The sequence below is a fragment of the Zingiber officinale genome, chromosome 3B (assembly GCF_018446385.1).
Source record: "Zingiber officinale cultivar Zhangliang chromosome 3B, Zo_v1.1, whole genome shotgun sequence".
Classification (NCBI taxonomy): Eukaryota; Viridiplantae; Streptophyta; class Magnoliopsida; order Zingiberales; family Zingiberaceae; genus Zingiber; species Zingiber officinale.
The window spans coordinates 127348889-127420977 of NC_055991.1; the positions used below are offsets into that span (position 1 = coordinate 127348889).

At 40.9% G+C, this 72089-nt stretch overlaps 2 long non-coding RNA genes across 3 annotated transcripts; one reads left to right on the forward strand and one right to left on the reverse strand.

Moving 5' to 3' along the window:
- Positions 1–242: 242 nt before the first annotated feature.
- On the reverse strand, positions 243–1034 carry LOC121968599. Its single transcript, XR_006108231.1, has 2 exons — positions 959–1034; positions 243–784 (listed from the first exon to the last, which is right to left on the reverse strand). It is a non-coding gene; the product is annotated as an uncharacterized LOC121968599 (long non-coding RNA).
- A 13825-nt stretch (positions 1035–14859) lies between these two features.
- Positions 14860–15780, forward strand: LOC121968600. Of its 2 annotated transcripts, none has more exons than XR_006108232.1 (4): positions 14860–15248; positions 15320–15419; positions 15501–15535; positions 15726–15780. It is a non-coding gene; the product is annotated as an uncharacterized LOC121968600 (long non-coding RNA). The 2 variants fall into 2 exon arrangements; XR_006108233.1 differs by having other exon boundaries at positions 15501–15551; positions 15726–15779.
- The last annotated feature ends 56309 nt before the right edge of the window (positions 15781–72089 follow it).

The window sequence follows — 72089 nt, forward strand, 5'->3', positions numbered from 1 at the left end:
TTGTGAATCGAAAATATTTTTATATTATTCAATAGATATTTTTAGCCTATTGATATCATTAGATATTGATTAAGCATGCAACTCTTCCTTAAGATGATATTTTTGGATGGAACTTAATGCAATTTTAAAGTTATTTTGTTGTCTTTAACCTAAATTAATCCATTAGGATCCCCTCTTCCCCTACCCTTAACATAGTGGGTCATAGATGATGGTTAAAAATGAAAAATTAAAGCCAAGCTAGCTAGCCACGAACTTATTTATTTCATTTATAAATATTAGATATTTTAGCATGCACACCAAAGGCCAAGTTATACACGCATCCATTTCATAGTAGTCTAGACATAAGATTTGCTCTACACACACTCGAGCAAATTCATCCACACACATATTCTTACACTATAATAGTAGTTAATACAACTAGCAAGCATAGCTTTGAGGGTGGCATCACATCCATTTAATGCCATTTTTTGCGTAGGTCAATGTGAGTGTTCATTTGTGTGGCCAAATTGTCTGCATCATTGGAACTGTTTTTGTCAATTGATAGATCACCAATTGCTTTGGTTTCTCCTAGCTTTCTCTCCTCGTTTCCTGTTTTACCAACAACATTGGAACTAGAGGCAATTCCGTCAATGTTAATGTATTCATTCCCTTTGTCAGTCGCTTGGAGAGAGAATGGCAGTGGTTTATCCTCAAGTTGCCTACTTACCACTACTGTTTCGGAGATCATGAGCAAACAAAGTGCGAAGAAAGCTAGGACAAGTGAGTTCTTCATTGATAAGTGTAGCTGCACATATAAACAAACATCAATAAAGTATATGCCTTATTCATCTACTATATATGTGTGCTAGTTAAATAAGTAAATATTGAACAACATAGATAGGTCCTATGTAGTACTATGGGCAAATTAAGAAAATATAAACAAATAAATGAAGAAACAAAAACTTTGAAAGTTAATTACCTTGTATGCCTTTCCTCTAGGTAGAGTTGATGTGTTTTCTCAAGGCATGATCTACATGTATATATAAGCAACGACTAGATTAATAAAATAGATAAATAAATAAATAAAATGAACATCACAAATCTAGTGATGTCTTTTCATCGTGCTCATAATGTAACAAATTGTGCATCAGTGCGCTATGGCATTGCGTTATGGCATTAACCGCACTAACGAAGTGGAGAATATATGATATTTATCTCATGTATTTGTTGAAGTTCTATATTTTGTCTTTCATAATGGAAATATGAAATCCTAGTAAGACCTTGATAATTGTTTTCACAAGGAACACTTTTCATCATCATTTTTTTTGGAGTATGCTCATTATATCAACAACTTTTTGTATGCAATATGCCCTTAACTATTGGTGTGGAAAAGAAAATAATGAGTGCATGCCCTTGTTTATGTGCCCTTAACCTTTACTAACAAAATGCACATTTTGAGCAACTTAAATTATTAGAAAGTATGATTAGCACCTCATTAATTTGCTAATAATTCCATCATGCCAATAATGTTCTTCAACACATATTTCAATATTGAAAGAAGAAGGTGTAATTCGATATGTCACTTGGTCATTATCAAAAACTGAGATATGATCCACACTTTAAAGGGACAACCACATCTCCACCCATGTGAACTTATTGGCATTGTTCGATAAAAAAAAATCTACCCGTATTCTTTGATGCATACATTAGATTAATGTGATATAAAAAATTATTCAGTTATTTTACAAATTGGAATGAAATAGTAATCTCCGTCCCGGAGTAACTCTCCTAGCTCAATTTTTTTGAAATGATTAGGGCACTTATGCATTACTTATGGATGGCTTCATTGCAACTATTGGTCTAAATCACAGGGAGGGTTTTTAATTTTCTCTAGAGTCATTTATGAGTCAAAAAGCCAAGTATAGAGCCTTATGAGTACAGTGCTTGTCCTAGCTTTTGCTTTAAGGTTATGATTACTCCATCAAAAGAACAAGCATGGGCATGATGTCAATTCTTACTCTTTTGGAATTATGATGCCTTCCTTGAGGAGTGCAAAGGTGAACAAATTAACTTGCCAAAGAATCTCTAATCATAATTGAACTACAACATAATGCTTTTAGTAAATATTGTTATACGCCAATCTATTCTCTTAGGAGTTGAAGTAAATGTGTGGGCAACTTAACCATGCAAGGATGAGCTAACATCTCATTCAAGAAGATAAATTACTTATTATTTATTAAAGTTTACTACATTGGTCAAGAAGCTTAGTGATATATGCTTGACATGAACTTGGATAAAACATATAGAGGATGAACTCTTTAGTTGTAATAATATCAATCATTAAATCATAATTGTAGAATAATACACAACAAAACAACAACCAATGCATTACTTAACAAAAAATATAAACTCCTCCAGCCAACAGATTTTGTAAGAATATAAGAGAAAACATATATTACACACTTCACACTTGAAATATAATATTATCGATTAAATTATGAAAAAAACTATGAAGACCATAATCATATTAGGTCACATGTTGCAAAATAAATGCATTTATGCTTGAGATCAATAGAGGACTTAACCTAACCTAACCTTACCATTAATCCTACAAGTTGCATATAATTATAAAAAGCAAGCATAATAACTCTTAAAATAAAATTTATGCATATTCATAATGTAAAATGAAAAAAAAAACTTAAACTAAAATAAGATCGGTTAACATCACCCTAACAAACATAAATAAAGGCATTAGACATGGAGGTACTTGGTATTGGATGGTTAGAAATAAAAAGTTGAAGCCAAGCTAGCTAGTCATGGATTCATTTATTTCATTTATAAATATCAAATATTTTAGTACATAAAACAAATGGCCAAGTTACACATCCATGACATAATAGTCTAAGCATAGGATTTGCTCTACATACAACAAATTCATTCACACATTCTTACACCACGTTAGTAGAATAACTAGCAAGCATGTGGCTTTAAGGGTGGATTGACATATGGCTTGACATTCACCAATATTGATCCTTTGATGGTTCATGTATGGTGAGTGTCTATGATCAAGTTGTATGCATCACTAGCTACTATCACCATTGATGCCATTTCTGTCAAGCAATAGATCACCAACTATTCTTATTTTATTATCTGCAAGGCCGTTGGTTTTTATTAGCTAGCTTTCTTTTCTCATTGCCTTTTTCATTGTTGGTTGCTTGAAGAGAAAATGGTAGTGGTTTGTGTGCAAGTTGTCTACTTATCACTATGGTTTCGGAAATCATGAGAAAACAAAGTGTCAAGAAAGCTAGGACAAATGAGTTCTTCATTGATAAGTTTACTCATGCTCATAAGTATTAAATGTCCTCCCACCAAGGAGTCCGCTTGATCGGTACTTGATTTTCCTCTTTTCATCTCACTGTGAGACCGGTAATAAGGGGTGCTTAGGGTGAGCAAAATCACCTTTTATTTTATTCATTGATAAGTGTAATGCACATATGAAAAAAAAATCAAAATTATATATGCCTTATTAGTTGACTATATGTTAATCTAGTTAATGAACATCAAATTAAAAGAAGATATAGCAAATAATTGAGGTGTTTTCCGACGGCATGACTACAAATATTTGTAAACAATGGCTAGGATATACTAGAATAGTTAAATTAAATAAGATAATCATCTCAAATATCATGACGCTTTTTTATCGTGCTCATAATATATACAATGAAATACACATAACACAATCATTGTGCAATGACATCAACCGCACTAGTGAAATGGAGAATATACGTTTGTCGCTCATATCGTTTAAAGATTATCATGCCATCTTTATGAGATCATGGATGGAATACTTATTTCATCATATTGTCTTTTTTTTATTGTAGACTACTTATTACATGAAAAACTCTTTGTAGCATTATGCCCTTAATTATTGATGTGGCAAAGCAAATAATAATTAGTATGTTGAAATTTGATTATAAATACCACACAAATTGATTGCCCTTATCTTATGTGTCTTAGGTCTTAAGTCTGATCACAACATGCTTTCTAATAATGTTTAAGTTGTCAAAAATGCACACTTTCTTTTACTAAGTATCAATAAAGACTTTCATTTCACATATCATGCTTGACAGAAATGACATCAATGGTGATAGTAGCGCTGAATACAACTAGACCACATACAAGGGCACTCACCATGAGCCATTAAAGGATCAATACAATGGAAACTGTACCGTATATATCAATCCACCCATAAAGCCATGCTTGTTAGTTATTCTACTAATGTAACATAAGAATGTATGTGCGGGAATAAACTTGCTTGAATGTATGTATATTTGAAATTTATAAATGAAATAAATACATCCATTACTATAAATATAAATAGCTTGGCTTTACTTTTTTGATTCTAACCATCTGAGACCAGCCTAAATGACTATTTGTGTTTTTAATCCTAATGATGATTATGAGCAAATCAATTGAAACAACAACTGAAAACAAAATCTTTATGGATGATATGCTACTCATATCAAAGGAAAATATGAACATTTTTTTCAATATATTAGAAAATTTTAATTATAATTAAAAATACAATTATATGTTGGGCCCCGTGGGTGTTTTGATGTGATCAACCAAGTTGGTTAGGTCCTGTTTTGTGTTTGATCCCTGTGTCTGAGTGTGCAGGAACTTAGGAGCGCAGGAAGTCGAACGGAAGACGTAGCTAACGAGAAGGACGGCACGGGAAGGGAGCCGACGGACTCGGTGCGTCCGAAGGACGAGAGAGCTGCGGAAGAGTACACCGGTGGGCGAGAAGAACGTGCACAGCGTTCGAGGGACGTTAAGCCGGGGAGGAAGGTTGCTCGAGGAAGGCCGGAAATTGAGTTCGGGTGAGCCCTATTTCTGTTGGCTGAATCACCCAAACTATCGGAGCATCGGAAGCCAACGCAATGGAGCTGGAAAAGAAGCACAAGCTGGAAAACTAGCTTGAAGGCGCCTTCATGAAGCATGAAGGTGCCCTCAACATGAAGGCGCCTTCAAGCTTGATGAAGGCGCCTTAAACAGGTCAGATTTGACCGTTTGTGCTGCGGATAAAATTTTATCCGCTGACCGAGCTGGAGGCGCCGTGAACCTTGTTGGAGGCGCCTTGAACCCTCGGGATAGAACTTCCATGAGCTATATAAAGGTCCCTGGAGCTAAGAAATATTCAATCAACTCAGTATTAGATTTCTTAGCAACTGTTGAGCTTTCTAAGTGTGTAAAAGACATCTCCACCTTCAGAGAAAGAGTTTTTGTTACTGCGCTTTTCATCGCCTTGGATTAACAACCGTCTTGGTTGTAACCAAGTTAATTCCGGGTCTTCTCTATTTCTTTCTGCTTAATTATTTTATTTTATTGTTGCTATTTTTGAGTTGAAAGTTTGAGGAGGGTATAATCTTTATTTGCAGGCAATTCACCCCCCTCTTGCCGGCCTCCGCTGCACCTACAATTGGTATCAGAGTCAGACCGCCTCAGAAGGACTAACCGCCGACTGAAGCACAATGATCAAAGACGATGGCCGGAGCAAATATTCATCCCTCGAAGTTCGACGGAGATTTCGCTACATGGAAGCGAAAAATGGAGGTATTTTTTAAAACTGAATTTGATATACTTTTAATAATGAAATATGGATATGCAGCGCCGAAAGATAAAGAAGAAAACACGTGGAGCAAGAAGGAGCAAACTGATTTTGTCGCCAACGGAAAGACAGAATTCCACCTACTTAGCGTGCTGCCACCACAAGAGGTAAGTCGAATAGGAAGCTACGACTCCGCGAAAGACCTCTCAGAAAAATTCCTGGAGCTTCACGAAGGTACCTCGGAAGCTAAGCTAGCAAGGCGCGACATCCTCCGGACTCAACTTACGAACCTCCGGATGAACCAAGGCGAGAAGGTAGCGCAACTCCAAGCAAGGATCAAAGAGATGATCACGCAACTAACCAATATTGGAGAAGAAGTAACGAACCGGGACTCGATCCGGTACGCGCTCAACGCCTTTCCAAGAACTCCCGAGTGAGCCTCCTTAGTAGATGCGTACTACATCTCTAAGGACTTCGAGGTACGTACTCTAGAACATTTTTTTTCTACTTTTGAACTTCACGAATCTCGAGTTGCAGAGCCCAATGGAGTAGAAAAGACTAGTCAGAACATTGCCTTAAAGACAAGAATAAACGGTTATGACTCCGAAGTCTCGGTCGACGAATCTGACGCGACACTACTGGTAAGACGCTTCAATAAATTTTTTAAATCTAATAAATTTAGATCGCAGACAAAGAGGCATCAGCAAAGAAAAAGGACGGTCCGTTGCTACAACTGCAACGAAGAAGGGCACATCAAAGATGACTGCCCGGACTTGAAGAAAAATGGGAAAGAGAAGGAAAAGACAAAGTACAAGTGTAAAATACCGAAAATAGGCGAATATTTAATAGGGAATTTTCCGAAATTTTTCGGGAATTTTTCGGAGCTCATATGGACGAGTTAACGGGGATAAAATTTGGATTCCGGGAAAGCCTGTTTAGGCTACCCTATTTAAGTGAGGAAATGTTTATATTTCCTTTTCTTTTTATATTTCTTTTTCTTTTATTTATTTTTTGTCACCGTTTCTTCTCCTTTCCCCGTGCCCGACGCACGCGCCCTCTCCTTGCCCTAACCAGCGCCGCAACAACCGCCGCACGCCGCGATTAAAGCCTTCTCCTATCCCTCTGTTTCCTTTCCTGTCTTCCCGACGTGAGCTTCTCTCCTCCCCCTCTACTGATCTCTTCCTCCTCGCCGAGCGACGGCGCCGATCGCTACCTCAGCCGACGACGCTCCTTCCACATTGCCTAGCGTCGTTGCCATGCCAAACAGCCGCTGTCCGTGAGCCCTAGCCCCGGCCAACCCGCGACTCCCTCACCCTTCCGAGACACTATCGGCCACAAGAACCCTAGCGCCGATCGCCTTTCCTTTGCGACGTTTCTGTCCTAGATCGCCGCCGACTCCCTGTTCTTGCGTTGTGCCCTAAATCCGAGTCAATAAGGTGAGTTGGGGTTGTATGATCCGTGATCTTCACTGCTTGATCTTCTTCTTGATCAGTTTTGATTCCAGCAGTGATTCCGGCCGTGAGGAGAAGACAGACTTGCAGTGGGCTTGTTTTAGTTCTAGCAGTGAGACAACCCTTCTTCGGTAGTAACAACGGTTGTGAATTTAGGTAAGGTTTAGGGTAATTGATTCATGTTGTTGATGAAATAGGATAATTGTGTTGTTGATTAGCAATTTCGCCTTGCTGCAGCCACTGGCTCCGGCTGTAACCTTTTCTAGCAGTGGGTAAGTACAGATTTAGGTGAGTTTTTGTGTTGAATCTATGATGGACTATGTTATAGTAAGTCCTAATTAGAAAGTGGGACGATTAGGGTTAATGAAGTTAACTCTAATTGATTAATTAGATTAGAATTTAGTTTGGCTAACTGTTGTAGGATAGAATTAGCTTAACTAGACATTATGTTTGATATCACAGGACTTTGATGTGAGACGAGCATCTCGATGTCGGATTTGGACATTCCTATTGGAAGCGGGTACTTTTAACTTTATGTCTTTGATATGCATAGTAGTGAATTTAACAAGTAGCAATAATTATGTTCTCTTATTTGTTTCAGTTAATCACTACCCGATACCTGTTAAATGATTGGGTGATTACTTGTTTTGCATCTCATGTATTCCTTACCTGTTGATACATGCTTATAGGGGTAGTGATATACCATGCTTCATCATGTTCAGGACCTAGGTTTTATACCTTCAGTGTACCTTTGATTTGATTCGTTGACCTATGGTGCAGCTCAAGATATTTTGTGGTTAGTGCCATGCACCATTTGCATGATTGCATGCTGTGTGATAGTCCGCTCAATTATTGTTGAGCACATCGCCAGTTACATGGATTTGCACACACCACCACTCATGGGTTAGTGGTCGATTCAGGCAGAGTGTGTTGTAGCAGGGACTCTGTTTGGCTTCGTTGGTCCGCACATGTGTAGTGTGGCGCAGCGTGGTAGCCGGCAGAGATTCCTCTCTGTCATCGTGTACCGGGAGTTGAGAGCATTGCGCTCCCCCATTTATGATTTGGGGTAGGAGGATTGGTGTACTCCGACAGCATCCCGTCCACTCGGTCACTCATCAGGAGCAGTGACGACAGAGTGCACGGTTGTCACAACCCTACCCTCTCTGTCTCACTATTGTATGTGAGATGGTTGACTGGTGTCAGGGGTGACCAGGACGCATCATTGGCATCATACGCATTGATGCATTTATTTCTTGTGATTGTGTTTGCTGTATTTATTTGCTGCATATTGGTTGGATGCCATGCTTGACATGCATACAGGATTTCTATACCTCTCGGACTGTTTGTCCTTATACCCAGGTCCTGGTTAGTACAGTTTTTCTCTTGTTTACTTCAGTTGCATTTCATCCTTTTATATCAGGAGACTGTACGCATGATTAGTGTTAGATGTTATTTCCCTACTTTGCATATCAGTTGTACCTGCTGAGTGTTGGACTCACCCCGCCTCCATTGTTGTTATTTTTCAGGTTGATGCTGTCAGGAGAGAGTTCCAGTTGCTAGTCCCTGCAGATCTCAAAGATATTGTTGGTCTTTTGGTTTTCTTACTTAGATTATGCTAAACTTGTTCTGGTTGATGGTATAGACATTGTATGAATTTTGTGATGTTGATGGATTTTTATTCGATATGTTTTACTACATGCCTGCCTGAACGGCAGAAGAGGTGAGTTTGTCAGATTTGTGTTTTATGGGTGTAGTGGAGTAGGGTTAGTTTCGAGTCGTGGTATTACTGTTTTGTTTACTTATATATAAACTGCGTGGATGTTTGTGTGGTTGTATTTTATTATTGTTTTTATTCCAGCCGCATGTGGCTGAGGTATATGAGGATGTAGAAAAGTTTCAGATTGTCCGCCGTATAGGGGAGATGCTACCGAAATTTCTTCGGACAGGGACTCCTCCGGGGCGTGACAATTTATTTGGTATCAGAGCCAGGTTTGCGAGTCAAACTGGGCATTTTTGGATTTTCGTTATGGTTATGTTTCGGATTTCCGTTTTGGATTTATATGGATTTCTGGCGATGTTTCTTGTACGAAATTCCAAGGTCAATGTGGGGACTGGACATCGACGGAACATCTCCAGACAGCAAATAGGTATGATGTTTATTTTATGATTGTTATACTGGTAGTAATATCTATAATATAACTTAACAGATATGAGGAGATCTACGCGTATTGCTGCGAGACGTAGTGCTGGACGACCACGTACGAGGACTTCGGGATCTCTAGATATGTCAGAGATGCCTACTGTAGATGAGCCTGTCAGTCAGGGACAGACTCAGGATGCAGCGGGAGTGTCGGGCTCTTAAATCCCGATGGCTCCTGTAGACATACCTACTTCGGCCGCACTAACGGTATCCACTCCTACCGTATTTACGGTACAATCAGGGGTACCATTGGCGTACCCGACATCTGCTCCAGAGCAGCCTACGGCGTACTCGGCACCACCGCCACCTGGACCTACAGTCTACCCGACACCAGTGGCACCTGTGCCCCCAGTGCCTACAGTAGCAGCAGCTGCTCCACATCCGATACCATTACCTACTGTACCTCCAGCTGCGACCACTTTTGTTCACCCGACAGTACCACCGACGGCTTATGCTCCAGTTTATACAGCAGCACCGGGAGTTCCTCCTCCGGTTTATTCCGCGGTACCACCTGTAGCACCAGTTCCAGTGGTTCCGCCAGTTCCTGTAGCCGTCCCGACACAGCTCACTGATATTGTCGCAGCACGAGCTAGGATTCCAGCATTGGCTGAGTTGATGAAGACTCGATTCACTCTCTTCCGAGGAGACCTCGATCCGCGTATGGCCCTGTCATGGATAGAGACTATGGAGCAGACTTTCTTCTACATGGCTTGCTCCGAGTGGGAGAAAGCAGAGCTAGCCGCTTTCCACTTACGGGATGAGGCTAACGCCTGGTGGATTACTCAGCGTTCCATCATCGGCGAGCGGAACGTTACTTGGGCTAGGTTCAAAGAGGCTTTTGAAAGTCGTTTCTTTCCACTAGCATATCAGATGGTTCGCCGGCAGGATTTCATGAGTCTGAGGCAGAACAATCGCTCGGTGACAGAGTATAATACTGAATTCAACCGGTTGGCTAAGTTTTGTCCAGAGTTAGTTGCGGAGGACAGATCTCGTATGATGCAGTTTATACAGGGACTGGATGGTTATATGCAAGTACGACTTGCCGATTTAGGGATCGTATCTTACTCAGATGCACTGGATCGAGCTTTGATGATAGAGTTAGCTCAGTAGAGAGCATTTCTGGACAGGAAGAGGAAGCATACGGGTCAGGCATCAGGGCAGATCCAGCAGGCACAGACGACTGGACAGCAGAAGAGTAGTCGCGATCGGTCAGGTCAGGGTACTTCTGGGGTATCTCGTAGGCCTCAGAAGTCAGGGCAGTCTTCTTCAGAACGTTCCCGATTTTCTCAACAGAACCGGCAACCACCTTCCAGCGATACTCACTGTTTCCGATGTGGGTCCAGAGATCATCTCACCCCAGCCTGCTCTCTGGGATAGCCAGTTTGCTTTTATTGCAAACTGCATGGGCACCAGAGCCGAGATTGTCAGCTGAAGGCTCAACACACGGCTTCCGGAGGGTCAGGTCAGAGGGGACAGTCTAGTCAGACGGGGGCATATCGAGGAGGGCAGAAAGCCCAGTCTTCACATCGTCAGCAGGGGACAACTTCATCTACATCAGTGACATTTGGCATGCTTGGACAGGAGTACTCCAGTGCTTCCATAGCACCCCAGAGTTCTGTTCCAGAACCTTATTATCCGACGTAGGGGCAGTATCAGATGTAGCCTCAGCCTTTAGGCCAGTACCAGACTCAGTCCCAGCCATCTACACAGTATCAGTCACCGTCCTCTCAGTCTTCTCTGACACATTATCCAGCACCGCTTCAGTGGCAGGCTTCTGCCCAGCCGCAGCAGCCGCTGGCAGCGTTACCACATCCTCCTCCGCCAGAGACTGGAAGTATTCATGCGATTACCAGAGAGGATGCGCAGCGAGCCGACGGATCCGTTTTCCGCGGTATGATTTCCATTTATGCATTTTCCGCTGATATATTGATTGATACTGGTAGCTCGCATTCTTTTATATCCCGTACCTTTATGCGGGAGATTGGTAGATTACCTACTATTAGACTACAACGATTGACTGTCTCCCTACCGTCCGGTGATACTTTAGACGTCATCCAGGAGATCAGAGGTTGCCCGTTAGACTTTGGCAACATGATACTTATGGTAGATCTTCTAGTATTGGAGATGGTTGAGTTTGATATCATACTTGGCATGGATTGGCTGTCAGTATATCATGCTACCGTTGATTGCCAGACGAGGGTGGTCACCTTCCGGCCTCCGAACCAACCCTCGTGGAGTTTCACTGGCATCAGAGACGACGACATCTCGATTATTTCGGTGATCCAGGCGCAGAAGCAGTTGTCTCACGGCTGTCACGGTTTCCTATTATCTCTGATTAGTACTGAAGACAGCAGTAGTTCGCAGCTCTCCGACGTTCCTGTGGTCCGTGAGTACCCGGATGTGTTTCCTGAGGAGCTACCTGGTTTACCTCCCAGAAGGTCAGTGGGGTTCGCTATTGAGCTGATTCCATGAACCGCGCCGACATCGAAAGCTCCGTATCGTTTGGCACCAAAAGAGTTGAACGAGCTGAAGGTTCAACTCCAGGAGCTTTTAGACAGGGGATTTATTCGCCCTAGTGTTTCACCATGGGGTTCTCCAGTTCTGTTTGTCAAGAAAAAAGATGGTACTATGAGGTTATGTATTGACTACAGACAGCTGAATGTAGTTACCGTCAGAAATAAATATCCTATACCACGGATTGAGGATTTGTTTGATCAGCTCAGAGGTACTTCAGTGTATTCTAAGATTGATCTGTGATCCGGATATCATCAGCTGAGAGTCAGAGACTCAGATATTCAGAAGACAGCTTTCCGTACCAGATACGGTCATTATGAGTTTTTGGTAATGCCTTTTGGGCTTACCAATGCTCCAGCGGTGTTTATGGACTTGATGAACCGCATCTTTCTGCAGTATCTGGACCAGTTTGTTATCGTTTTCATCGATGATATATTGGTCTACTCTCGTTCCGAAGAGGAGCATGCACAACATCTTCGTACAGTTTTGGAGATTCTTCGACGACATCAGCTGTACGCGAAGTTCAGCAAGTGTGCATTCTGGCTATCTTCAGTCGGTTTTCTGGGACACGTGGTTTCTAGCAAAGGTATTTCAGTTGACCCTCAGAAGATCGAGGCTGTCACCGGTTGGGAGCAGCCGAAGTCAGTTCAGGAGATCCACAGTTTTCTGGGATTTGCCGGATATTACCGACGTTTTGTCGAGGGTTTCTCGCGTATTGCTATGCCACTGACATGCCTTACCAGAAAAGGCGTGAAGTTCACGTGGTCCGAGGATTGCAAGACCAGCTTTCAGGAGCTGAAGCAGAGATTAGTGTCGGCTCCAGTTTTGGTTTTACCTTCTAAGGAGGACGAATTTGTACTCTGCATTGACGCTTCTCTACAGGGTTTGGGTGCTGTTGTGATGCAGCACGGCAGAGTAGTCTCTTATGCTTCTCGTCAACTGAAGGAGCATGAGAAGAACTACCCAGTTCATGACCTGGAGTTAGCCGCCATCATATATGCTCTGAAGATTTGGCGTCATCATCTGTACGACATTACATTTGAGATTCTCACTGATCATAAGAGTCTCAAATATATATTTACCCAGAAGGAGCTTAACCTCCGACAGAGGAGATGGATGAAGTTCTTGAAGGATTACGATTATACCATTAGCTACCACCCGGGGAAAGCTAATGTGGTTGCCGATGCACTCAGCAGGAAGTCCAGAGAGACTTTGGCTTGCCACCGGACTTCAGTCACGGACTTGATTCAAGGTTTCTCTGAGTTAGACCTTGAGGAGCAGGGACAGACAGAGCAGGGTATTCTTGTTACTATGGTTGCTCAGTCGTCGATCAGGACGAGGATCCGAGAGGCTCAGGCCGGTGATTAGCATTTTCAGTTCATTGGCAGTGAGATAGCTTCCGGGCAGCAGACCGAGTTCACACGAGACGATGAGGGTGTTATATATTTTCGAGGCAGATTATGCATACCTCAGTCTCATCCGGTCTTACAGGAGCTACTTCAGGAGGCTCACCACTCTCGATTTACGATCCACCCAGGCAGGACCCGTATGTATCGAGACTTGAGGCGTTCTTACTGGTGGAATGACATGAAGAAAGACATCGCAGATTTTGTAGCAGATGTCTTGTCTGTCAGCAGGTGAAGGCTGAGCACTAGAGACCTGTAGGATTACTTCAGCGGATTCCTATTCCTGAGTGGAAGTGGGATCACATTACCATGAACTTTGTGGTGGGTTTGCCGAGGACACGACGAGGTCATGACGGGATTTGGGTAATCGTTGATCGATTAACCAAATCCGCACACTTCTTAGCGATCCGGAGGACTGATTTCCTGGATCGATAGGCAGATCTGTATTGCTGAGAGATCATCAGACTACATGGTGTTTCGTTGAGTATCATTTCGGATAGAGATCCACGGTTCACGTCTCGTTTCTGACAGAGTCTGCAGCAGGCCTTGGGCACATAGTTCCGTTTCAGTACAGCTTTCCATCCACAGACAGATGGACAGTCAGAGCGGACCATTCAGACTTTAGAGGATCTGCTGAGGTTATGTGTTATGGATTTCGGAGGCAGTTGGGAGGACCATCTGCCGTTGGTAGAGTTTGCCTACAACAATAGCTTTCATTCGGCTATCCAGATGGCACCGTTTGAGGTGTTGTATGGTAGGCCTTGTCGGACACCCGTCCTCTGGGATGAGGTTGGAGAGGCCTAGATGTTGGGACCTCATAGAGCTCAGCAGGATGCAGAGTTGGTCCGTACTATCAGACGGAGGATGTCAGAGGCGCAGGACCGTCAAAAGAGTTACGCTGATCGGAGACGCAGACCACTGAAGTTCTCTGTTGGCGACCATGTATTTCTGCGAGTTTCACCCATGAAAGGGGTGAAGAGATTTGGCCTCAGAGGTAAGCTAGCTCCGTGGTACATTGGTCCTTTCGAGATCTTGGAGAGGATCAGAGCGGTAGCTTACCGACTGGCACTACCACCGTCCCTGTCAGGCGTCCACGATGTATTCCACGTATCTATGTTGAGGAGATACGTACCCGACCCGATACATGTGCTGGCAGATATCCCAGTTCCAGTTCAGCCTGACATTACTAATGAGGAGATTCCGGTACGGATTTTGGACCGGAAAGAGCGTTAGTTGCGGAACAAGACTATCCGGCTGGTTAAAGTCGGATGGCAACATCATTCGGACGAGGAGGCTACTTGGGAGCTCGAGGATACTATCTGAACTCGATACCCCATCTTTTCACTTGAGGTATGTGATTTAATATACCGTTCAACATTCATACTTTCTATTTGTTGTTAGTACTTGCTGATGATAAATATCGAAATTTGGGGACCAAATTTTTATTAGCCGGGGAGAATGTAAAATACCAAAAATAAGCAAATATTTAATAGGGAATTTTCTGAAATTTTTGGAAATTTTTTGAGAATTTTTCAGAGCTCGTATGGACGAGTTAACGAGGATAAAATTTGGGTTCCGGGAAAGCCTGTTTAGGCTACCCTATTTAAGTGAGGAAATGTTTATATTTCCTTTTATTTTTATATTTATTTTTCTTTTATTTATTTTTTGTCACCGTTTCTTCTCCTTTCCCCGTGCCCGACGCCCGTGCCCTCTCCTTGCCCTAACCAGCGCCGCAACAACCGCCGCACGCCGCGATTAAAGCCTTCTCCTATCCCTCTGTTTCCTTTCCTGTCTTCCCGACGTGAGCTTCTCTCCTCCCCCTCTACTGATCTCTTCCTCCTCGCCGAGCGACGGCGTCGATCGCTACCTCAGCCGACGACACTCCTTCCACATTGCCTAGCGCCGGTGCCATGCCAAACAGCCGCTGTCCGTGAGCCCTAGCCCCGGCCAACCCGCGACTCCCTCACCCTTCCGAGACACTATCGGCCACAAGAACCCTAGCGTCGATCGCCTTTCCTTTGCGATGTTTTTGTCCTAGATCGCCGTCGACTCCCTGTTCTTGCGTTGTGCCCTAAATCCGAGTCAATAAGGTGAGTTGGGGTTGTATGATCCGTGATCTTCACTGCTTGATCTTCTTCTTGATCAGTTTTGATTCCAGCAGTGATTCCGGCCGTGAGGAGAAGACAGACTTGCAGTGGGCTTGTTTTAGTTCTAGCAGTGAGACAACCCTTCTTCGGTAGTAACAACGGTTGTGAATTTAGGTAAGGTTTAGGGTAATTGATTCATGTTGTTGATGAAATAGGATAATTGTGTTGTTGATTAGCAATTTCGCCTTGCTGCAGCCACTGGATCCGGCTGTAACCTTTTCTAGCAGTGGGTAAGTACAGATTTAGGTGAGTTTTTGTGTTGAATCTATGATAGACTATGTTATAGTAAGTCTTAATTAGAAAGTGGGACGATTAGGGTTAATGAAGTTAACTCTAATTGATTAATTGGATTAGAATTTAGTTTGGCTAATTGTTGTAGGATAGAATTAGCTTAACTAGACATTATGTTTGATATCACAGGACTTTGATGAGAGACGAGCATCTCGATGTCGGATTTGGACATTCCTATTGGAGGCGGGTACTTTTGACTTTATGTCTTTGATATGCATAGTAGTGAATTTAACAAGTAGCAATAATTATGTTCTCTTATTTGTTTCGGTTAATCACTACCCGATACTTGTTACATGATTGGGTGATTGCTTGTTTTGCATCTCATGTATTCCTTACCTGTTGATACATGCTTATAGGGGTAGTGATATACCATGCTTCACCATGTTCAGGACCTAGATTTTATACCTTCAGTGTAACTTTGATTTGATTCGTTGACCTATGGTGCAATTTTATATATATATGGATTAGCTCAGGATATTTTGTGGTTAGTGTCATGCACCATTTGCATGATTGCATGCTGTGCGATAGTCCGCTCCATTATTGTTGAGCACATCGCTAGTTACATGGATCTGCACACACCACCACTCATGGGTTAGTGGTCGATTCAGACAGAGTGTGTTGCAGCAGGGACTCTGTTTGGCTTCGTTGGTCCGCTCATGGGTAGTGTGACGCAGCGTGGTAGCCGACAGAGATTCCTCCCCGTCATCATGTACCGGGAGTTAAGAGCATTGCGCTCCCCCATTTATGATTTGGGGTAGGAGGATAGATGTACTCCGACAGCATCCCGTCCACTCAGTCACTCATCAAGAGCAGTGACGACAGAGTGCACGGTTGTCACAGTCCTGCCCTCTCTGTCTCACTATTGTGTGTGAGATGGTTGACTGATGTCAGGGGTGACCAGGACGCATCATTGGCATCATACGCATTGATGCATTTATTTCTTGTGATTGTGTTTGCTACATTTATTTGTTATATATTGGTTGGATGTCATGCTTGACATGCATACAGGATTTCTATACCTCTCGGACTATTTGTCCTTATACCCAGGTCCTGGTTAGTACAGTTTTTCTCCTGTTTACTTCAGTTGCATTTCATCCTTTTATATCAGGAGACTGTACGCATGATTAGTGCTAGATGTTATTTCCCTACTTTGCATATCAGTTGTACCCGCTGAGTGTTGGACTCACCCCACCTCCATTGTTGTTATTTTTCAGGTTGATGCTGTCAGAAGAGAGTTCCAGTTGCTAGTCCCTGCAGATCTCAAAGATATTGTTGGTCTTTTGGTTTTCTTACTTAGATTTTGCTAAACTTGTTCTGGTTGATGGTATAGACATTGTATGGATTTTGTGATGTCGATGGATTTTTATTCGATATGTTTTACTACATGCCTGCCTGGACGGCAGAAGAGGTGAGTTCGTCGGATTTGTGTTTTATGGGTGTAGTGGAGTAGGGTTGGTTTCGAGTCATGGTATTACTGTTTTGTTTACTTATATATAAACTACGTGGATGTTTGTGTGGTTGTATTTTATTATTGTTTTTATTCCAGCCGCATGTGGCTGAGGTATATGAGGATGTAGAAAAGTTTCAGATTGTCCATCGTACAGGGGAGATGCTGCCCAAATTTCTTCGGACAGGGACTCCTCCGGGGCGTGACAACAAGAAACCAGAATCCTCCAAGCACAAGAATCTGAAGGTCACCTGGTCAGATTCGTCTTCTTCCGAATCAGACATCGAAGCCTTCTCCGGATTAGCGCTGGTAGCCAACCATCTTCCTGAAGATGACTCAAGTTCAGAGATGAGCATAGATGAAGGGGGAGGATCATCAGAAGAAGAAAGCGACGATGAAGGGAGAGAATCACCGTGTCAGGTAAGTAAGGTACGTAACCTAACCCCAACTCAGTCCTTTCAATTTATTAAATGTCTTTATAAAAATTTATTCAAATTAGAAAATGAAAATGCTGAATTGAAATTAAACCTAGCAAAAGCATGCCCACTAGAAATGTATGATAATCTACAATTAGAAAATGAAAAATTAAAAGTTGAAATTAAGAAATTGAAAGATAATGATGCATGCCTAAATAGATTTTCAAAATCAAAAGTTAGAATTTATGGAAAATTGAATTGGTACATTAGAAACTATCAGGGTCAACTTAGAAAAGTGCCCAAGAACTATGTACTCCCTAAATTTTTGAATAATCCTGTAGGAAGGAACCTCTATTGGGGTTCGAAATCAGTGCTAAATTAATTTATTTAATTAATTTATTTAATTTATTTTTGAATAATTTTTTTTCTTTAGAGTTATTTATTTAATATTACGAGGTCTTATTCCTATTCGGATAAATTCGAAAACGTAAATGGCTCGCATAAATGACTGAACTGACCTGAATCTAGAAATTTTTAAAGTTAAATTAAATTTTATTTTAAAAACTTTATGCACATGCATAACAGAATGTTTGTATAACATTAATAAAATATTTAGATAAAAATTAAAAATTTTAGAAAAATAATAATAATAAAATAAATTTTTTCAAGTTCATCAGTTATCTGAGTTCGGTTCAAATTTAAGATTTTCAAATTATATTTTTTTAAAAAAAAATATTTTTGATTCGATCCAAATTATTAGGAATATAAATGAACCTAACGAGCAAATCTATCCAAATTATTAGGAATATAAATGAACCTAACGAACTATTCTGAACTCGATTCGGTAAAAAATTCGTTCGAGTTCGTTTGTTTGACTTATCGAGCCGAGCTCGACAGTTTTATCGAGCTGAGTTCGAACTTATGGATATTCAACTCGTGAATTTACAAATATAATCATTTATAGGCTCGCGAGCTCGAGCCCGAGCCCGAGCTCGGCTCGCTTAAAAGACTCAAGCTATAAAACGAGCCTTAGCAAATTTGACTCGTTAACTATACAAGCCGAGCTCAAACTCTTCACGAACTTAATAAATCCAAAATGAGCCGAGCTCTGTGATGAAAATTCAATTCGAACTCAAGCCGAGTTAGAGTCCAAATATAATTTAAATAAACCAAACTCAAACTTAATACTATTCAACTCAATTCGACTTATTTACATCCTTACAAATTATCACCTCAAATCTCAAGGCAAGAGGCCCCTTTCCTTCTGCTCAAGCAGTCGGACGGGGGTTTTCCATTTCATGCATGCGCCACGTTTTGACTTTCTTCTCGGTCCAAAACCTTAAGGTACGTACTTTTTCTGTCGTTTCTGCTGCGATCAAACTTTCTGTTCTGCAAGCTAAGATAATTCCTCGTGGGGAGAGACCGCACAGGCATGAGAATGCATGAAACCGAGTCGATAAAAGTACCTCGTTCTTTCGTTTCCATTGAATATATGGTTGGGCCTGGGTTCGTCGCATTCATACGTACATTCAAAAGCTTAATTTCCTCGCTCTGACCGCCGTTGAATGAAACGGCAGAACTTAAAAGGAAGTGATTATGATTTGTGTACCTAATTAGAGAGAATTAAATAATCAGGAAAGGAAAGGATTTGTCAGGTAATAAAGGGTTCATGTGCGCACAATTTTAAAATAAGGTTAAGACGACGTGATAGTTAAAGTTAGGATAGGGGTGTACTCCTATTCTAGTTCCGTCACTCGCTCGGTTGGGAGATGCTTAAGTCTAGTTTGACAGGATAAAAATCGGCCAGTTAAAGGCCGAACGAATTTACCATGTAAGATTGGCTAGCTAAAAGCTGGCCAAGTTTAGCTCCCTCGGTTTCATAAGCCTTTAATTTTCATGCTCGTCCGACTCAAGGGCCGGCCGGGTCAAAAGCACTTAGCTTTACGAATCTTTATATGAACGCCCAACTGAATAAAGGTTGATCGGACTTGAAGAGGCACTATGCCTCATACAACTTCCTATGAACCCTCGACTGAATGAAGGTCGATCGAGCTTAAAGAGGCACTGCGCCTCATACAACTTCCTATGAACGCTCGACCGAATGAAGGTTGATCGGGCTTATGAACGCCTGACCGAATAAAGATCGACTGGGCTTAAAGAGGCACTGCGCCTCATACAACTTCCTATGAACGCCCAACTGAATGAAGGTCGACCGGGCTTGAAGAGGCACTGTGCCTCATACAACTTCCTATGAACGCCCAACCGAATGAAGGTCGACCGAGCTTATGAACGCCTAATCGAATGAAGGTCGACTGGGCTTGAAGAAGCACTGCGCCTCATACAACTTCTTATGAACGTCCGACCAAATGAAGGTCGAGCGGGCTTAAAGAGGCACTACACCTCATACAACTTCCTATGAACGCTCGATAGAATGAAGGTCGCCCCCACGGGCGGGATCAACTGGTTATGACATGGATTCTTGCAGCATGGGTCAAGAGGTCGAGGGTCTGCGGCAGCAAATGCGATAACATCAATATCTGTCCGTGCTAAACCCTGAGACCGCCATGTCATAGCTGGGCCCGTATTCACCGTGATTTACTCCCTCTCATACTTGTGGGGTCGGGGTGAGGGGGCCGCTGGGTTGGCGGTTCCAACCTTTTGCAGCATCGATAGAATGAAGGTCGACCGAGTTTGAAGGCACTTAGCCTCATACCACTTTCTATAAACACCCAACCGAATGAAGGTCGACTGGGCTTGAAGAGGCACTTTGCCTCATACCACTTCCCATGAACGCTTCCTATGAATGCCTGATCGAATGAAGGTTAGTCGGGTTTAAAGTGTTTAAACTTTATAAAGCTTTCTATGTATAACTGGCTATAAGGCCGTCTAGAATTAAGACACCTAGTTTCGTATTTATTCCTAAATAGGCTTATAGAACAGATGAATTTTTAAATGAATTCTGAGCATATTCAAGAGAGAAAATTAAACAAAGAATTTCTTTATAAAACTTTGTCTAAGGAAGTGGTTGTTGCTCCAATAACCAAGAAGGTCTAGTGCATCGCCACGACCTGGAAGCTGAAATATAGAAATAAAATGTTTAATTAACTTTCTGAAAAAATATTAAACTTAAATAATGCTTTGAAATTTTAGTTATTTTTTTTTAAAAAAATTCATTTTACTTAGAAATTCTTTATGGTAAATTCTACAAAGTCGTTTAACTTAGAATTTTTTTTTTGGAAAATTCAAGAAATTCATTTTAGTTTGAAATTTATTTTGGAAAATTCCAAAAATCATTTCTACTTAGAATATTTTTTTTAATTCTACAGTTTACTTAGAATTTTTTTTTTTTAGAAAATTCATTTTACTCAGAATTTTTTTCTGACTTAAGAATTTACTAAATATTATTTTTTACCCCGTTTTTGCTGTGATCAAAGGAGGAGAGAAAAAAGTACCAGTTTAGGGGGAGTTAGGAAAATGAAAAATTAAAATTTTTAAATATTTTTCTAAACCGAGTTGCGATTTTATTTATTGTAAATTTATGCTTAACATGTTAGTATAGTAGTTTTCTTTAAAATTACTTTTTGTCTATTTTTACCCTAACTTGAACTTGGGTTGATGCACATCAAAAAGGGGGAGATTGTTGGACCCCGTGGGTGTTTTCATGTGATCAACCAAGTTGGTTAGGTCCTGCTTTGTGTTTCATCCTTGTGTCTGATTGTGCAGGAACTTAGAAGCACAGGAAGTCGAGCGGAAGACGCAGCTAGCGAGAAGGACGACACGGGAAGGGAGCCTGTAAAATACCGGAAATAGGCGAATATGAATAAAGGAATTTTCCGGAATTTTTGGACATTTTTCGGGAATTTTTCGGAGCTCGTACGGACGAGTTGACGGGGATAAAAACGGGGCCCGGAAAAGCCTGTTTAGGCTACCCCATTTAAGTGAGGAAAAGTTGATTTTTCCTTTTTAAATTCTTTTTCTTTTCTCTCTCGCCGAACCCGCGCGTGCCGTGCCCTAACCATCCGACGGTTCCTTTCTTCCCCTCTTCTTTTCCTCTTCGTCACCGAGCACTTCACCTCCTCCATCGACGTCGGCCTCTCCTTCTCCTCCTTCCCGAGCCGCACCAGGAGCCGCCAGCCACCGAGACGTCCTTCTCCCTCTTTCGAGCACCGGAGCCGATCCCTAGCCGTGTCGCCGCCACTCCGACCCGACGCCACTGTTGCCGGCGACGCACGGAGCAGCGCCTCACCTCTGGTGCCTCAGCATCGACCACCACAGTGTCGCTGCTGTCTCTTGATTCGAACCAGTGTCGCTATTGCCTATGCCCTAGCGCCGGCGGCCGGGTTTTTGTTCGTGCCCTAGCCACAGCCTGCACCGCTGTGAATTCCTCCGCTCTAGGTCTGGCCGACACCCGACTCCCTCTTCTCTCTGTGCTCACGACCCACCGCACCTCTGCACAGTGCCGACGCCACTGCTTAGTGCTTTCTGCCCTTGTCGACTAAGCCTCAGCCCTAGCATCGGTTGCCATGAGTACTAGCTGAGTGTTGCTGTTCATTGGTCCTGGCTGTCGGAAATTTTGGGTTGTTGAGAGTCATCAGTAGACACTTAGGGGTAAGTGTGGATTCGATCTCTTGTGTGATCATTTTAACTTCACTAGAATCCTTATGCTGGCTGGAATATTTGCAGGTGTTGGCGATACAGACAGAACCTAGAGAGCAGTGAAAGGTAAGGTTCTTGTTTAACGGTTGGGTGGATCTAGGTTTTTATGTGGACAAGTTAATTGATGATCAATTAAGGTTAATCGACAATTAGGGTTTCCTAATTGAATTAAGAGTCTGATTTAGTTATTTGATACAGGTTGAGTAACTAAATTATTTGTGTTTAATTAGGTAGGTTAATGATTATGACTTAGGGTTTTGTCCTAAGTTGTGTTGGGAATTTTATTTAGCAATTCATTAGAATTTTTAGCTAAATAAAATATCTGTGTATTGGTATTTCAGGACTTTGACGCGAGACGAGTATCTCGATGTCGGATTTGGACATTTCTATTGGAGGCGGGTACTTTTGACTTATGTCATTTGATATGCTTAGTAATTAAATTAACATGCTGCATTAATTGTGTTTCTTATCTGTTTTCGGTTAATCACTACCCAAATCTTACATGCTTGATTGATTGATTGGTTTTGCATCTCAGGTATATTTTTACCTGTTTATACATCCTTATAGGGGTAGTGATATGCCATGCTTGACCATGTTCAGGACCTAGGTTTTTATACCTTATGTGTACCTTGATTTGATATGATTCTTTGACCTAGGGTGCACATTTCTATATATATGGATTAGGTCAGGATGTTTATATGGTTATTGCCATGCATCATTTGCATGATTGCATGCTGTGCGATAGTCCGCTCCATTATTGCTGAGCACATCGCCAGTTACATGGATCTGCACACACCACCACTCATGGGTTAGTGGTCGATTCAGGCTGAGTGTGTTGCAGCAGGGACTCTGTTAGGCACCGTTGGTCCGCTCATGGGTAGTGTGACACAACGTGTTATCCGGCAGGGATTCCTCCCCGTCTTTGAGTACCGGGAGTTGAGAGCATTGCGCTCCCCCATCTATGATTTGGGGTAGGAGGATAGGTGTACTCCGACAGCATCCCGTCCACTCGGTCACTCATCAGGAGTAGTGACGACAGAGTGCACAGTTGTCACCCTACCCACTCGGCCTCACTTTTGTATGAGATGATCGACCGGCGTCAGGGGAGGACGCATCATTGGCATCATATGCATGATGCATTTATTGTTTGTGTTTGTGGTTGCCGCATTTATATGTGCATATTGTTTGGATACCTATGTTGACATGCATACGATTCCTATACCACTCGGACTGCTTGACCTTATACTCAGGACTGGTTAGTACATTCTCCTGCTTACTTCAGATGCATATTTATATCTTTCTTATATCAGGAGTGTACGATGATTAGTGTTAGGTGTTATTTCTTTACTTTGCATATCAATTGTACTGCCGAGTGTTGACTCACCCCGCCTCCATTGTTGTTATTTTCGGGTTGATGCTGGGAGTTCCATCGCTAGTCCCCACCGCACGTAGCTGCTGGTTTTTGAGTTGTTTCATTTTAGCTTTTCGCTATCAGACTTTATTTTAGTTTTGTTTTGGACTTACATATGGATATTGTATGGAATCTTTCCGTTGGATGAACTTTTAGTATGATTTGGATTTACTCTACTACATGCCTGCCTGAACGGCAGAAGAGGTAAGAAAAAAATCGGATTTGGGCTTTACGAGTGTAGTTGAGTAGGGTTGATTTCGAGTCAGAGTATTATTACTGCGTGGTTGTGTCAGCCAGAGGCTGAATATATATATATAAACTGCGTGGTGATTGATTTTCATTACTGTTATTATTCCAGCCGCATGTGGCTGAGTATTTAGTGCTTGTAGAAAATTTTTGATTGTCCACCGTACAGGGGAGATGCTGCCGAAATTTTCTCGGACAGGGTCTCCTCTGGGGGCGTGACAGAGCCGATGGGCTCGGTGCGTCCGAGGGACGAGAGAGCTACGAATGTCACGCCCCGGAGGAGTCCCTGTCCGAGAAAATTTCGGCAGTATCTCCCCTGTACGGCGGACAATCTGAAACTTTTCTACATCCTCATATACCTTAGCCACAGGCGGCCAGAATAATAAAAATAATAAAATACAACACACAAACATTCCATGCAGTATAATAAGCAATAAACAAAATAGTAATACCAAGACTCGAAAATAACCCTACTCCACTACACCCATAAAGCTCAAATCCGATTTTTTTCCTACTCCACTACACTCATAAAATCAAAATCCGACAAACTCACCTCTTTTGCCGTCTAGGCAGGTATGTAGCAAGACATATCCAAAAACTATAACCATCGACACAAAAATCCATACAATATCCAAATATCAAACAAACCAAGTTTAAACATAGTCAAATAAGAAGAAAAACTAAAAACAAAAAGTCAACAAGTCTTCGTGGTCTGCAAGGGACCAGCAACTGGAACTCTCTCCTGACAGCATCAACCTGAAAAATAACAACAATGGAGGCGAGGTGAGTCCAACACTCAGCAGGTACAATTGATATACAAAGTAAGGAAATAACATCTAGCACTAATCATGCGTACAGTCTCCTGATATAAGAAGGATAAAATGCAACTGTAGTACACAGGAGAAAACTGTACTAACCAGAACCTGGTACAAGGATAAACAGTCCGAGAGGTATAGAAATCCTGCATGCATGTCAAGCATGGCATCCAACCAAAAATGCAGCAAATAAATGCAGTAAACACAATCACAAGAAATAAATGCATCAATGCGTATGATGCCAATGATGCGTCCTGGTCACCCCTGACACCAGTCAACCATCTCACACACAATAGTGAGATAGAGTGGGTAGGGCTGTGACAACCGTGCACTCTGTCATCACTGCTCCTGATGAGTGACCGAGTCGACGGGATGCTGTCGGAGTACACCTATCCTCCTACCCCAAATCATAAATGGGGGAGCGCAATGCTCTCATCTCCCGGTACACGATGACGGGGAGGAATCTCTGCCGGCTACCACGCTGCGTCACACTACCCATGAGCGGACCAACGAAGCCAAACAGAGTCCCTGCTGCAACACACTCTGCCTGAATCGACTACTAACCCATGAGTGGTGGTGTGTGCAGATCCATGTAACTGGCGATGTGCTCAACAATAATGGAGCGGACTATCGCACAGCATGCAATCATGCGAATGATGCATGACACTAACCATGTAAATATCCTGAGCTAAACCATATATAAATAGAAGGTGCACCTTAGGTCAATGAATCAAATCAAAGGTACACAGATAAAACAAGGTATAAAACCTAGGACCTGAACATGGTGAAGCATGGTATATCACTACCCCCTATAAGCATGTATAAGCAAGTAAGAAATAACATGAGATGCAAAACAAGTATCAACCAAGCATGTAACAAGTATCGGGTAGTGACTAACCGAACAGATAAGAAACATAATTATTGTAATTTGTTAAATTCACTACTATGCATATTAAACGACATAAAGTCAGAAGTACCCGCCTCCGATATAAATCGAGCTAGACAACCTTTGTGTCGAAGTGCTCGTCCCGCGTCACAGTCCTGTGACACCAATGCAAATATATTTCATTTAACTACAATTCTCATAAATAGCTAAATGAAATCTCTAACCCTAAATTAGGGCAAAACCCTAATTCAAAAGCACATAAACCTAATCAACATGTATCATAATCATGTTCCTTACCTAGACTCACATGATCATCTAATTAAGCAATAATGCTAAATTCGTAGATCACATCAGATATAAAATGTATCAAGATCTCTACATCATACCTTACTGCTCCTTCACCTCTCACAACCCTCTTCTGTTAATTTACAACCAGATAAGTCAACGAAGTCAGTCCCCAGTGACGTTGTTGTCGAATCCCAGTAGCCAGAGCCGCTGCCGGAAACCTAGAAAACCCACCAGAAAAACCCCCTTCCAGCTGTAATCCCTCACTGAACATAACAAAAAGATCAAAATTCCAACTAAATATAGATTCTTATCCCAACATCAATCCAGCACTCCCTTACCTACAAGATCGCCGGAGATCAGAGAGTAAGACAAATAAGGATTGGCCACTGATACTAGGGCACAGAGGAAATGGCACGGATGGTCTGCTCGGTGCCCATGTCGGCTGCACCTTGGCTAGCGTCGGCGACCTGGTGGATCCAATCTAGGCACGGGAGAGGGCAGATCAAGAGAGACCGGTGAGGAAATGCTCTGCCGTGATGCGTCTGTGCGGAGGTGACCGAGGAAAAGAGGGGAAAACGAGCGGCACCGTCGGATGGAGAACGAAGGTGAAATCCGGCAACAAGGTGGCAATCGACCTCGGCGGCTGTGAACCCAATACTAGGGAATACGGCTGGAGGCTAGGGCTCGGGGTGGCCGGCGCTAGGCCTCGGCCGTCGGCTGTGGCGGCGCTGTCACTCGGCGGAAATGGCGGAGCAATATGGCTAGGGCAGAGGAGGAGAGGGGTTCGGCTCGGGAAGGTAGAAGAAAAAGAAGAGTAGCGGCGCCAAAGGAAATAAGCCCGAGGAAGAAACCACTCGTGCGGTTAGGGCACGGGGAAGGAGTCGGCGCGCGCGTGGGTTCGGCGAGGAAGAGAAAACGGAGGAAAGAAGAAAAAGAAATAAAGAAAAGAAATAAAAGAAAAATAAAGGAAAAAGTAAACTTTTCCTCGCTTAAATGGGTAGCCTAAACAGGTTCTCCCGGACCCCGTTTTTATCCCCGTTAACTCGTCCGTACGAGCTCCGAAAAATTCTCGAAATTTTTTCAAAAATTCTGAAAAATTCCCTTATTAATATTCGCCTATTTTTGATATTTTACATTCTCCCCCACTAATAAAAATTTGGTCCCCAAATTTCATTATCTACCATCAGCAAGTACTAACAACAGATATAAAGTATAAATGCTGAACAGCAAATTGAATCACATACCTCAAGTAAAAAGATGGGAGTATCAAGCTCGGATAGTATCCTCGAGCTCCCAAGTGGCCTCCTCATCCGAATGATGCTGCCATCTGACTTTAACCAGCCGGATAGTCTTGTTTCGCAACTGACGCTCTTTCCGGTCGAGAATCCGTACCGGAACCTCCTCATAAGTGACGTCAGGCTGAACTGGAACTGAGATATCTGTCAGCACATGTGTCGGGTCATGTACGTATCTCCTTAGCATCGATATGTGGAATACATCGTGAACGCCTGACAGGGACAGTGGTAGTGCCAGTCGGTAAGCTATCGCTCCGATCCTCTCCAAGATCTCGAAAGGGCCAACGTATCGTGGAGCTAGCTTACCTCTGATGCCAAATCTCTTCACCCCTTTCGTGGGTGAAACTCGCAGAAATACATGGTCGCCAACAGAGAACTTCAGTGGTCTGCGTCTCCGATCAGCGTAACTCTTTTGACGGTCCTGCGCCTCTGACATCCTCCGTCTGATAGTACGGACCAACTCTGCATCCTGCTGAGCTCTATGAGGTCCCAACATCTGGGCCTCTCCAACCTCATCCCAGAGGACGGGTGTCCGACAAGGCCTACCATACAACGCCTCAAACGGTGCCATCTGGATAGCCGAATGAAAGCTGTTGTTGTAGGCAAACTCTACCAACGGCAGATGGTCCTCCCAACTGCCTCCGAAATCCATAACACATGACCTCAGCACATCCTCTAAAGTCTGAATGGTCCGCCTCGATCGCCCATCCGTCGTGGATGGAAAGTCAGATCAAACGGAGCTGTGCCCAAGGACCGCCGCAGACTCGCGTAAATGAGACGTGAACCGTGGATCTCTATCCAAATGATACTCAATGGAACACCATGTAGTCTGATGATCTCCCACAATACAGATCGCCAATCGATCCAGGGGATCAGTCCTCCGAATCGGTTAATCGATCAACGATAACCCAAATCGCGTCATGGCCTCGTCGTGTCCTCGGTAAACCCACCACAAAGTCCATGGTAATGTGATCCCACTTCCACTCAGGAATAGGAATCCGCTGAAGTAATCCTGCAGATCTCTGGTGCTCAGCCTTCACCTACTGACAAATAAGACATCTAGTTATGAAATCTGCGATGTCTTTCTTCATGCCGTTCCACCAGTAGGAACGCCTTAAGTCTCAATACATACGGGTCCCGCCTGGGTGGATCACAAATCAAGAGCGGTGAGCCTCCTGAAGTAGCTCTTGTAAGACTGGATGAGACTGAGGTACGCATAATCTGCCTCGGAAGTATATAATACCCTCCTCGTCTCGTGTGAACTCGGTCTACTGCCCGGAAGCTATCTGACTGCTAATGAACTGCAAATGCTGATCACCAGCCTGGGCCTCTCAGATCCTCGTCCTGATCGACGACTAAGCAACCATGGTAACCAGAATACCCTGCTCTATCGGTCCCTGCTCCTCAAGATCTAACTCAGAGAAACCCTGAACCAAGTCTGTAACTGAAACTCGGTGGCAAGCCAAAGTCCCTCTAGACTTCCTACTGAGTGCATCTGCAACCACATTAGCTTTCCCCGGGTGGTAGCTAATGGTACAATCATAATCCTTCAGGAACTCCATCCATCTCCTCTGTCGGAGATTAAGCTCCTTCTGAGTGAAAATATATTTGAGACTCTTATAATCAGTGAGAATCTCAAATGTAATACCGTATAAATGATGCCGCCAAAGCTTCAGAGCAAAGATGATGACAGCTAACTCCAGATCATGAACTGGATAGTTCTTCTCATGCTCCTTCAACTGTCGAGAAGCATAGGAGACTACCCTGCCGTGCTGCATCAGAACAGCGCCCAAACCCTGCAGAGACGCGTCGGTGTAGAGTACAAATCCATCCTCCCCAGAAGGTAAAACCAAAACTGGTGCCGACACTAATCTCCGCTTCAGCTCCTAAAAGCTGGTCTCATAATCCTCGGACCACGTGAACTTCACGCATTTCCTGGTAAGACATGTCAGCGGCATAGCAATACACGAGAAACCCTCGACAAAACGTCGGTAATATCCTGCTAGTCTCAGAAAACTGTGGATCTCCTGAACTGATTTCGGTTGCTCCCAACTGGTGACAGCCTCGATCTTCTGAGGGTCTACTGAAATACCTCTGCTAGAAACCACATGTCCCAGAAAATCGACTGAAGATAGCCAGAATGCACACTTGTTGAACTTCGCGTACAGCTAATGTTGTCGAAGAATCTCCAAAACTGTACGAAGATGCTGTGCATGCTCCTCCTCGGAACGAGAGTAGACCAATATATCATCGATGAAAATGATAACAAACTGGTCCAGATACTCCAAAAAGATGTGGTTCATCAAGTCCATAAACACCGCTGGAGCATTGGTAAGCCCAAATGACATTACCAAAAACTCATAATGACCGTATCTCGTACGGAAAGTTATCTTCTGAATATCTGAGTCTCTGACCCTCAACTGATGATATCCGGATCGCAGATCAATCTTAGAATACACTGATGTACCTCTGAGCTGATCAAACAAATCCTCGATCCGTGGTAAAGGATATTTATTTCTGACGGTCACTGCATTCAGCTGTCTGTAGTCAATACATAACCTCATAGTGCCGTCCTTTTTCTTGACAAATAATACCGGTGAACCCCATGGAGAAACACTAGGACGAATGAATCCCCTGTCTAAAAGTTCATGGAGTTGAACCTTCAGCTCGTTCAACTCTTTTGGTGCCATACGATACGGAGCTTTCGATGTCGGCGCGGTTCCCGGAATCATCTCAATAGCGAACTCCACTGGCCTTCTGGGAGGCAAACCAGGTAGCTCCTCTTGAAACACATCCGGGTACTCACGGACCACAGGAACGTCGGAGAGCTGCGAACTACTGCTGTCTTTGGTACTAATCAGAGATAATAGGAAATCGTGACAGCCGTGAGACAACAGCTTTTGCGCCTGGATCGCCGAAATAATCGAGATGTCGTCGTCTCTGATGCCAGTGAAACTCCACGAGGGTTGGTTCGGAGGCCGGAAGGTGACCACCCTCGTCTAGCAATCAACGGTAGCATGATATACTAACAGCCAATCCATGCCAAGTATGACATCAAACTCAACCATCTTCAATACTAAAAGATCTACCATAAGTATCATGTTGCCAAAGTCTAACGGGCAACCTCTGGCCTCCTGGGTGACGTCTAAAGTATCACCGGACGGTAGGGAGACGGTCAGTCACTGCAGTCTAAAAGTATGTAATCTACCAATCTCCTGCATAAAGGTACGGGATATAAAAGAATGTGAGCTACCAATATCAATCAATATATCAGCGGAAAATGTATAAATGGAAATCGTATCGCGGAAAAAAGATCCGTCAGCTCGCTGCGCATCCTCTCTGGTAATCGCATGAATACGTCCAGTCTCTGGCGGAGGAGGAGGTGGTAATGCTGCCAGCGGCTGCTGCGGCTGGGCAGAAGCCTGCCACTGAAGCCGTGCTGGATAATGTGCCAGAGAAGACTGAGAGGGCGGTGACTGATACTGTGCCGATGGCTGGGACTGAGTCTGGTACTGGCCTATAGGCTGAGGCTGCATCTGATACTGCCCCTGCGTCGGATAATAAGGTCCTGGAACAGAACTTTGGGGTGCTATGGAAGCACTGGAATACTCCTGTCCAAGCATGCCAAATGCCGCTACTGCAGGTGAAGCTATCCCCTGCTGACGATGTGAAGATTGGGCTTTCCGCCCTCCTCGATATGCCCCCGTCTGACTAGACTGCCCCCTCTGACCTGACCCTCCGGAAGCCGTGTGTTGAGCCTTCAACTGACAATCTCGGCTATGGTGCCCAGGCAGTTTGCAATAAAAGCAAACTGGCTGTCCCAGAGAGCAGGCTGGGGTGAGGTGATCTCTGGACCCACATTCGAAACAGTGAGTATCGCTGGAAGGTGGTTGTCGGTTCTGCTGAGAAAACCGGGAATGTCCTGAAGAAGATCGCCCTGACTTTTGAGGCCTACGCAAGACCCCAGAAGTACCCTGACCTGGCCGACTGCGACCACTCTGATATTGTCCTGTCGCCTGTGTCTGCTGGATCTGCCCGGATGCCTGACCCGTATGCTTCCTCTTCCTGTCCGGAAATGTTCTCTGCTGAGCTAACTCTATCATCAAGGCTCGATCCAGTGTATCTCAGTATGATGCGATCTCTAAACCGGCAAGCCTTACTTGCAGATAACCATCCAGTCCCTGTATAAACTGCATCATGCGAGATCTGTCCTCCACAACTAACTCTGGACAAAACTTAGCCAACCGGTTGAATTCAGTATTATACTCTGTCACCGTGCGATTGTTCTGACGCAGACTCATGAAATCCTGCCGGCGAGCCATCTGATATGATAGTGGAAAGAAACGGATCTCAAAAGCCTCTCTGAACCTGGCCCAAGTAACGTTCCGCTCGCCGATGATGGAACGCTGGGTAATCCACCAGGCGTTAGCCTCATCCCGTAAATGGAAAGCAGCCAGCTCTGCTTTCTCCCACTCGGAGCAAGCCACATAGAAGAAGGTCTACTCCGTAGTCTCTATCCATGATAGAGCCATACTCGGATCAAGGTCTCCTCAGAAGAGTGTGAATCGAGTCTTCATCGACTCTGCTAATACTGGAATCCTAGCTCGTGCTGAGACAATGTCAGTGAGCTGTGTCGGGACGGCTGCAGGAACTGGCGGAACCACTGGAACTGGTGCTACAAGTGGTACCGCGGAATAAACCGGAGGAGGTACTCCCTGTGCTGCTGAATAAACTGGAGCATAAGCCGTCGGTGGTACTGTAGGGTGAACATAGGTGGCGGCAGCTGGAGGTACGGTAGGTAATGGTACCGGATGTGGAGCAACTGCTGCTACTGTAGGCACTGGGGGCACAGATGTCACTGATGTCGAGTACACTGTAGGTCCAGGTGGCGGTGGTGCCGGGTACGCTGTAGGCTGCTCTGGAGCAGATGTCGGGTGTGCCAATGGTATCCCTGATGGTACCGTAAATACGGTAGGAGTGGATACCGTCGGTGCGGCCGAAGTAGGTATCTCTACATGAGCCATCGGGATTTGAGAGCCCGACGCTCCCGCTGCATCCTGAGTCTGTCCCAGACTGACAGGCTCATCTACAGTAGGCATCTCTGGCATATCCAGAGATCCCGAAGTCCTCGTACGTGGTCGTCCAGCACCACGCCTCACCGCAATACGCGTAGATCTCCTCATATATGTTAAGTTATATTACAGATATTACTACCAATATAAGAATCATAAAATAAACATCATACCTATTTGCTGTCTGGAGATGTTCCGTCGCTGTCTAGTCCCGAATTTGACCTCAAAATTCCGAACGAGAAAATCACTGGAAATCCATATAAATCCGAAACGGAAATCCATAACATATACATAATGGAAAATCCATGCAATCCAAAATATCTACCCAGTTTGACTCGTAAACTTGGGCTAACCCAAATATCCAGAACACCAAAAGCAGGTAACATAACCCGCTCTGATACCAATAAATTGGTATCAGTTAAATCTCAAAAATCCAACACACGGAAATCAAACAAGTATCGCCAACTTGGTGCTCTGATACCAATAAATTGGTATCAGGTTATCCCAAATATCCAAAATACGAAAACAAAGATCGTAAAACTTAAGCTCTGATACCACTAAATTGTCATGCCCCAGAGGAGTCCTTGTCCGAGAAAATTTCGGTAGCATCTCCCCTGTACGGCGGACAATCTGAAACTTTTCTACATCCTCATATACCTCAACAACAGGCGGCTGGAATAATAAAAATAATAAAATACAACACACAGACATTCCATGCAGTATAATAAGCAATAAACAAAACAGTAATACCAAGATTCGAAAATAACCCTACTCCACTACACCCATAAAGCTCAAATCCGATTTTTTTCCTACTCCACTACACTCATAAAACACAATTCCGACAAACTCACCTCTTCTGCCGTCCAGGCAGGTAAGTAGCAAGACACATCCAAAAACTATAACCATCGACATAAAAATCCATACAATATCCAAATATCAAACAATCCAAGTCTAAACATAGTCAAATAAGAAGAAAAACTAAAAACAAAAAGTCAACAAGTCCTCGTGGTCTGCAGGGGACCAGCAATTAGAACTCTCTCCTAACAGCATCAACCTGAAAAATAACAACAACGGAGGCGGGGTGAGTCCAACACTCAGTAGGTACAACTGATATACAAAGTAAGGAAATAACATCTAGCACTAATCATGCGTACAGTCTCCTGATATAAGAAAGATAAAATGCAACTGTAGTAAATAGGAGAAAACTGTACTAACCAGGACCTGGTACAAGGATAAACAGTCCGAGAGGTATAGAAATCCTGCATGCATGTCAAGCATGACATCCAACCAAAATGCAGCAAATAAATGCAGCAAACACAATCACAAGAAATAAATGCATCAATGCGTATGATGCCAATGATGCGTCCTGACCACCCCTGACACCAGTCAACCATCTCACACACAATAGTGAGACAGAGTGGGTAGGGCTGTGACAGCCGTGCACTCTGTCGTCACTGCTCCTGATGAGTGACCGAGTGGACGGGATGTTGTCGAAGTACACCTATCCTCCTACCCCAAATCATAAATGGGGGAGCGCAATGCTCTCATCTCCCGGTACACGATGACGGGGAGGAATCTCTGCCGGCTACCACGCTGAATCACACTACCCATGAGCGGACCAACGAAGCCAAACAGAGTCCCTGCTGCAACACACTCTGCCTGAATCGACTACTAACCCATGAGTGGTGGTGTGTGCAGATCCATGTAACTGGCGATGTGCTCAACAATAATGGAGCGGACTATCGCACAGCATGCAATCATGCGAATGGTGCATGACACTAACCATATAAATATCCTGAGCTAAACCATATATAAATAGAAGGTGCACCTTAGGTCAATGAATCAAATCAAAAGTACACAGATAAAATAAGGTATAAAACCTAGGTCCTGAACATGGTGAAGCATGGTATATCACTACCCCCTATAAGCATGTATAAGCAAGTAAGAAATAACATGAGATGCAAAACAAGTATCAACCAAGCATGTAACAAGTATCGGGTAGTGACTAACCGAAACAGATAAGAAACATAATTATTGTAATTTGTTAAATTCACTACTATGCATACTAAACGACATAAAGTCAGAAGTACCCGCCTCCGATATAAATCGAGCTAGACAACCTCTGTGTCGAAGTGCTTGTCCCGCGTCACAGTCCTGTGATACCAATGTAAATATATTTCATTTAACTACAATTCTCATAAATAGCTAAATGAAATCTCTAACCCTAAATTAGGGCAAAACCCTAATTCAAAAGCACATAAACCTAATCAATATGTATCATAATCATGTTCCTTACCTAGACTCACATGATCATCTAATTAAGCAATAATGCTAAATTCGTAGACCACATTAGATATAAAATGTATCAAGATCTCTACATCATACCTTACTGCTCCTTCACCTCTCACAACCCTCTTCTGTTAATTTACAACCAGATAGGTCAATGAAGTCAGTCCCCAGTGACGTTGTTGTCGGATCCCAGTAGCCAGAGCCGCTGCTGGAAACCTAGAAAACCCACCAGAAAAACCCCCTTCCAGCTGTAATCCCTCACTGAACATAACAAGAAGAGATCAAAATTCCAACTAAATATAGATTCTTATCTCAACTTCAATCCAGCACTCCCTTACCTACAAGATCGCCGGAGATCAGAGAGTAAGACAAATAAGGATTGGCCACTGATACTAGGACACAGAGGAAATGGCACGGATGGTCTGCTCGGTGCCCCTGTCGGCTGCACCTTGGTTGGCGTCGGCGACCTGGTGGATCCAATCTAGGCACGGGAGAGGGCAGATCAAGAGAGACCGGTGAGGAAATGCTCTGCCCTGATGCGTCTGTGCGGAGGTGACCGAGGAAAAGAGGGGAAAACGGGCGGCACCGTCGGGTGGAGAACGAAGGTGAAATCCGGCAACAAGGTGGCGATCGACGTCGGCGGCTGTGAACCCAATACTAGGGCATACGGCTGGAGGCTAGGGCTCGGGGTGGCCGGCCCTAGGCCTCGGCCGTCGGCTGTGGCGGCGCTGTCACTCGGCGGAAATGGCGGAGCAATATGGCTAGGGCAGAGGAGGAGAGGGGTTCGGCTCGGGAAGGTAGAAGAAAAAGAAGAGTAGCAGCGTCGAAGGAAATAAGCCCGAGGAAGAAACCACTCGTGCGGTTAGGGCACGGGGAAGGAGTCGGCGCGCGCGTGGGTTCGGCGAGGAAGAGAAAACGGAGGAAAGAAGAAAAAGAAATAAAGAAAAGAAATAAAAGAAAAATAAAGGAAAATGTAAACTTTTCCTCGCTTAAATGGGTAGCCTAAACAGGCTCTCCCGGACCCCGTTTTTATCCCCGTTAACTCGTCCGTACGGGCTCCGAAAAATTCTCGAAAATTTTTCAAAAATTTCGGAAAATTCCCTTATTAATATTCTCCTATTTTCGGTATTTTACGGTAAAAGAGTACACCGGTGGGCGAGAAGAACGTGGGCGGCGTTCGAGGGACGTTAAGCCGGGGAGGAATGCTGCTCGAGAAAGGCCGGAAATTGGGTTCGGGTGAGCCCTATTTCGGTTGGCCGAATCACCCAAACTATCGGAGCATCGGAAGCCAACGCAATGGAGCTGGAAAAGAAGCACAAGCTGGAAAACCAACTTGAAGGCGCCTTCAACAGGTCAGATTTGACCGTTTGCGCTGCGGATAAAATTTTATCCCCTGACCGAGCTGGAGGCGCCTTGAACCTTGTTGGAGGCGCCTTGGACCCTCGGGATAGAACTTCCAGGAGCTATATAAAACACCCTGGAGCTAGGAAATATTCAATCAACTCAGTATTAGATTTCCTAGCAACTGTTGAGCTTTCTAAATATGTAAAAGACTTCTCCGCCTTCAGAGAAGTAGTTTTTCTTACTGTGCTTTTCATCGCCTTGGATTAATAACCATCTTGGTTGTAACCAAGTTAATTCCGGGTCTTCTCTATTTCTTTCTGCTTAATTGTTTTATTTTATTGTTGCTATTTTTTAGTTGAAAGTTTAAGAAGGGTATAATTTTTATTTGCAGACAATTCATCCTTTTTTTTAACGATCTCCGCTGTACCTATACAATATAGGAAAAAGAATTATAAGTGATGACATGTGTGGAATTTTATTTTCGTCACGTTAGTTGAGTTATTTGGCTACAGAGGCAAGAGTAATAAGGTTTTTTGTGTGCGCATGCTCGCTTTAGCACAAAAAAAAAAGTGTGATAAAATAAGTATTGCACCATCTTCAAACTCCCAAGGTCACCCATGTTCAGAAGTTTTTAAGTTTGTGATAATTGGAAGAGCAAACAAAAGTTAAGAGTTTTGACCTCCAAGCGACTAAAAGGGTAAAAGCTTAGATATGGCTTATTGATAATTAGAAAACTAAGTATTTTTTTAAAAGAAATTGATACGGCTTATTCCATATTTGCTTTCTCATGAAGTACTTCAAGTAATTAATCATTGGCGAACCGTCATGCATCACACCTGTTCCAAATTGCATATATCTATTTTGAACTTTAACTCGTTTAATTTCCTTTCTGACAGGTTTTGGCATGCAATCATGGCTGGAGAGCCCTTTGAACATCCAAACGTAGGGATGACAATAAATCGGGTTCAGATCGAATTTTATATTCTTCATCCTCATATCCATCGGGTATAGAATCTCCGATGGATATACTCATACCCATCAAATGATCGTATATATTCTATAGTTATAATTTTTCTTCTTTCTATCCAACTATTATAATTCAACAAAAATATATTAAAATTAACAACCTATTAAAAAATATATATATAATTTTAAAAATAAATTAAACATCTATATAGTCTCCTCCTAATATCAACAAAAATAGTAAGTTGATTTTAGAAAAAAAAATTATTTAATATATGTATATATATTATTTAATCGGGTATTCGGGTCGGGTATCGGGTATTGATTGTTACTTCATACCTTCTTCCATTCGGATCGGATATCGAATCCTCTATCAAATTCAGATGAAATTATTATCCCTATCCAAAAGCAAGCAAAGCATTCTTGAGGACAGTAATATAATGGTCCTAGTTAGGTTTGCTTTACTCATTGCGGCTATGATCATGTACATGATTTCTCTATCACAATACGACCAAGCATGCATGGACCTAGACAAAAAGATAATTTTAATGGAAGGCCAAGCATGCATGCATCCATGCACGATTAGGGATGACAATTTCATCCGAATCCGATGAAGGATTCGACATCCGACCCGAATGGAGGAGGGTATGGAGGGACTATCAATACCCGATACCTGATCCGAATACGCGATTAAATAATATATATACATATATTAAAGAAAATTTTCTTTTTCTAAAATCAACTTACTATTTTTTATTGATATTAGTAGGCCTATATAGATGTTTAATCTATTTTTTTAATTATATATATATATATATATAGGAGGTTAATTTTAATATGTTTTTATTGAATGATAATAGCTCGATAGAAAGAAGAAAAATTACACGTATAGAATATATCCGGTCCTTTAATGGGTATGAGTATACCCATTGAATATCCTATACCCGATGGGTATGGATACAGAGGATATAGAATTCGATCTGAACCCGACCCATTACCATCCCTATGCACGATGTCAACTCCTACAACGTCTCTTGTAGGAATTAACCATAGAGTTGGACAATTAATATTCCAGGTATGATTATTATCTCTATCTGAAAAACACAGATAATTAATATTCCAACCATCAAACTTGGCTAGTTTATATATGGACGCATAACTTAATGTTAGTTAATTATATATAGCTCTACATCATTTATGCAGAAATACGCTTCAATGTCATTATGCGACGATTTTCTTGGCCCCCACTTATTCAAGGGGTCAAAAGTTATGCTGAGTCGTCAGCCAAATTCAAGATGATCTAAAAATAACCAAATATACCTTAGATGCATGCATAAGACCTGGGTTTGATCATACCAGTTTGAACATCGACACCGTCCCTCTAGGTTTCAACATCATTTCTTTATATATTTCACAGGTCTCGGGGACATCTCTATCTGTTTCAGCCCAAGATCTCTACGACATCTCTTAGTCTCGGATCTCAACATCATCCTTGGCACAACTCTAGGTCTTGGCATTATCTCTTTGTTTTAGCCCTAGGTCTCGACGACATCTCTTAGTCTCGGATCTCGATATCATTCTTGGCTTAGCCCTAGATATTGGCGACATCTCTTTCAGTCTCAACCCCAAGTCTCGGCAACATCTCTCAATTTTGGATCCTAATACTATCTCTGGCTCAGCTCCAAGTCTCTGCATAATCTCTTTGTCTCAGCGCCATGTCTTGGCGTCATTTCTCTATCTCAGTCCTAGACATCGACGCCTTCTCCCAACACTAGATCTCAACATTATCTCAGTCTCAGTGTCAAACTCGAGCTTCATCTGTCACTCTACACCAACGCCATCTCTTTTCATCCTCAAGACTGGTCTACGCTCTATATGGGTTCACTAACAATGATTACAAATATTTCAGAACGCATGACATCTTAAGAATGGAGGAGTGGTTACGAGGTTGACAGGTCCAGTCTCTTAAATGTCTCCCTACTAGCACATGGGGTAGGATAAATGGGGGGCAAGTAATGGTTGTTGAATATGCTCCCCTCATTGGCTTCTATAATGATAATATTTCGAATGATGTGAAGATGTTCTCCTGACAATCATATAAGAACTCACAAATTAAGGTAATGACAAGGGAAGGAATTTCTCTCCAACTCCAACAGGTTCTATCCTTCAGCTCTATCTTCTTTTTCTTCTTCTCACATATCACCTCCAACAAACCCTAATTTGAGCGTCAGAGTAGTCTCAGGATCCGTCCCACGACTAGTCTATCTCTCTTTTGGAGTGCATTTCAAGCTTGCTCATCCCAGTCATCAGCGATCTTCGGAGAGAGAATGAGTCAGTAAGTTCATTGACTAATGGCTTAACCATCCACGGTATTTGGCCATAACAAATTGGAATCGTCCATGAGAAATCTGAGCCAAAATATTGTGATAGTTGACCCCAGAAGGACTACTGACAATCGTGACTTCACAGGAGAGAGAAGCTGCAGTGGAGCAGTAACCAACATACAAGATAACATCAATGAGATGGTTTCTAAGGCTTTGTAGGGATTCCTGTAACAACACTCATTCCTACAACCACCAATACCGGTGGCCTCCCTCCTTTAGCAGGTGCTCCCTCTCCTATGGGGAGGATGCCCTCATCCTTTGTAGGTGTTTCATTGGCTGTAGTCTCACTCAACGAGGGTGTTGAACTCAACTCCCTAATGAAGCTTTGCATGAATCATGAGCAGGAGAAACCTTGCCTTACGATTGCAAAGGAAAGGCTCCCACATCCAATGAAGGGAGTGTTCAAGGAACACCTTTCTCTAGAGAAGTTCTTAATCAAGAATTCCCTCGCCACTTTCGGCAACGACAAGTGGGTGAATACATTGGGTTATCATACCTTAAATATCACCTTTGTTGTTTTGAGAATGCCTCCTTATTGCACCAATACACCGATGGGGTTAAATGCCTAGTCTTCTTGGCTGCCTTATCGGGCTTAGTCCAACGGTAATTCAGTCACCTCCCTGCCTCCTCCATCAACTCTTTCAACATATTCAAAGTCGTTCCTACGCCAATTCACTAGCAGCAAGAGATATTAGAAAATACCTCTCAACCTGCTCACCATGAAACAGAAGCCTCGAGAACCCTCTGAGAGGACCTTTAACGGTTCAACCAAGTCATGTGGGATGTCCTCTCAACTCCTTCGGATATCTTGACTAGTGCCTTCTCTCAAGGCTTGGTGGATAAAAATTTCTTCAGATCTCTAGTAAAGAATCCCTCGTTGAATTATGAGAAACTATTGGAGTAGATTGAGAAGTGCATCAACTTGGAGGAAGCTCAGTTGGCCAGGAAGTGTCAAGCAGTTATGGCTCCTCAGACTAACAAGAAGTCCCCTCAACCCCCATTGAAGAATAAATCCTGCATCAATCCCTTAACTATGTCCTGGTTCACAGATTAGGGAGGTCGGTGTAAGCTGTAGATGTGTCCCCTACATTTATAGTAAGGCAACACCAATCGTCCCAGGAAGGAATGACTTGTTTCTACACCTACCATCATCCATATGCTAATGGCACGGAAGAGTGTCAACAGTTTGTTAAGAGGTAAGTCGTACGATAACAGAGTAGATCCAAAGTGGGAGAACATTGCTTGTTGCTACCCGACATTCTCTGGTCAAGTATGTGCGACGTGATGACTCAGGGAATCTATTCAATCGGTGCAGAGACAATTCAGTCTCTAGGTGGGAGCCATAATCCCACCAACATCACTCGCTTGAACACCGAGATGATCACCACGGCGATCACAAAGATAGCCATCAGGACAATGGCCGAGATGATCGTTGAGATGATCACCAAGACCATTGTCGAGAGAGTCAAGAAGATGCTATCCCTTGAGGTGACATCTACATGATCTCTAGTGACCCCACTGATGATGATTCCAATCATGCAAGAAAAGTGTACGGATGAAGGTTGGAAAATTATAATATTTGCACCAATAGAGGTCGAGAAAATGGCCCCATCATAAGCTTTGGGCCCCAAGATTTAGAAGGGATCGTCAGTCCTCATGATGATAACCTGGTTATCCGAGATCTTATAGCCAACTACAATATGTCAAGATTATTTATGGATATGGGGAGCTCGGTGAACATGTTATACATAGAAGCTCTTGAACAGATGCAAATTGACCAAGAAGAACTACGACTTATATATGTCGACCCCTTTGTTTGGGTTCACCGGCCATAAGTTACAACTGCTCAAGCAGATCAGTTTTTTCCCATCACTGGGTGAGGTGTCTTTGAAGTGAACCTGAAGTATCATCTTCACAGTGGTTGACTCCACATCCTCCTACAACACCATTCTTAGTCTCAATCTTCCATTAGAAGCTAAAATTCCCAGTTGTTGATAGGATCAACTTAGTCAACAGAGATCAGAACACACTACAAGAAAATCTTTATTCAACAACACTCAAAACAATAATTTTCTTCCAAAACTGTTGTTTTTTAATTTTTTTACAATGATTTTTATTTTTGAGCATTTTTTAATCAAAGACAATGGTTTGTAAAAAACTGTTGTCTTCGTGTGATTTTTTGGAGATACGATAATGGTTTTTTAAAATAGTTATTTATTTATGCCTTTTTGGGGGCTTGATAATGGTTTTTGAAGACCATTGCCTATTTATGTTTTTTTTGGGGGCAACGACAATAAATTTTAAAAAGCATTATCTATTTGCACTTTTTTGGGGATATAACAACGGTTTTTGATAATCGTTATCTTTTTGTAAAAACCTAATCCCTCTATTCTCTTCTCACACCAAGTATCTCAGGCGAATTTCATCTCTTCCATGCCAACCTTGGACGCCACCAACACCTCTTCCTCTCTTCCTCCACCAAATCCGACGGCTCCACCTCCTTCCTCACCTTCGCTGACCGTTCATCTCCTCTCCATCCCTCTCCTCAAGCATTCACCACATCCCTTCCTCATCACCTCTTCTCATGCTAATACAAGGAGATACTCAATGCCCAGCTCCCAATGCCACCTTGCATCCATCCTTCTTCTCCATTTTTGGTTTATTCTACCTGCGAATATTAAAGTGTGATTCATTCGTGAGTTGGATATATTGCCAACATAATTGGCAATCACCAAGTAATAATGAGGATGATAATATGGTTAGGAGCTTGGATGAAGATAAATAAGAAGAAGAGGGCTGGAATGATGGCCAGGGGGTTCTCCAGTGCAGTCATTTCGACACTCAAGTTAGAGGATGAACAAGATGAATATTAGGGTTTTAATATACATAGATGTGCATATATGTACCTTGGATGCTAGAAAGGACTACCTTTTATAGAGAGAGTAAACCTTTGCCTTCCATTTCCATCTTTGTATTGCCATTAATTTCTTAAATAATCTAAGATTTATTCATCTCACTACATTTTTCTTAAAATAATCGAGATTAATAGACTTTTTCCCTTCTGTTTTGATCCTTGTGCTATCATTATTTGATTCCTTAAATGATGTAAGATTTATTTATGTTATTGCCTTTTCCCCATAATAATTTGAGATTTATCTAATGTTCTTTTCCTAAAATAGTCCTTCATCCTGCATTATTCAGGAGATGGGAGGCCCGAGAGGCTAGGAGACTAAAGAGATGGGAGACCTTTAGAAGTCGGGAGGCTAAGCAAACAAGAGACCTTTAGAGGCTAGGCGGCCAAGGGGCCAAGGTGTCAAGTTGGGAGGCTAAGAAGTCGAGCCTGGCAGCCCGAGTAGCCAAGCATTGATTTGACCCTCCGTTGGAACCCTGTTGGAACCACCTCAACAGATACACTAATATTTTTTTTATCCATGTGGCACCCTACTGATCATTCTTTGGATCATAAGTCTCTTCTTTCAGTCTAGCCAAAGGAGGTGAGAGTTTGACTGACTGGATGGTTGTTAATCAAAATGCTTTTGGCTATCTTGACTACTCAAGCCACGTGACAAATCCAATGCGTATTTTTGAAGAGATTATGTATTAAATGTTAGGATGTCTTGGTCATCCTGTCCTTAAATGTGACCACTAATTTTAAGCACGCTGCCTGCATCATTTGCCTTAATTTCTGAGCCCAGAATGTATTAGTGAGCTTTCAAGGTTGTATCACATTAATATGATGGGACTCACAGAGGAGAAGACTGGGCATCTTTTAATAGGTAATAATTATTCTAAGTTTTTATTTGTCCTATATGCTTGATCTTGCAGCGACAACTCATCCCACCCTTATAATAGCAGAGATCTAATGACCCCTATTGAACGAGTCAGACTATATTAGGTAAGATAAGAATGCTTCTGTATACACATTCTGACTCTCCCATCATCGTTTCTTCATCTTCTTCGTCTCCTTCATCTTCATTGCCTTATTCATCTTTGAGTTTTCTTCTACGCCTAGTAAGTGATTTCAGTCCATCTTTACAATTCTTATTTTCATTGATCCCTTGATAGTACCATCTATGATAGGAGAATCTTCTTTTGCTCTCTGGTATAGATCTACTGTTTCGAGTTTCACTGAGGCATCCCTAGATCGATTAATGACTACCTATGGAGTACTAGTTGATTATTTGTTAAGGCTTTCTGAATGGTAACGATAGGCCAAGCTGTCCTTGTTCAGGCTTGTAACCTTTTTTCGAAGCCATATGCTGAGCGGTCTACATTTCCCTATTCTCGTCTTCTTCATTGAAGTGTTATGATACTTCCACAACCCATTGTCACAGCTTGACCCTAATTTTTTTTTTGTATTTTAACTGTGGTAGTAATTTTCTTTCGTTTGTATTACATTCCACTTTCACCTTGTTTCTTTTATTTTATTTTTACCCGAAGAAAATGGAAGATGGAGTCTTCTTTTTCTCTTCTCAATCTAGAATTAATTAATTAAGGAGTTTCCTTCGTCACATAAGGAATGAAAACCCAATTCTTTTTTGTCAAACCCCCAGGCTCTATCTTCTAGTCAACTTGCTGGCAGCAGGAATTATCTCCTCCTCCAACTTTGAAGGATTACCACTTAGAGCAAGGCTACCACAGCATGTCCCAGAAGTTGTTGGGCTTACAGTTCAACAGCAATGTCCTACTCGAGGAAGCACTACTACACATGTTTGGACTTAGTCCTAGACCAGCTCCTCTCATTTCTCCATTTGGTAAAAATCTCCATCTTCACAAGTTTTGATATCTAACTAAAGGCATGTTATATTTTGTAGCCAACACAATGATGAGGGCATCTCTTAACAAGGTGATAAAGCTTACGGTCACAGAATTGGAAGTGTGCAGCATGAAAATCATAGATCTCACTGAGGTGACTCCAGAGGAAGGAGCATCACCATGTCTAGCTACAACCTCAATGGAGGGGACTTCCTGATCAGCAGCAAAGGCACCAAACCCGATAGGAGAGTTGAGATCTCTTGCTGGTCGACTTGATGTTCCGATACCAACTTTATCCGTGAAGTCGGAGACTCCCCTCATAATTTCTAGGAAAATACACCGCCAGTCTAGTCTCTTATCTAACCAAATATGCCCCTTTGCCTTAGTACAAATCCTTGTTAGATCACTAACGCACATCGGATCGGAAGGCCACTCGATTACCACTAATATCTCTTTAATGCATCTCTCTCCTTCCCTTAGGACTATAGCTCGATTTACTTACATACCCAGAGGACTTGCTAGAAGAAGACATCCCTCTCGCCGTGGAGCTTACCCAACACTCAATCCAAGCAAAGCATAGGATAGGCCTCTCTATTTATGGTCCAGTGACCCTTGCTTGGAAGAATAGGAATGCAACTACCAAAGACATGTCCATCCGAGCTTTAATAGAGGAACTTTTACGGGATGGGGCTAAACACATGTCTCAGCTAATGATATTTTGCCAACGATACTCTAAGATCCACCAGGGTCATCGAGATTTAAAGGCCCGTATAATTGAACTAGAGGCTCAGTTAGATGTAGCTTATTCCTAAGAAATTTTGGATGCAGCTCAACAAGAAATAATCACCATACAATTGGAGGTTGATTTCTTAAATCAACTACAAGTTTCTGATCAGGCGATGATCACCCAACTAGACGGGGGAGAGCGAAGGTGACGACTGAAAGAATCAGCCTGATACATAGCGTGAGTTAGCTGCAGGCAGAGATAGACACACTGATGACTACTCAACTGGTTATCAAATGACATTGAAAGCTGCCATAACTAAGGAGGCGGCTGTTTAGGTTAGTTTGGATGCCAGTCGGCAAGAGCTGGGGATTCTGAAAGGTGGATCTAGGAGTTACTCGAGGAGAGGCTGAGTCAGCCAAAGCTTTAGCGGTAGTCCATCATTACGACATGGAGGCTACCCTTATCGCCATTAAAAATGGCTGAGCCGAGGTGCAGAGCTAGGAGGTCTCCCTGACGGAGCCACAAGCTTCTATGGAGGAGTTGAGGACCTAGAAGGATTAATTGGAGGGCTAAGCATTTGAGCTTAAGGAGCATTAAGCAGAAGAAGACGAGTGCTGGGCCATCAAAAAAAAACAAGGAATTCCTTCAATCAGAGGAATTTTTTGATATGGACAACACCTATTTTGTTCGAATGGTATGACATGACATTGATGACATCTTGAAGAGTTAGTAGAGAATGGGAAGCTTTCCAATGACTCACCCCTCCAAGCCATTGATATTTTGCAAATGAATGAGAGCATCCTTGATGAAGATGCTATCTACTGACTTTTAAGATGCACCTATCCTTTTGTAACAACTTTTTGTCCATATGACAGAAGTTTGGGAGATGTGTTGTTCTTTGCTGTGATCGTAGAGGCAAGGATCTCGACCTTAACTATGTCCAAGTCAAGGGGAGTTTGAGCCTTGAAAAGGATAAGGTGACACGGTACTCACTCGACCCTTTTATGAAAGGGAGTCTGCTATCACTACCTAGAGGATCTCAACCCCGACTATGTCCAAGTTCGAGAGAGTTTTAGTCCTAAAAAGGATAAAATGATATGATACTCGCTCCTTGTACAAAGGAGAGTTCGTTATCGTAGCATGGAGGATTTTAACCCTGACTACGTATAAGTCTGGGAGAGTTTGAGCCTTGAAAAGGATAAGATGATATTCACTCAAACCTTATATGAAGGAGAGTTCTCTACCATAGCTTGAAGTATCTCGACCTCGACTACATCCAAGTTTGAGGAGTTTGGACCTTGGAAAGGACAAGGTGATATGGTACTTGCTCCACCTTGTACGAAGGGGAGTACGTTACTGCAACCTGAAGGATCTCGACCTCAACTACGTCTAAATCTGGGAAAGTTTGAGCCTTGAAAAGGATAAGACGATATGATACTCACTCGACCCTTGTATAAAGAGGAGTCCATTATCTTAGCCTGGAGGTTCTCGATCTTGACTACATCTAAGTCCGAGGGAGTTTAAGCCCTGAAAATGATAAGGTAATATGATACTTGTTTGACCCTTGTATAACGAGGAGTCCGCTGCTGTAGCCTGGAGGATCTCGACCATGATTATGTTCAAGTCTGGGGGAGTTTGGGTTTTAAAAAAGACAAGACAATACAGTACTCTCTTGACCCTTGTACAAAGGGGAGTCTGTTATCACAACTTGGAGGATCTTGACCCCAACTAGGTCCAAGTTCGAAGGAGTTTGGGGTAAGGATTGAGTCTAAAAGATAAATAGTCATTTATTTGATAAGAAAAACACTTTGTTGGATTGGTGCACTTTGGGGGGGGGGGGGGGGGGGGGGGAATCACGTGTCTTAAAAACTTTTTTTCTTTTTAAAACAAAGCTCAACGGAAACTAGAAACAATACAAACAAGTGAAAGAACACATGGTAGATTTTTACTTGGTTCGGATCTTTTGACAACTCTTACTCTAAGACGTAAGTCCTTTGGACCTTTTCAAAGGGTAATTCACTATCAAATCGCTTCTTCACAAAAATTAGGTTGGTAACAAAACTACCAACCTTAGAATTTAATATGTATGAAAAGAATGATAGAAATATTACTTAATAACTACACGCTACCAAAGTCTAGGCTTGTTTGAGTACATAGCAGTGTCGTGTTGTTCTTGCATCATTGAAACTTAAATGTGATAGCAGTGCAAGGTCGACTGCTCATGGTCAACCAAAAACCAGTTGGTCATATATGCTTAGAGTTTTACTCCTCCAAGACTTTTCATTATCTAGGGTTACCTCCTCATAGGATTGTCTAGCTTCACTCACTAGGACTTCCAATTACTAGGGTCTACCTTCACTCACTAAGACTTCCATTGCTTGACTTTACTCACCAGAACTTTCATAATCTAGCTTCATTAATTAGGGCCTGGCTTCATTCACCAAATTCATCAAGATTTTCACCACCTAGCTTCACTTACCAGGACTTCCACCACCTAGCATCACTCACTAGGGTTTGACTTCACTCACTAGGATCTGACTTCACTCACCAACACTTTCCCTTGTCTAACCTCTTGTTAGGACTAGTCACTTAGTAGACTTCTCACCTGCTTAACTTTCAGTTAGGACTTACCCTTGCTAGTCATCTAGTCCTGAATATACTTCTCTCTTCCAAACATCAAGTTCTATTTGGATAAACCCATAGTCAACTTGACCATATTTGGGCACATTGTTAAACATCAAAATCCTAAAGGTCGATTGCACCAATACACTTAACATAAATAAGTTTGGGGAGAGATAATTCATAAAGTTGTAAAATATTTTTTTAAAGTAAAGTAGGGTTTAAGGTGGTTGGGGCTCCATGGTCGATCGAGCTTTTTACCATCTACATCTTTTAGATAATAGGATCCTAAGCTTTGCTTGCTAATTACATGGAAGAGTCCTTCTCATTGTGGCTCCAATTAGCTTACTTCTTCCATTGGTTTAGCCTTTTTCCAAACCAAATCTCTGATAACCCTTTTATTATACTTGATGCATATCCACTGTCGATACGCTTTGAGTCGAGCAGCTACCCGTTCTCGGGTCTCAGTGATCACATGAAGATCCAGGAGTTATCGTTTAGAATTATGTTGTCTATAAGTACCCCTTTGGACTAATTCTCTAATTTTTATCAGGATAGTTGCCTCTCATCCATAAATAAGATGAAAATGAGTCATTTCGGTGCTCTCTCGTTGTGTGGTTCGATAAGTCAATAAGATACTTGGCAATTCGTCCACCCAATTACCTTTAACATGATCCAATTTAATTTTGAGCCCCAAACTATTTCTCAATTGACCTTGGTTTGACCATGATTTTTGGGTAGGCTATTGAAATCAAAGCTTGCTAGATTCCAAATCCTTCACAACCATTCTTTTAATCATTGACCCTGAAATTGTCGGTCATTATCGGAGACAAGCTTGTGGGGGATGTCATATCGACATATGATGTTCTTCCATAAGAATTTCTTGATTGCATCTTTAGTTATTTAGGCCAACGTCTCAATCTCAACCCACTTAGAAATATAATCAATAATTACCAAGAGAATTTTTTTTATATTGAGGCCTAATTGGAAAAGGACCCACAATATCCATGCCCACTAATCAAAGGAGATTGATATAGTAGAAGTCTTTAAAAACTCTGTCAAATAGTGAGAGAGATTCTGGTGCTTTTGGAAATTAATACAAGCTACGGTGAATCAAAGAGTATCGACCTACATTGTCAGTCAAAAATACCCAGCTAATAATATCTTTCGAGAAAGTGTCCTTCCTCTAATATGATTTTTACAGATACTTTCATGAACCTCCCTCATTATGTAATTGACATCCTCGGGATTAAGACACTTGAGGAGGGGTGCGAGAAGGATCGTCGATATAACATGTCCCTAACTAAAGAAAAATAAGGAACTCTTCTTTTGAGCAACCGATCTTGTTCAAGATTAACGAATAGAATTCCTTGTTTGACATAAGCAATGTTGGGTGTTCTCCAATCAACAGGTTCACCCTGGCTTGAATCTTGCTTGATCTGTGATACAAATAAAGTTTGGGACACGCATTCATCCATTCTCCGTCCTGCCAGTGCGCTTACTAGTTTGACCAGCATGTTCACCTTTTGATTATCTCCCCAAGGGATCTTCTATAGAGTGACTTCTCAAAAATTGCCTTTCAACTTTTCAAAATGTCTGTATATTTTTGTAATCGGTCATTTCTAATCTTATAACTTCCTTCTAGTTGCTAAGCCACTGACTGAGAATCTAAATAGATGATTACTCGAGAAGCCCTGACTTGTTTTACTGTAGGTGCAGCGGAGGCCGGCAAGAGGGGGGGTGAATTGCTGCAAACAAAAATTAACTATACCCTCCTCGGATTTCAACTCAGAAAAGTAATAGTAAAATTAAAGCAAGCAAGGAAATAGAAATTAAGTAGTAGACAGGATTTAACCTGGTTACAACCAAGGAGGTTGTTAATCCAGGGCAGTAGAAAAAGATCAGTAGAAAAATCTCCTTTGCTGAAGGCGGAGAAGCCTTTTACACTTTGGAAGCTTAGAACTATTGCTAGGAAAGAGTACACAGTTGATTGCTTGAGTTGTTGTTTCTTTCCTAACTCCAGGGGCCTTTATATAGGTCCTGGAAATCTTATCCCGAGAGTCCAAGGCGCCTCCAACTGGGTTCAAGGTGCCTCCAGCTCAGTCCGCGGATAAAACTTTATCCGTTGAGCAAACGGTCAACTTTGACTGTTGAAGGCGCCTTGAACAAGCCTGCTTGAAGGCGCCTTCAAGTTGAAGGCGCTTTCAAGACTATTGAAGGCGCCTTGAGCTGGATTTTCCAGCACAGCTCCTTTTTCCAGCTCCTTTGCGTGGGCTTCCGATGCTCCGTTCTTTTGGGTAATTCCGGCCAACCGGAATAGGGCTCACTCGAACCCAATTCCCAACCTTTTCCTCGAGCATCCTTCCGTCCCGGCTTAACGTCCCTCGAACGCCGTGCACGCTCTTCACGCCCACCGGAGTACTCTTCCGCAGCTCTCTCGTCCTTCGGATGCACCGAGCCCGTCGGCTCCCTTCTCGTGCCGTCCTTCTTGCTAGCTGCGTCTTCCTGCGCTCCTAAGCTCCTGCACACTCAGACACAGGGATCAAACACAAAGCAGGACCTAACCAACTTGGTTGATCACATCAAAACTCTACGGGGTCCAACAATCTCCCCCTTTTTTATGTGCATCAACCCAAGTTCAAGTTAGGGAAAAAATAAACATAAAAAGTAATTTTAAAGAAAAATTACTAAACTAACCAGTTAAGCATAACTTTTGCAATAAATAAAATTGCAACACATTTTATAAAAATATTAAAAATTTAAAATTTCTAACTCCCCCTTAACTTGTCCCTATTTTCTTAACTTGTAACCTGTCTCTCCCCCTTTGATCACAGCAAAAACGGGGTAAAAATAATATTTAACAAAAACGGGATAAACACGGGGTAAAAAATTTCTGAGTAAAATTAATTTTCCAAATAATTTCTAACTAAAATGAATTTCTTGAATTTTCCAAAAAAATTCTAAGGTAAATGATTTTTTTTTTTGGAATTTTCCAAGAAAATGTTTAAAACCAACTTTCAAAGCATTATTCTATTCTAACTTTAATGCTTTTACCAGAAAATTAATTAAACCTTTCATTTCTATATTTGGCTTCCAGTTAGTGGCGAGGCACTATGCCTTCTTGGTTATTGGAGCAACAACCACTTTCTAGTCAAAGCCGCATAAGGAAATTTTCTGTTTAATTTTCTTCTCTGAAAAGCGCTAAGTCTAACTAACATTTAAATTTAAATCAAAATTCTCTATGATTTTTAAATTTCCATTTTAACTTCTCATAATTTCTCAAATCACAGTTCTTTATAATTGTAGCGAAAAATATTGAGCATGCAAAAAATTGTATATTTTCTATTGTTAGTTTGTCGAAATCTCTTAATTGACAAATTGTGTCTTTTAACTCAATATTCTTTAATAGTTTTTCAGTTTTTACTTCAAAATATTCTTTCGACAAAATAATTCATAATTCACGAAAATCTTTCGGTAATATTTCAATTGAATCAATTAATTTGCCAAGAGGTGGAGACCATACCTGACTTACCTTGTCTGTGGTTGATTCTCCCCCTGTGGAGTTGTTTTCTTCTGAAAATTCTCTCCCTTCATCGATGCTTATTTGTGATGAGCATTCTAGGTCTTCAAGTTGGAGTTCGGTTTCTTGTTCTGTCTCGGCACTTACCTCGGTTTCGGACTCTTCTGACGTCGGATCAGTATCCATCGAGGAGTCGGATTCAACTTCAATTGGTTCTTCATGGAGTTTTAAGAACTTTTCCCAAAGTTCTTTTGCACTTCGGTAGTCGCTAATTCTATCGAGATCTTCATCTGGTAGTACGCTTAGAAGGTGAAGTTCAGCTCGAGCGTTTGCCATAGACTCGTCACTTTGCTTATTGTTCCAGAGATATATCTCGAGTTCTTCTCCACTCGTTGTCTTTGGTGCTTCATATCCAAATTTCATTATTAAAAAAATATTGAAATCTGTGTTAAGATATACCTCCATTCGGTGTTTCCATGTCGTGAAGTCTCCATCGAGCTTCGGGGGATCAATGCTTGTTCCGGCCATCATCTTGATCTTCGTGCTTCAGTCGGCGGTTAGTCCTTCTGAGGTGGTCAGGCTCTGATACCACTTGTTGGATTGAAAAGAATTTAGATATCTCCACAATAGCATGATATTGTCCACTTTGGGCCTAGACCTCTTGGGCTCTCCCCAAAAGGCCTCATGCCAATGGAGATATCTTTTCTCTTATAAACTCATGATCTTTCCCATGTGTTTCCAATATGGGACTATGTTTGCAACCCCAACAATCCCCCCCCCTCAAACAAAGGACCATATGCTTCCCACGTCCGATCCTCGACCCACCAGGTCTTCCTGCCCCTTGGTCCACCCGACTTACTAGGGCTTCCTGCATGGTGTCTGGTCCTCTTGATCCGAACATAGGAGCCCCCATTTTATTTGTTCGAGGTCAATATTGTACCCACGTGACTCAATCAGACCATAGATCTTATACACAGTCGACGGTTAAACCTTCTGGCAGTCCGGGCTCTGATACCGCTTGTAGTTGCAGCGGAGGCCGACAGAGGGGGGGGTGAATTGCTGCAAACAAAAATTAACTATACCCTCCTCGGATTTCAACTCAGAAAAGCAATAGTAAAATTAAAACAAGCAAGGAAATAAAAATTAAGTAGTAGACATGATTTAACCTGGTTACAACCAAGGAGGTTGTTAATCCAGGGCAGTAGAAAAAGCTCAGTAGAAAAATCTCCTTTGTTGAAGGCGGAGAAGCCTTTTACACTTTGGAAACTTAGAACTATTGCTAGGAAAGAGTACATAGTTGATTGCTTGAGTTGTTGTTTCTTTCCTAGCTCCAGGGGCCTTTATATAGGTCCTGGAAATCTTATCCCGAGAGTCCAAGGCGCCTCCAACTGGGTTCAAGGCGCCTCCAGCTCGGTCAGCGAATAAAACTTTATCCGCTGCGCAAACGGTCAACTTTGACTATTGAAGGTGCCTTGAACAAGCCTTGAAGGAGCCTTCAAGTTGAACGCGCCTTCAAGATTGTTGAAGGCGCCTTGAACTGGATTTTCCAGCACAGCTCCTTTTTCCAGCTCCTTTGCGTGGGCTTCCGATGCTCCGTTCTTTTGGGTAATTCCGGCCAACCGGAATAGGGCTCACCCGAACCCAATTCCCGGCCTTCTCCTCGAGCAGCCTTCCGTCCCGGCTTAACGCCCCTCGAACGCCGTGCATGCTCTTCACGCCCACCAGAGTACTTTTCCGCAGCTCTCTCGTCCTTCGGACGCACCGAGCCCGTCGGCTCCCTTCCCATGCCGTCCTTCTCGCTAGCTGCATCTTCCGCTCGACTTCTTGCGCTCCTAAGCTCCTGCACACTCAGACACAGGGATCAAACACAAAGCAGGACCTAACCAACTTGGTTGATCACATCAAAACACCATGGGGTCCAACATTTACTACTTGAAGTCTGGTGAGTAAAGTTTCATACTCAGCTTCATTGTTGAATGCCCAGAAGTCGAGCCGGATAGAAAGTTGGAGCACTTCTTCTTTAGGAGAGATTAGTAGTATCCCGACTCTTCTACTTTGCCAGATGGAGGAGTCATCTACATAAATCTTTCAAATTTCATCTGCCTCTTGGTTTGGGATTTCTGTCAAAAAATCTGTTAAGGCCTAAGTTTTAATGGCTATTCATGGTTGATATTGAATATCATATTCTCTCAACTTGGTAGTCCACTTGATCAACCTTTCCAAGGCCTCAGGATTAGTTAACACCCGACCCAAATTACTATTTGTGAGGACTATGATTAGGTGAGCGAGGAAGTATGGTTTTAATTGATGAGCGACTAGGGCCAGCCCAAGATCTAATTTTTTTTTTCATGTTAGTGTACCTGCTTTAGGTATCTTTTAGTAAATATCCAAGAAAAAGATGGGGTATTGAGTAACATTGCAGCTACTACTCCTTCGAATGCTGACAAATATACCACCCACAACATTGCTCTTATTACTGTCTTGGAAAACTAAGGTAGTCGAGACAAGTATTCCTTGAATTCAATGAAAGTTTCATCACACTTTGCATTCCACTCAAACTTAGAGGCTTTTCTCAATATTTTAAAAAAGGTAATCGAGAGAGTGTTGTAATATATCTGACTAACTGACTAATCGTTGTGCTTCCTTCAGATTCTTGGGGTTGGCATGTTCTGGAGCGCTTGGATGTTTTTGGGATTTGCCTCGATTCCTCATTCAATCACTATGTATCCAAGAAATTTTCCTATTTTGACTCCCCTAAATTTTCCTATGTTTAAGCCCATATTGTATGAGTATGTGGCATGCCTCCTCAATATCTGGGATCAAGGTGTTGGATCGTACCGAATTGATTAAATATCATTAACATATACCTCAATATTTTTTCCGATTTGATATTTAAAATGTTGATCCATGAGTAGTTAATAAGTTGTCCCTACATTCTTTAAACTGAATGACATGAAAATATAACAAAATGCTCCATTAGCACTTACGAAACTAACATTTTCTTAATCTTCAAGAACTAAATGAATCTAATGATATTCTTAATAAGCATCCAGCATGCATATGTAAATACCTCAGGTTAGTTTTGATGTAATCAACCTAATTAAGTTAGGCCTTATGTATTTGATGTCTTGTGTCTGAGTGTGTAGGGACTTAGGAACAATAGAAGTCGAATGTAAGATGCAGCAAACAAAAAGGATGGAATGGGAAGGGAGTTAATGGGCTCGATGCATCCGAGGGACGAAGAGCTACGGAAGAGTACACCAGTGGAGTGAGAAGGACGCATGCGGTATATCCAAGGAGACAAGCCGAGACGAAGTCTGCTCGAGGAGAGGTCAGAATTGGGTTCGAGTGAGCTCAGTTCCGGATAATGAAGTATCACCCAAGCAAGCAGAATCAAAAAATGATCAAGTCAGAAGTTGACTATGATGACTTGAAGACTTGAGGCACCTTAGTTGGCTTAAGGCACCTTGGATGCTAAGTAAATATGCAACCAGCCATGGGACTTGAGGTGCCTCCGATGGACTGGAGGCACCTCGAATGAGCTGTAGCTGAGGCGCCTCCAGCTGATTTGAGATTCCTCCATTGAATAGTAGCCATTGGAGAGTTGTTGTGATGAGGATAAACCTCATCTCATTGGAGGTGCCCTGGATGTCATTTGAGGCGCCTCCAATGTCATGTCAGCTAGCTGTCATTTCGACCAAAATGCTATATAAATAGCACCTTAGAGCTAGAAGTTCAATAATACACTTAGAATCAATTTCAGTACTCCATTTATGAGCTTCTAACTACAATAAGGGGATTCTCCACCTCGGACTATTGTCGAAGAAAAGTTTTCTTTTAGTGCTTTCAATTGCCTTGGATTAATAACCACCTAGGTTGTAACTAAGTAAATCATCGAGTCTCTTCTTTATTTTTATGTTATTTATTTATTTTGAATTAATTGTGTGTTCTTGCTAAGCAATAAAGAAAGAGAAGGTTCTAACTTGTTTTGCAGGTCATCTATTTACCCCTCTCTAGTTGGTCTATCAGATCCAATAAGTGATATCAAAGTCTAGCTACTTTAGAAGAGCTAATCATCAACTGAAGCAACAAGAAGATGGTCGGATCAAGCATTCGCCTACTGAAGTTTGAGAGGGAGTTTGCACTTTGGAAGAGTCTGATGGAGGTATTCTTCAAACTAACTTTGATATTATTCTAACAATTAAATATGATTTTGAAGCACCCCTAAATGAGAATGGAGAAGAAAAAGAAGAGCACCAATGGAACAAGAAGCAACAGACTGACTTTGTGGCAAACGGTAAGGTAGAGTTCCATTTGTTAAGTGTTCTACTGTCTCAAGAAGTTAACCGGATCGGTGCCTACGATTCCGTCAAAGAACTCTAGGAGAAGTTCTTGGAGCTCCATGAAGGAACCTCGGAGGCCAAGCTAGCAAGATGAGACCTGCTCTGATATTGACTGACCAACCTATGGATGGAAAAGGGAGAAAAGTTGGCTCAACTGCACGTACAAATCAAGGAATTGATCACCAAACTCAATCTCGGAGAAACAGTAATGAATCGAGATTCACTAATGTATGCTCTAAACACATTTTTGAGAATATCAGAATGGGCGTTAAAAGTAGACTCCAACTATATCTTCTAGGACCTCTAGGTAAGTATTTTAGAAAGTTTGTTTTCAATTTTAGAACTTTACGAATCTCGATGTGCAGAACTTAAAAAAGTAAATGAGCCAAAACATAATCTAGCACTCAAAGACAAAAAGTTTGAACCAGATTTAGAGTCATTCCTTGACGAAGATGAAAAAGCTTACATGACAAGAATGTTTAATAAATTCTTTAAAACTAACAAACTTAATGAGACATAGGCTAAGAAGCTTCTACAAGCATGAGATGTTACAATTGTGATGAAGAAGGGTATATCAAGAATAATTATCCAAAATTAAAAAGCAAAGGGTAAAGAAAGTCCCAGTATAAGAACCTCAAAACGAAGTGGAGTAAATCATCATCATCTGAGTCTAAGAAAGAAGAATACATCGGACTAGCATTGATGACCAATCACCAAGAATTAGACTATGAAGACACCTCAACGAAGACATCGATGAAGGGGGAGCTGTTGGTGCGGGAAGCATTCGACGATCGAACCTTAGTTTTGATAATGGCAAAGGATTCAAAGTTAAGCTTGTGGTGATCTAACGTGTTGAATAAGTGTTTCAGGAAAGTCCTAGCTGCGGTTAGGCAGATGAAAAACCCTAAGGGGTGGTAACCTTAGGTCCTAGGGGGCGGTAACCCTAGGTGGAGGAAAACCCTAAGGGGCGGTAACCTTAGGTCCTAGGGGGCGGTAACCCTAGGTGGAGAAAAACCCTAGGGGCGGTAACCCTAGGTCCTAGGGGGTGGTAACCCTAGGCGGAAAGTCCAGTCGGTCTGGAGGACCGGACTGACATCAGGTAATCTCTCCTGAGGGGAGTAGGTGAGGACGCGTTTCCCGTAGAGGGAACAGTAGGCGTCGGGTCGACCTAGGGTTTCCGGTAGGAAATCCGAAGTCAGACCCGGACAGTCCAAAGACTGTCGTTTATTCTTTACTATGTTTTATCAGATTCTAACGCTGTCTTGCAGGGTATTTTGCTCGGACTAACCTTTGTTTGCAGGTGAGGAACCTGCTGGAAAAAGGGGTCCGGGCGCCCGGGACCAAGTTTTATCCCCTGCACGACTTCGCCACGTGGAGCATCCTGGTTGGTTGGCCACGTCACACTCCAGGCGCCCGGAATGGATCCAGGCGCCCTGAATGTCATATAAAAAGAGGGTCGAGGTGCAGCTTCAAAACAACAATCTTCTAAGCTTTCTTTTGTGAAGTGCTGCCTACGAGACGACCTTGAAGTGCTACTACTCGACGTCGACAACCCAAAGCTCAGACTCTTCGATCTGTTGTTGTCGGTATTAGTTTACTTATTGCTTTAATTGTAATTCAGATTGTAACTTTTACGAATTATAGTTGTTGCGCACCGGAAGCGATCAAGGATCGCGGGCCTTCGAGTAGGAGTCGATCAAGGCTCCGAACGAAGTAAATCCACTGTGTTCATCTGCTTGTGTTTCTTTCATTTCCGCTGCGTTTTTACTCGAGTGTTTTACGATTCCGATAAACGTACAATTTAGCCACGAGCGCTATTCACCCCCCCTCTAGCGCTTTCGATCCATCAATTGGTATCAGAGCGGGGTCATTTTGAATCGGTGCAACCACCATTCAAAATAATTTTTCGTGGTTTTTTTTTCGGGGTCAATTAGAATTTAGCCTCATAGCTATATTCTAATTCTTTTTCGCTCGAATCGGTTTTTCTCGGAATTGGTGCAACACCACCCGAGTTCGTGGTCTATTTTTTTCTTACCGCACTACTAAGCCAGGACCAAGTCCTGGGACATTTTTTTTGTTATTTTTCGCTCTAGGTAAAACCGAAATGGCCCTTCAAGAAGGCTACAGTACTGCCCGCCCTCCACTATTCACCGGAGACGACTTCGAGTACTGGAAGGGTCGGATGGAGGCATATCTCCAGACTCACTTTGAAGTCTGGATGATTGTCAAAACCGGATTCAAACTGCCAACTGACACCACCGGCAAACCACTACCGTACGAGGACTGGGATGCATCCTTGATCAAGAAAGTGGAAGCTAATGCAAAGGCAACCTGCACCCTCCAGTGTGGCCTATCAAAGGAAGAACTCAACCGCGTCGACCCCTTCAACAGCGCCAAAGAATTGTGGGAGAAGCTAATTGAACTTCACGAAGGGACATCCGACACCAAAGTAAGTAAAAGAGACTTAATTTTTAATAAATTATTTAACATCAAATTGCAGGAAGGTGAAACAGCTGCACAACTACATGCCCGAATTCAAGATCTGCTCAATGGTCTGCATGCGATTGGACAGAAGGTAGATAATCGCGACATCATAAGGTATTCTCTAAACGCCTTTCCAAGGAACACCTTGTGGGCATCCATGGTAGATGCCTACAAGGTCTCCAAGGACTTGTCTACCATTAAATTAGATGAACTATTTGCAGAATTCGAACTTCACGAACAGACTAATGCACGCCCGACCGAGAAAGGGTTGGCTTTGGTTGCAGGAACAGGGAGATCGCGCGAATCAAGAATCAAGCGGAGAACCGAACCTGAATCAGAAGAAGAACCAGATTCAGAAGACGACGATGAACTTACAACCGAGATAGTCAACTTAGTTAAGAAGCTCTGCAAAAAGAAGGGATTCAACAAAAAGGATCTCAGAAAGGCCATCTAGTCTAAAGAAGCCCAGCCAAGCTCGAAGGTTAAATTCGAAGTGACCTGCTACGGGTGCAATCAGAAGAGTCACATAAAGGCAAATTGCCCGAACCAGAAGGATCCAAAGAAACCCAAAAGAAAGAAGGCATTGAAGGCAACATGGGACGAGTCTTCTTCCGAGGAATCCGACGACAAAGAACAAGAACAGACGAACTTTCTTGCCTTGACAGCCCGGGACTTCAACAACGGATCCGGAAGTGAGGACGAATCGGAAGCCGAGTCCGAGAGAAGCCACAGATCCGCATCCGTTTCCGAAGGGCCGAACCCCTCTGTAAGTGAAAGTCGTTTATACAGTTTAATCAATTATTTAATGCATAAAGTAGCAAAGTCCAAGATTCGAATCAAAGCGCTTCTGAAGGAGGTAACACTTCTTAAAGAAACGCATAACAACCAATCCTTAACTGATCAAGTTCAGACTGGAACCTCAACTCAAGTCCAAAAACTTGAGGAAGATAATTCCAATCTGAAAAGTCAAGTAAAGGATTTAAAAACTACCCTAGAACGATTTTCCTTAGGATCCAAGAATCTTGACTTGATTCTTGGAACACAAAAGGCAATCTACAATCGAACTGGACTAGGATATAAAAAGAAATATAAATCTTACCTATCCTTAATAAACAAACCAAATAGAAAAGTGGTCCAAGCATGGGTTGCCAAATCCAACCTGATCAATCAAGTTGGACTTGGACAATATTGGGTCACTAAAGATCAAATACATTACCTCAATAGACCTTATCGAGGCTATGATCCAGGGGGAGCTAAAATTCAAAATTAATTATCAAACTTAAAAATTCAAAATTATTATTAAACTCAAAATTAAAATTCTAAATTCGAAATTCGAAATTAAATTTAAAATTCGAAATTAATATTAAACTCAAAATTAAATTCAAAATTCAAAATTCGAAATTAAATTCAAAATTCGAAATTAACTTCAAAATCTAAAAAACTCAACAATAAAAATTCGAAATTAAATTCAAAATTCGAAATTCAAAATACGAAATTAAATTCAAAATTCGATTCTAAATTCAAAATTCAAAATTCAAAATTCAAAATTAATTCAAAATTCGTAATTAAAATTTAAAATTCAAAAATCAAATAGAAGGAGGGTCCAGAATAGCTGGCAACTCCGAAATCTATTTACCCGACAGGGTAACCGAACTTAATCTACCCGAAATGGGTAAACAAGAGTAGATACCCGGATGGGTTAAAGAAGGTAAAGTTTAACTTGAAGCACAGTACTGGTGAAGTTTTTGGATGATAGTACGTTAGTAAAACTTGGGCATCGCATGTCTAGGAAGATATGGCTTCGACCTGGTGCATTTGGCCAAGTGGAACTAACCGAAGCTACCCTTAAATGAATCATAACTAGTTAGACCAAGGCTTAGTATTAAGCTCAATGGGTAGGACTATTTGGGAAACCTCGAAGGCATGGTTACTTTAATGAGCTCCTTGTGACTCACCATAGCCCAGAAGTTTATCCAAAGAACACTTACTTGTTGAACCCAAAGCTAAACCCGAATCTAACATAAAGTTAAACAAAACCCTATAAATTGAACTAATTCATCTCACAAAAAAAAATATATAGGATCCCCTGATTGAAAACATACATCGGGTGAGATGACTAAGCAAAATTAAAATTTAAAAAATTCCTCCAAAATTACTTAAACTAAATTTCAAATCAAATTAACTTAAACAAATTCAAAATTGAGTTAATTTAAAATAATTCTCAATTAAATATCAAATCACCAAACAAACCCCCATAAAATTAACAAAGATTAGGTAAGATAGGGACTTACTTCAATCAAACTGTCTTTTGATCCATCAACTACTTTATGTGTAGGAATTGGATCAATGGATGTTGGACAGTGGGTGTTCCAGACATATGACTGGAGATCGCTTGAAGTTCACTAAGTTAAAACTAAAGAACCTAGGATCAGTTGCATTCGGCAACGATGGAAAACTGAAAGTAATCGGAAAAGGTAATATCGAACTTAATTCTGATTTTATTATTCGAAAAGTACTGCTAGTTGAAAATTTTAATTTCAATTTATTAAGTATAAGTCAACTATGCGATACTGGTTATTCAGTCAATTTTACCAAATCTGAATATATAGTCAAACATGTCGATAATCCAGAAATCATACTTAAGGGCACTAGAAAAGATAATGTCTACACCATTTTTCTATCATCATCCTTAATAAAGTGCTTTCTAACACAACAAGAGGAAACTGAGCTATGGCACAGAAGACTCGGTCACACTCACACAAGACTCATCTCAAAAATGAGTCAAAATGGACTAGTTAGAGGGTTGCCCAAATTAAAAGTTATTGAAAACTCAATCTGTAATGCATGTCAACAAGGAAAACAAACCAAGTCCACCCACAAGTCAACCAATACAGTTAGAACTACCCATCTACTTGAGCTCCTTCACCTAGATCTATTTGATTCACATGGAGCCAAGTCACTAAGCAAGAACCAGTATTGCTTAGTAATAATTGATGACTACTCCAGGTTCACCTGGGTAAAATTTCTAAAAACAAAAGATGAAACCTTTGAAATATTTAGTAATTTTTGTAAATTAACAGAAAATGAAAAAGATACTAAAATTAAAAGGATAAGGAGTGATCATGGAGGAGAATTTGAGAATCACCACTTCACTGAATTTTGTGAGATAAATGGGTACAAACATGAATACTCCTGCCCTAGAACCCCCCAACAAAATGGTTTAGTAGAACGCAAAAATAGAACCTTACAAGAAGCTGCTAGAACCATGTTAAACGAATATAATCTATCTAATCAATTCTGGGCTGAAGCAGTTAGTACAGCATGCTACATTCAAAATAGAATCTTAATTAACAAATTTCAAAATAAAACCCCCTATGAAATTTATTATAATAAAATTCCTAACTTAAACTATTTAAAAGTATTTGGGTGTAAAGTCTTTATTTTAAACACTAAAGACTACTTAAGAAAATTTACATCAAAAACAACCCCAGGAATATTTTTAGGGTACTCAACCACTAGTAGAGCATATAGAGTATATAACAAGAATACCCTAAAAGTAGAAGAAACAACAAATATAAAATTTAATGAAGACACTATAGATGAAACTGAAGATACAGAAAATACTAATCCAATAAACAGAGAAGATGACGAAACTCAGCCTGAACCAATTGAATCTGAAGAACAAATCACTAATTCAAGTGACATACGACCAACCAGAACAAGCACAAATCACCCATCTGACCAAATATTTGGTGATCCAACTGTAGGAGTAAGAACTAGGTCATCCTATAGAAACCAGAGTCAAATAGCCCTAATTTCAAAAATTGAACCCAAAACCATAGAAGAGGCCTTACCAGACCCAGATTGGACTATAGCAATGCAAGAAGAACTGGCCCAATTTGAAAGAAATCAGGTATGAGAATTAGTACCTAAACCCATTGACAAAACCATAATTGACACTAAATGGGTTTATAGAAACAAGTTAAATGATCAAGGTGAAATAGTAAGAAATAAAGCCAGGTTAGTAGCCAAAGGGTTCAATCAAATAGAAGGGCTAGACTATGATGAGACCTATGCTCCTGTAGCAAGACTTGAATCCATTAGGATGCTGTTGGCCTATGCAGCACACAAAGGATTCAAGCTATTTCAAATGGATGTAAAATCCGCATTCTTAAACGGATTTATTAAAGAAGAAGTATACGTAGGTCAACCCCCAGGATTTGAGGACATAGAACATCCAAATTATGTCTTCAAATTAAAAAAGGCCCTGTACGGACTAAAACAAGCACCTAGGGCTTGGTATGAACGACTGTCCAACTATCTAATATCAAAAGAGTTCAACCAAGGTCAAATAGACCCAACTCTTTTTGTAAAAACCTTTGAAAACGACATCTTTATAGCACATATTTACGTCGACGATATCATTTTTGGATCAACCAACTCAAAATTTTTAAAAGAGTTTACCAAACTAATGGAAAATGAATTTGAAATGAGTCTAGTAGGTGAACTAAATTTCTTTTTAGGTTTACAAATTAAGCAAACCAAGGATGGAATTTATATCTATCAAACTAAATATGCTAAGGAATTAATTAGTAAATTTGGAATGGAAAATTCAAAAATCATTAATACACCAATGGCTACTAATGTTAAAATTGACTCAGACTTAGAAGGAAAACCAGTAGACTTGAAATACTATCGAAGTGCGATAGGAAGTCTACTGTACCTAACTGCAAGTCGACCAGACATCATCTTTGCAGTAGGTATGTGTGCAAGATACCAATCTTGTGCAAGAGAGTCTCACTTAACATTAGTAAAAAGAATCCTTAGGTATGTTAAGGGAACACTAAACGTAGGACTTTGGTACCCTAGATCGTGCACCCTTGATCTAACCGACTACTCTGACTCTGACTATGCCGGGTGCAAGCTAGATAGAAAAAGCACAAGTGGTAGTTGTCAATTTTTAGGGCACTGCCTAGTAAGTTGGTCAAGTAGAAAGCAACACTGTGTTGCCTTATCTACCACTGAAGCTGAATATATAGCACTAGGTGAATGCACATCTCAGTTACTATGGATGATGCATACCCTTAAAGACTATCAACTTGAATATCAAAAAACAAAAATCTCAATTGATAACATAAGTTCAATAAACCTAACAAAGAACCCAATTCACCACTCAAGGACTAAACATATAGAAGTAAAGCACCACTTTGTAAGGGATCATGTAGCTAAGGGTGATATTGTACTCAACTATGTTGAGTCCAAATCAAACCTAGCAGACATCTTTACAAAACCCTTACCTGAACTTGAGTTCAGTACACTTAGAAGACAAATAGGAATGTGTTGGGTAGAATAGATACCTTCAACTCAGTCTTTTTAATGTTTTTTTTTTAATTCTAGGCAAAACTGATTTTTCAAAATCCCTACTTTACTAGACTTTCAAAAGTTAGATTTAGCCTAGGACTTTCCCCCTAAAAATCATGTTCCCCCAGGACTCAGCCAGAGCATCTCACAAACACCTAGGTTTACCTTAATTGTGTTTGTAAAACATAGAACGGTGTGAGATGCATAGGGTACAGCCTGGACTCGAGAATGCTTATTTCTGTGCATCAATATGAGTCTGGGCGTTAAATATGTGATTAACAGCAATCAAATCAAGTCTTCCAGCCTTAGTCAAATCTAACTGGATCAATTGACTTGACTTGACTTGACTAACCAAGTGAACACTGTTGCCCTCTAGGCAATCAACAAGTAGCTAAACGGTTAGACAGTGGGTGAAGGAAATAATAAGTTTAAGCATGTCTGTACTTAAGGGATCTGATACCTGATCAAAACAAATCTTTACTCATGCTTGGACTTTAGGGCTCTGATACCTTACTAAAACATAATGAAAAGCCATTAAGAAATAAGGTTATCGCTTCTACCTTGCCTTAAGTATTTTTGAGAAACATTTCAAAAACATACCTTAAGCAGCTTTCTCAAAAACTTTCTCCGAATTTAAAACTTTCAAATGTTCTCTACTTTAAAACTTTTTTTTAAGTATTATTTAAAAAAAAAAATTTAAGTTAAAAATTTCTAAAGTAGTACTATTTAAAACTTTGAAAATTTTTTTCCTTGGAAATTTTCTTTAAACCTGAATATTTTCTTTTAAGAAAATTTTTGAAGTTGCACATCTTGTTTGAAATTTTCTGAAGTTGAATATTTTCTTTCAAGAAAATTTTAAAGTTGAAAATCTTGTTAGAAAATTTCTAAATTTGAAAAATTTCTGAAGTTGAAAACTGTGTTTGAAAATCTCTGAATTTAAAAATTTTGTTTGAAAATTTTTTGAAGTTGAAAATCTTGTTAGAAAATTTTTAAATTTGAAAATTTTGTTTGAAAAATTTCTGAAGTTGAAAACTGTGTTTGAAAATCTCTGAATTTAAAAATTTTGTTTGAAAATTTTTGAAGTTGAAAATCTTGTTAGAAAATTTCTAAATTTGAAAATATTGTTTGAAAAAATTTCTGAAGTTGAAAACTTTGTTTGAAAATTTCTGTATTTGAAAATTTTGTTAGCAAATTTCTGAAGTTGAAATTTTGAAAAATATAGCTATTTATCTCGCTCCTTGCCTAAGTTAAGGGGTTTTCTGCTAAATTCTGTCTTGAAAAATAGCTCATTTTTTATATATGGCAAAGGGGGAGAATAGAGAAATTCAAAGAAAGAAATAATAGAAATTCAAATTCAAAAGGGAGCTTGTATTAAGGGGGAGTTAAGGGGGAGCTATGTTTATGCTTATTTTGCTATCACGCCTATCTTGTTCTTATATATAACTGCATATTTTTTCTTAACATTGAATTTCGGTTGCCATTATCAAAAAGGGGAAGATTGTTGGTGCGGGAAGCATCCGACGATCGAACCTTAGTTTTGATAATGGCAAAGGATTCAAAGTTAAGCTTGTGGTGATCTAACGTGTTGAATAAGTGTTTCAGGAAAGTCCTAGCTGCGGTTAGGCAGGTGAAAAACCCTAAGGGGTGGTAACCTTAGGTCCTAGGGGGCGGTAACCCTAGGTGGAGGAAAACCCTAAGGGGCGGTAACCTTAGGTCCTAGGGGACGGTAACCCTAGGTGGAGGAAAACCCTAAGGGGCGGTAACCTTAGGTCCTAGGGGGCGGTAACCCTAGGTCCTAGGGGGTGGTAACCCTAGGCAGAAAGTCCAGTCGGTCTGGAGGACCGGACTGACATCAGGTAATCTCTCCTGAGGCGAGTAGGTGAGGACGCATTTCCCGTAGAGGGAACAGTAGGCATCGGGTCGACCTAGGGTTTCCGGTAGGAAATCCGAAGTCAGACCCGGACAGTCCAAAGACTGTCGTTTATTCTCTACTATGTTTTATCAGATTCTAACGCTGTCTTGCAGGGTATTTTGCTCGGACTAACCTTTGTTTGCAGGTGAGGAACCTGCTGGAAAAAGGGGTCCGGGCGCCCGGACGTCCGGGCGACCGGAACAGGTCCGGGCGCCCGGGACCAAGTTTTATCCCCTGCACGACTTCGCCACGTGGAGCATCCTGGTTGGTTGGCCACGTCACACTCCAAGCGCCCGGAATGGATCCAGACGCTCTGAATGTCATATAAAAAGAGGGTCGAGGTGTAGCTTCAAAACAACAATCTTCTAAGCTTTCTTTTGTGAAGTGCTGCATACGAGACGACCTTGAAGTGCTACTACTCGACGTCGACAACCCAAAGCTCAGACTCTTCGATCTGTTGTTGTCAGTATTAGTTTACTTATTGCTTTAATTGTAATTCAGATTGTAACTTTTACGAATTATAGTTGTTGCCCACCGGAAGTGATCAAGGATCGCGGGCCTTCGAGTATGAGTCGATCAAGACTCCGAACGAAGTAAATCCACTGTGTTCATCTGCTTGTGTTTCTTTCATTTCCGCTGCGTTTTTACTCGAGTGTTTTACGATTCCGATAAACGTACAATTTAGCCACGAGCGCTATTCACCCCCCCTCTAGCGCTTTCGATCCATCAGGAGCATCCACCTACGAATCTAACACGGTGAGATATGACTCTTACCTTCTAACCAATTATATGATGCTATTAAAATATCGTGTAGAAGTCTATGTAAAAGTAGGACTAAATATATAAATTCAAAGAAAGACTATGCATGCTTATTTGAACAATTTGATAAAATTCAAACTAAAAATACAAAATTAAAAGAGCAAATGGAAAAAATCAAAATTAGAAAAAGATTTTGTATGTGTTGGTGCGGTTAGCACTAACAGTCTAACTCAAGTTTTGATAAATGACAAAATAGGTTAAGTTAGTCTCGGTGTTATCTAACACTCTGACCGAGTGTGCAGGAGAAGCCCAGACAGGTCGACGGGCTGATCTGATGTCTGGCACGAAGCCCATCTAGGTCGACGGGCCAACCGGATAGTTGGCACGAAGTCCAAATGGGTCGACGGGCTGACCGGACGTTTGGCACGAACTCCAGCTAGGTCGACGGACTGACCGGATAGCTGACACGAAGCCCAGACTGGTCGAAGGGTTGACCGGATGTTTGGCACGTAAGTGAAGGTAAGTCACTGGAGGAGAATGACTATGAGGACGCGTTCCCGGGAAGGGAACATTAGGCGTCGATCTGACTTAGACCCATTTTGGATATCTAAGTCGAGATCGTGACTAGATTCCGGTCTCGAGGAGACGAAATCTAATTAATATTTTGTTTGATTCCCGGAGGTGAATTTCTATCCGCAACGTCATTTCACCACGTGGAGCGCCCTGGTTGGCTCGGCTACATCATATTCAAGGCGTCCTGAAGGTTTCGGGCGCCCCAAACCTCCTATATAAGGAGGGTCAAGGCTGGAGTCATGAACACAACTCACGATCTGCTCTTCTGTGCTCCTGCGACGCTGCAAAAGCTCTCCGACAAATTGCTAATTTGTTTGTATTTTCTTTTTATTGTCGGTTGTTTTAATTTCTAATAATTCCTATACTTCTTTTGTTTCCATATTTCGAATTATTAGTGCTTTCCCATCGAAAACACCCTTGTGTGCGGGCCAGGGAGTAGGAGTCGACACAGGCTCCGAACCAAGTAAAAAATTACTTGTGTCATTCTTTTTTCTTTACTCTTTCCGCTGCGTATTTACTTACTCGAGAATTTTTTTTAATCGATATTCACCCCCCTCTATCGAACGCTTTGATCCAACAAGTGGTATCAGAGCAGGTACCACTCTGATTTGGTGCAACCACCAATCAGATAGGGGGTGAAACTAGTTCCTTTTATTTTTTTCGGTTTTTAGATTTTCGTAATTTTCCAAACTGGTACTATTACCTTTTTGGATAATTTTTTTCGTCGCAATCAATCTGAATTGGTGCAACACTAATTTAGTTCTTAAATTATTACCATATTATCCCGCACTACTAATCTAAGACCTAGTCTTGGGACCTTTTTATATATTTTTTTACTTGTGTGCAGGATGTCTCAAATTGAAGGTTTCAGCACAGTACGTCCTCCCCTGTTCAACGGGGATGATTTTTCGTACTGGAAGAAGCGGATGGAGGTCTACCTGAAGACGGACTTCGACCAATGGTTCAGCGTCACAAGAGGCTACAAAGCACCAGTCGACAACTCCGGAATCCCACTGGAACCAAAACAGTGGACTCCGGACATGAAGAAGAAGCGCTAATGGATTTCAAAGCACTCAACACGCTTTAATGCGGACTGACGAAAGAAGAACTGAACCGGGTAGGACCCCATCAAAATGCTAAGGAGTTATGGGACAAGCTGATCGAACTACACGAAGGAACAAGCGATGCCAAGGTAACGAAACACAACCTACTTTAAATAGATTATTTAACATTAAAATGCAGGAAGGAGAGACGGCGAGTCAGCTTCACGCGAGGATTAAGGACATCCTCAACGGACTCCATGCAATAGGTCATCAAATAGAGACCGGGATTTAATAAAGTATGCCTTAAACGTTGTTCTGTGCAATAATTTGTGGGCATCTATCGTGGATGCCTACAAAATCTCTAAAAATTTATCAAAATTAAAACTAGACGAGCTATTTTGCGAATTAGAATTGCACGAGCAAACTAACGCCGGAACCGAGAAAGGTGTAGCTCTATTTGCAAGTTCATCCAAGGAAAGGACGAAGAACAAACCTAAGGTTGAGGATGAGTCTGACCAGGACTCTAAAGAAGAAGAATACCTGGTGAACCTGATAAGAAAAATGTTCACTAGGAGAAAGAAAAGCTTCAGCAAGAAGGACTTGCAAAAGATCAACTCTCCAAACGAACCGAGGAACGTGACCTGCTTCGAATGCAACAAGAAGGGCCACTACAAGAACGAGTGCCCGAAACTGAAGAGCGACAAGACAAATACATCCAAGAAGAAAGCTCTCAAAGCGACTTGGGACGACTCTTCCTCGGACGAATCAGAGGCCGAAGATCAGAAGCACCAGAGCCACCTTGCGCTGATGGCCCTCGAAGAAGAATCGGAAGACGGGTCCAAATCTGAATCGAGCCACGAGTCTGTACTCGTTTCCGAAGGTCCCGACAAGGTCAATTTTAATTTAAATAGAAAATTTTTAAAAATTATTGCATGTTTGAATAGTAAATTAATTAAATTAGAAAAAGAAAATAAATTTCTCCTTGAGGAAAATCAAAACTTCAAGGAACAAATCAAAAATTCAAATCCAACTCAAGACCTAACACAAACAACCAAGTAAAGCTTGGGTTCCGAAAGCGTGCTTAACTACGCAAGTAGGACTTAATCAATACTACATACCCAAAGAAAAAATATATTATGTAAAATCAAATAATCAACTCAAAAACCAAAATAGCAACCTAGACCAACAAATTTAAAATCTAAATATTTTAAAGCCCACCAAGACTTAGAATATCACCAAGTCAATTATAACTATAAAAAGAATAGACATACACCAAGAACTAAAAATCAAAAATAAAGGTCAATAATTCAGAGGGAGACTCCAGAATAGCTGGCACATCCAAAACTAACCTACCCGACATGGTAACCCAAACTAACCTACCCGGTAGGGTAATTAGGACTAATTAGAAAGGGACCAAGTTTAACTTCACCTATGGTACTGGTGAAGTTTTGGATGATAGTATGTTAGGGAAGTTTATTCTATGCATGTCTAGGAAGATATTGCTTCGACCTGGTGCATTTTGTTGGAACCCTAAGGTTGTTTTGGTGTGATCAACAAGTTAAGTTAGGTCCTGTGTGTTTCTAACCTTGTGTCTAAGTGTGCAAGAGCTTAGGAGCACAGTTACTCGAGCGGAAGACGCAGTTAGCGAGAAGGACAACACGCGGTGTGTCCAAGGGACGAGGTGTTGCGGAAGAGTACACCGGCGGACGAGAAGGAAGCATGCGATGGTTCTGAGGACGAAAGCCGGAGCGGAAGATTTCTCGGGGAGCAAGAGACGCAGCTAGCGAGAAGGACGGCACGCGGTGCGTCCGAGGGACGAAGACTGAAGATGAGTACGCCGGTGGATGAGAAGGAAACACACAAGGATTCCGAGGGACGAGAAGCCGGAGGGAAGCCCGCTCGAGAAGACCGGAAGTTGGGTTCGGGTGAGCCCTATTCCGGATGTCAGAGATCACCTAAACGAGCGGATCCGGAGTAGAAGACCCGGACCAAAGACGAGCTCGGAGCCGAGAGCCCGGATGCATTCCGGGCGCCCGGACCATCCGGGCGTCCAGAGTCTGGTTTTTGACCAGATCAAGGTTTGACTTGATTTGAATGTTGGGTGTAAAGGTTTATCCCCCCAGGGCGCCCAGAATCCTTCCAGGCGCCCCGACCAAGGCTCTATTAAAACTTTTTTAAAAATCAATTTTTCAGAACTCAAGCATTCTTTCTACACTTGTACGCTTTTCTGTAGTTTAACATCATAATAGTTTTTAAATATTCATTTAAAAAAGTTATTTTGAAAACTCTTTTAAAACTTTTTTAAAAAAAATCTTTTAAAAACATAAAAAATTCTTTTAAAAATTCTTTTAAAAACTCTTTTAAAACTTTTTTAAAAATTTCTTTTAAAAACTTTAAAAAAAATTCTTGTAAAAACTTTAAAAAATATATTTTAAAAATTTTTTAAATAACTTTTAAAAATTCTTTAAAAAAACTTTAAAAATTCTTTTAAAAACTTTAAAAATTATTTTAAAAACTTTTAAAAAACTCTTTTAAAACTTTTAAAAATTCTTTTCAAAACTTTAAAAAAAATTCTTTTAATAACTTTAAAAAAATATTCTTTTAAAAACATAAAAAAAATTATTTTAAAAACTTTTAAAAATTATTTTTAAAAATTCTTTTAAAAACTCTTTTAAAACTTTTAAAAATTCTTTAAAAAACTTTAAAAATCTTTTAAAAAATTCTTTTAAAAACTTTTAAAAAATTCTTTTAAAAACTTTTAAAAATAATTTTTAAAAATTCTTTTAAAAACTCTTTTAAAACATTTAAAAATCATTTTAAAAATTATTTTAAAAATCATTTTAAAAAATCATTTTAAAAATCATTTTAAAAAATCATTTTAAAAATTATTTTAAAAAATCATTTTAAAAATTATTTTTAAAAGTCTTTTAAAAACTTTTAAAAACTTTTAAAAATATTTTTAAAAATTCCTTTAAAAACTTTTAAAAATCATTTTTAAAAATTGTTTTAAAAAACTCTTTTAAAAACTTTTTAAACTTTTGAAAATTCTTTTAAAAACTTTTAAAAATTCTTTTTAAAAATTCTTTTGAAAACTCTTTTAAAAACTTTTAAAAATCATTTTAAAATTTCTTTTAAAAATACTTTCAAAAACTTTTAAAAAATCATTTTTAAAAATTCTTTCTAAAACTCTTTTAAACTTTTAAAAATCATTTTAAAAAATTATTTTGTAAACTCTTTTAAAAACTTTTAAAAATATTTTTAAAAAATCATTTTATAAATTCTTTTAAAAACTTTTAAAAAATCATTTTTAAAAATTCTTTTAAAAACTATTTTAAAAAATTTTAAAATCATTTTCGAAAATTGTTTTAAAAACTCTTTTAAAAACTTTTAAAAATTCTTTTAAAAAATCATTTGAAAAATTCTTTTAAAAATTCTTTTAAAACTTTTAAAAAATCATTTCTAAAAATTCTTTTAAAAACTCTTTTAAAACTTTTAAAAATTCTTTTAAAAACTTTAAAAATCATTTTTAAAAATTGTTTTAATAACTCCTTTAAAAACTTTTAAAAATTCTTTTAAAACTTTTAAAAATTCTTTTAAAACCTGAAAAATTATTTTAAAAACTTTAAAAATTATTTTTTAAAAAATATTTTAAAAACTTTTAAAAACTCTTTTAATACTTTTAAAAAAAAATTAAAAAACTTTAAAAAACTCTTTTAAAACTTTTAAAAATTCTTTAAGAAAAAACTTTAAAAATTCTTTTAAAAATTTGTTTTAAATTATTTTAAAAACTCTTTAAAAATTATTTTTAAAACTTTAAAAATTTAAACACTTAAAGAATGATTTTACAAATTCCTAAACTTTAAAAATTACTTTGAACATTCTCTTAATAATAATAATAATAATAATAATAATAATAATAATAATAATAATGATCATTTTACTATTAGTCTTACCTAAATAAAATCAAAACATAAACTCACCCTCATTTCCTACCTATTGTAGGAAACTACGTGGATATTGGACAGTGGTTGCTCCAAACATATGACTGGAGATCACATCAAATTCGAGTACATTAAAATTAGACACCACTTTATCAGGGATCATGTCACTAAAGAGGACATTGAACTCAAGTACATTGAGTCCAAATCTAACTTAGCTGACATATTTACCAAACCCCTCCCTGAAAGTGAGTTTCGTAATCTACGCAAAAAACTAGGAATGTCCTTAATACACTACGGTTAAAAAAAAACTATTTTCAAAAATAATATTTTCAAATTCTAGGATAAAACCTTTATTTCTTTTAAATCTTCCATTTCTGGAGTTTTAAATCTGTTTTAGCCTTAGACTAGGATAATTCCTTAGAAAGCATGTTCCCCTAGGGCTAGTACTTGAGCATCTCACCAACACCTTAGGATACCCTTGTTTGTGATTGCCAAATATAGAAAGGGGTGAGATGCATAGGTAAATTGTCTGGACTTAAGATGCTTATGTCAGTGCATCGATATAAGTCGGGGTGTTAAATACCAAACAGATATTAATCATGTTAAGTCATTCAGTTTAGTCAAACACTAACTGATGCTTAGACTTAACTTGACTAACCAAGTGAAAACTGTTATCCTCTAATAGTCAGTGAGTAGCTAACTGGTTAGACAGATTTTATAATGTCAGGTTCAGGGGGAGGTTGATTATTTTTATACTTATTTTAAAATTAATTTTTGAAAAATACCTCTTTTTAAATCAAGTCAAACCTAAGTGTTTTAAAAATTTCTTTGGATTTTTCAAAATTAGTTTTGAAAGTTAAAATCATTTTTGAAAAATTAGCTTTATTTTCAAATTTTAAACTTTTCAAATTCAATATTGAAAATGACAGCTTATAAACTTAAGT